At 42.7% G+C, this 60,948-nt stretch overlaps 1 protein-coding gene across 2 annotated transcripts; it reads right to left on the reverse strand.

Moving 5' to 3' along the window:
• Nucleotides 1-7,710: 7,710 nt before the first annotated feature.
• LOC122744540 (L-gulonolactone oxidase) lies at nucleotides 7,711-60,144 on the reverse strand. Of its 2 annotated transcripts, XM_043990075.1 has the most exons (12): nucleotides 60,012-60,144; nucleotides 58,068-58,169; nucleotides 55,995-56,120; nucleotides 53,705-53,799; nucleotides 48,604-48,694; nucleotides 40,646-40,831; nucleotides 30,248-30,355; nucleotides 28,222-28,298; nucleotides 22,921-23,070; nucleotides 20,929-21,093; nucleotides 10,820-10,910; nucleotides 7,711-9,194 (listed from the first exon to the last, which is right to left on the reverse strand). In XM_043990075.1, exons 1-12 carry the CDS (start codon nucleotides 60,015-60,017, stop codon nucleotides 9,066-9,068), a joined length of 1,326 nt encoding a protein of 441 aa, XP_043846010.1. In that variant the 5' UTR covers nucleotides 60,018-60,144; the 3' UTR covers nucleotides 7,711-9,065. The 2 variants fall into 2 exon arrangements, with proteins under 2 accessions (XP_043846010.1, XP_043846011.1); XM_043990076.1 differs by lacking the exon at nucleotides 22,921-23,070.
• Between the last annotated feature and the right edge of the window lie 804 nt (nucleotides 60,145-60,948).

The raw sequence follows: 60,948 nt of genomic DNA on the forward strand, positions 1-60,948 counted from the left end.
GGGATTAAGCAGCTTGGCCAGGATCATACATCTAGTAGTAGCTCTCCTGAGGCAGGATTCAGACTCAGGTCTTGTTGATTCTACATCCACTCAGTAGATGACCTTATTATATCATCTTTCCTATCAAAGACTTCTGGTGTTTTCACACTGTCAGGTCTCAGGCACAGGCTCTTTCTTGCATCTTGGCCCACTTTGATCACATATATAAGTCTGTTCAGATGCACAACCAAACTTTATTAAGAGTGTAATGGAATTTGAAGGGTGAAACCACCACATAAAGTAATTCACCAGGGCAGCATGACATTAGACAGTAAACTTTGCCCAGGCTCGAAGCACAAATACCGCTTCTCCAATGATCCCTGATGTTTAATGTCATATCCTTTTAGCTTATGGGTCCTTCCTCTGGGGGACATGGTCTTTTCTTTTGCCTAGTCTACCCTACTTCATATTGAACTCCCTTTGGTTTATTTGGGGAGCATCATGTGAGCAAAATCAAGAGATCTTAGAACCCTAGAACACCAGAGTTGGAAGGGATCTCTGTCTTCCTCATCCAACTCCTGGTCCAGAAGGATCCTTCCTCCATTATAACATACCTGATGAGTGACTATCCTGCCTCTGCTTACAGACCCATATGGAGGGGGAACCCGGAATCTCTCAAAGTGACCCACTCTACCTTGGGCCATTTATCATTGTGGGGAGGCATTTCTCCCCTTCCCTTACATCAAGCCTAAATTAGTCGCTTTGCTATTCCCACTGATTGCTACTGTCTATCTTCCAAAGCAGAACAAAATGAGTCTAATCCCTGTTCAGAGCTGTCATTTCCCTGGGGAGTCTTCTCTTTTCTCAGGCTAAACATTCCCACCCAGTTCCTTCAACTTATACTCATGGAGTCAAGTCCCTTCAGTATCCTGGTGCCCTCCTCTAGACGCTCCCCAGCTTCTCAATGTCTTTCTTAAACCATGGTGCTCCAAGCGGAGAACAATACTCCAAATGAAGTCGAATGAGGGCAAAGTACAGTGGGAGTTTGTTGTTGTTCAGTTGTTTCAGTCCTGTCTGACTCTTTGTGACCCCATTTGGGGTTTTCTTGGCGGAGATACTAAAATGGTTTGCTATTTCCTTCTCTAGTTCATTTGACAGATGAGGAAACTGAGGTTAACAGAGTTAAGAGACTTGCCCAGGGTCACATAGCTAGTATGTATCTGAGGCTGGATTTGAACTCAGGTCTTCTTGACTCCAGGCCTGGTACTTTATCCACTGTATCACTTAGCTACCTGAAATAATATTTGTAAGACCTTAAAGTAAGGGGTGAGCTGGAACCAGATCCTCGAGGCTCGAAAAAAATTTCAGTGTGAACATTTATACCTCAGAAATCAGCAAATACTACAAATTAGGATTTCAATAATTGTTCTTTTGGTTTTCTAGTATTAAGAAAGTGATGGGAAAATGCTAATAATGAAGATTCACCTTAAAAGTATGTCATGGGTATATGGTTTTTGGAGAACCAATTGTTAAATATTTTCCAGCACAATCCTGCTTAAAGTGCTATATAAACACTACTTTCTCTCTCTCTCTCTCTCTCTCTCTCTCTCTCTCTCTCTCTCTCTCTCTCTCTCTCTCTCTCTCTCCCTCACTCCCTCCCTCCCTCCCTCCCTCCTATTTGGAGGCATCTAGATATTTATCCAACACATACACTTTAACTGCTCACTGATAGATACACACACACACACACACACACACACATCTTGAGTGATGGAAAGACAGCAACATCCTTTGGTCACCTAGTCCAGTTTTTAATTATGTTCAATCTAGAGATTCTTCCACATGTAGGATGGATTTCCCTTGATGATATTTCAACCCATTTTTCCTCTTTTTTCAGTCCTGGAGAATCCTGAAAATCACCATGGAGTGCTGTGACATAGCTAGAAAACATTTACAAGCCCATTGTTGATTGTAAAATAAATAGACTTTCAGTTCAGGAGCTACTTGGGTAAAGTTTATATGTAAGGAAGGAAACAAGAAAGCAGCTGGGTGGTTTGGGGGTTCTGACACTAGCTTCCTCTCTGTTGTTTTTTGGACTTTCTCCATTCAGATCCTGTCCACATAATGGACCCTCAATATACTAAATAACTCATTTTCAGCAAGTGAAAGTTTAGAAGAGGGCAGAATGATCCTGGAGTCAGTTGTACAGTCAATAAGCATTTATCAAGTTCCTGCTATATGTCGGGCACTATGCTAAGATCTGGCAATACAAAGAAAGGCAAAACAGTGCATGCATTCAATGAACTTACAGTCTAATGAGGGAGACAATATGCAAACAATGATGAAAAACAATATATGCAGGATAAATTGAAGGTAATCAATAGAGGGAAGGCCCTGGTATTAAGATGAATCAGGAATGGCTTTTTGTTGAAGTTAGGATTTTAGCTGGGATTTGAAGGAAGCCAGGGATCGCAGGAGGTGGAGATGAGGAAAGAGAGTGTTCTAGGTATAAGGGACAGAGTTGCTGGATCGTAGATTATCATAGAGGGGGGCGATAAGGGGAGGTAAATACTGTTTAAGAGGACTGGAAAGGTAGGAAGAGGCCAGGTTGGGTCAGGAGGAGCTAAATTCAAAGCTCACCTCTGACACTTGCAAAATTTTGACCGCTTGGAATCTCAGGAAACTTTTGAAGGCTTATCCACTAACTTGTAGACAATTCTATATACATTTTAGATCTGAAGGAGATATTATATGTAAATAACCCCTTGTTGTAAACATATTTGAATCCTGCCTAGAATCTAACTCCCTTTCTTCCATACAGTATTAAATAAAACCTTGTTGAAGAATGCAGTGTTTTGGTTTTTTAAGTATTTTATTATTTTCTAGTTACATATAAGGATAGTTTTTAACATTTGCTTTCACAGAATTTTTAGTTCCAAATTTTTCACCCACCCTCCCTTCCCTCTCTCCTCCCCAAGATAGAAAGCAATCTGATACAGGTTGTATGTGTACAATCACATTAAACATATTTCTACATTAGTCATATTGTGAAAGAAGAATCAGAGCACAAGGGAAAAACCTTAAAAAAGAAGGAAAAAAAAACATCCAAAAGTAGAAACAGTATGGTTCAATCTGCATTCATAATTCACAGTTCTTTTTTCTGGATGTTGAGAACATTTTCTATCATGAGTTCATTGCAAACTGGTTTGGATTCGTGTACTGCTAAAAGCAAATCTATCATCATTGTTCTTCACACAAGGTTGCTTGTTACTGGTGGACATGTTCTCCTGGGTCTGCTGCCTCATCTGTCAGCATCAGTTCATGTAAGTCTTCCGGGTTTCTCTGACTGCTTCATCTTTTCTCACAGCACATGAGTATTCATTACATTCATATACCACAACTTCTTTAGGCCATTCCCCAGTTGAAGGGCATTCCCCTCGTTTTCCAATTCTTTGTCACCACAAAAGAGAGCTGCTTAATGAATATTTTTGTACATGGGGTTCCGTTTCCCTTTTCTATTGGTCTCTTGGGATACAGACCTTAGCAGTGGTACCACTGGGTCAAAGTGTATGAAGCCCACCATGTCACATAGTAGCCCCACATACATGTACTCTTATACTAATTTATTATGTATACAAATTTACAGGAAAGTGTATATTTTAAAAAAGATAAAATAATATTTTATCCCAAAGTCAAGAGGGAGCCAGTGGAGTATATTGAGTAGAGGAATAGGGTCATTGAGTTTTTGAAAATCACTTTAGATGTATGAGGAGAATGTGTTGGAGAGAGGAAAGTCAGAATTTGGAGAGACCAAATAGGGAGCTATTGCAATAGCTCAGACAAGAGAAGTAAGAGACTGAACTAAGGTGGTATCTATGTGAAGAGAGAAGGGGGACAGATGCAAAGATGGTGGGGAGGTTGAAAGCAGGGAGATCTGGCAACTGGTTGGAAATGCAAGGTGAGAATGTGGAGTCCAGGATGATACAGAGGTTGTGAACCAAGGTGACTGGGATGTTAGTGGTACCCTCAATAGGAACAAGGAAGGTTTGGAAGAAGAAAGTGGGGAAATGGGCTGAGGAAGGTAACATAATGAGATCTGCAATGTCAATCACAACCTGTCCCAATGTCAGCTCAATTCTGGGAGACACCCAAAATGAAGAGAAGGAGGTCTTAGTCACAGCTCATTTCCCTTGTGCACAGAGCCTATCCTCCCAGGATGCCTGTTTCAGCCCTACTCATGGGGATGGGGATGCTGGAGGCAGGACCTTTTCTCAATAGCACCTGGAGCAGCGTACTGCTGTGGGTTCCTATGTAATGGTCACAAGGTCAGATCTGGAAAGGCTAGGAGCTTGCACAGTATAAGGCATAAGAAGAGGTGTGGTTGCATTGAGACAAGCCCCAGGATTGACTATTGCTAGGAGGGTGGAATGTGCCCATCTCTACCTTTTGCTTGGTTTATCACATATCCCTGGGAGTCAAACTGGACCCCTCAGGGTACCCTGGTACCCACTTTGGAGAGATTCTTTCCAGCTCTAAAAGTTGTATGATGTGAATTTCCCTTCCCCATTTAAACACTCCTCTATGTGATTAACCAATAGGGAGTGGGAAGATAGGGTGATTCCACCCTTCCTGAAATAGCCAGTCCTGGGGTTTGCCTTAATACAACCACACTTATCCTTCTCCCCCCATCATTCCCCCATTCCCTTCTCTGCTCTTCAATCCTAGTCCAATACAGTGTAGCACAGTAGAGGATCATAAAGGACCTTAGAGGTCATCTAGCCCAAACCTTCTTAAACTGTGAGTCTCATAGGGGGTCACATAATCGAATGTGGGGGGGGTCACAAAAGATTGGCAACAACGGTATATCCCTATATACTTAGGGTCCTATAGAAAAAATTCTTGGGAGAGGAGGGGGTCACTAGTGGAAAAGGTTAAAGAAGTCCTCATCTAGTCCAAACCCTCTCATTTTACAGCGACGAGGAAGCTGAGGCCCAGAGAGGCTTGTCTTGCCCAAGGGTCACACAGGTAATAAGCGGCACAGCCAGGATTGGAACTCAGGTCCTTTGACACCAAGTTTAGAATCTTCTGCTTTATCGTGCCTGCTCTCCCTGTTCCAAGTATCAGGGGCATGTCAATACCATGTATTTATTCTATTGTTGTCCAGTCATTTCAGTCATATCTGACTGTATTTACTCTGCACTTCTTCCCTATCTGAAGCACATCCTAGAAGCAAACAGGTTTTTAATGTGGAAATTGAATCTATAGACTATGGAAGTCTCATATATTGACTTGTATTATTGGGCCTGTCCTAAAAGCTAGGGCACAGGTTAAAAGCCTCCTTTGGTCTTGCAATTACTTAACAACCTATCTCATGAGCCCCACTGATGATTTCCCCCTTTTTATCAGTCCCAACAGGTCAGCTAGTAAAGAGCAAAAGACATTTAATTAACAGAACAGCAAAATAATGAAAATGAATGTTTCCCTCATAACTTGGGGCCTCACTCTCCCATAGGTTTCCAGACTCATATGCAATAGGCACATGCACAGGGAATATATATGCCCAGAGGGACACAAATGGGAAAGGTTATGAATAGCTAGGGGCAACTCAACCTTCTAGAGCTATATCCCAGCTGGAATTTGTCTCTATTTCTAACTTATTATTGGCAGCTCCTCCCATCTGCTAATGTCAGTACTGATCAGATGATATCATTGAGCTATAGGCCTGCAGTGCTACAGAGCTGGGATATTCTTGCTCTGTTCTATTATTGATGGTCTTCATCTGCTCTTCTCCACAGTGAAGACTATAATTGGCTTTTTATTTTTTTATTTTTTAAATTCAATTTGCTTTTGTTTGTTTGTTGTTTGTTTGTTTGTTGTTGTTGTTTTTTGGGGTCAGGCAGTTTGGGATTAAGTGACTTGCCCAGGGGTCACACAGCTAGTAAGTGTTAAGGGTCTGAGGCCGGATTTGATCTCAGTCCTCCTGAATCCAGGGCTGGTGCTCTATCCACTGCGCCACCTAGCTGCCCCCTATATTGGCTTTTTTAGGTCATAGTCCCAAGGGCATCTTCAGCTATTTGTGATTCAGATCTAGCTCATATGGAGTCATCATATAAACTCTTAGGAATTGTCTGGTCTTTTGGATCTTCTTTTACTGTTACCTCTATGCTGCTCTTTAACCCCAGTCAACAACTTGGATTTAAAAAATTCCCTTTCAATTCTTTCCACCCCACCATGCCAAACATTGTCTATGCAAATCTTTTTCCAGGAAAAGATTAAAAAGAGGCTTGATGGATCTTTGGTCTACTTCTCAATTAGTAACATGGTTGCTGTCCTCCCTACACTACTATTAACATTCCACCTGTTTTATTTCCTCCACAAAGATTGTAAAACTCTTCCTTGGTGAGGGACATAACTTCTTTTTATTCTCATAGTTACCTTTATTCACTCATTCTAAGTACCCCTAGATCAGGCATAAAACTGGAAACAAGACAAAACAAAAGAAGAATCTGAGCATCTTGAAAAGTAATCAGAGTTAATAGTTTAGAATATTTTTACATGAATAAAATAGGGGGAAGATGGCTGAAGAGTCAATAAGACCAGATGATCCCAAAGGGTTCATTCAGGGATGAAAGGAAGATAGCAGAAATTAACTCCTTTCTTGTTCTGAAAAAATGCTAAAAAGATTCCCAATCCATAAAGGTTTCCCCAGACATAGAAAAGTTGGAGGCACTAGAATTCACTAGTAAATGAATGAATTAAAAAGCATTTAAGCATTTACTATGTGTCAGACATTGCATTAAGCATTGGGAATACAAATCCAAAAAAATGAGACATTCCCTGTCCTGGAGGAGCTTACATTCAAATAGGAAATAACACCAACAGGCAAGCGATAACCAGAAAGGGAGGTTTTGGTCAGGGGTGTCATTGATTGGAAGGGAAGTCAAGATTCATCTTGTACAAAAGCAATTGTTCTGCTGATTTGATGCTCTGCAGAGAAAAAGAGGTGCAAGTAGGGTTTGGGGAGTATGGGAAGGTGACTGGGAAATAACAAGATGGCCAGGGTGCACAGCTAGCTATCCAGCTGGATGCAATGCAAAACATAATTAGTTTATTCTGGGACCTGCTAGATTAGGCTAGGCACATTTGTGCTCACTCCAGATGGCTCAGCATATGGTGTTTCAAATAAACTAAGCACAGATGAGGACTGGGTGAGGCCCGGTGCTGGACATCTAAGATAATCTCCATTCATTGCCAAGCCGATTCACTCCACTGAGCTTGCCCTAGGGTCCTGGCTCCTGAATCTCTTTTTCTTTTAATGGAGAACATATGGTTGTCACATGTTAGCAAGGCATAACCAACATACAACTCTCTGGTCATTTTCAAGCCATGCCATCATATATGTATTACATACATATATAAGTGTAATGTATGTATGTGTATATATGTATGTGTATATATACACATAAATAATGACAATTATATAAAGAAAAATCCCTAGAAGGAAGTAGAAGTCTGAGTAATGGAAAAACAGTGAATCCTTTGGAGAAGGATAATAAAACATATATCCTCTCACTTGGCAAAAAACGTTGTGGGATGAGTAGGACAGAGTATTAGATGCCTTGTCAGATATAGTGTCTGTATTCATTATTTTTGCTTAATTGTTTTTCTTTGATACAAGGAAGGGTTCAATCTGAAGGGAAGTGTGGGAAAGAATGATGTGGAGACAAAAAAGAAGTCAATAAAGCGTTTTATTAAAAGATAGCAAAAATAATAATTTTAATGGAGGAAGACAGGCTGATGAGTATAAGATTGAAGGGGTATGGTTGAAGGTGTGTGATGCTTATAATATTGATTTAAGTCCTTGTTTGCTCATACCTTCAACAAGCCTTTATAAAATACCAAGCACTGTGCTAGAGGATAAAAAAAAAAAGGGAGAAAAAAGGAGGAGGAGGAAGAAGAAAAAAGAGAAAGGGTAGAAGGAGGAGAAAAAGGAAGAGGAGATGGAGGAAGTGAAGGAGGAGAAGAAGGTAGAGAAGAAATAAGGAGGAGGAGAAATAGTTCCTGTGCTGCCCTCAAGGAACTTTCGCTCTTCTGTGTGTGTGTGTGTGTGGGGGGGGGTGGATTCATCTGAAACAGTTGATTTATATTATCAATAATAAAGAGAAATTAGGTCACTGCTGGTAGTGCAGGTGTGATATTGTGGTCATTCTGGCATGGCTGGTATAGAAATACCCAGTGGATGTGCACACAAGTGAAGTTCACGTTGGGTGTGAAATCTTTGTCTATTGGTTTTAGGGGCATTATAATCAGGATAATGAGCCTCTTATGCTAGGTTCTACGGTACCACATTTTAGGAAAAGATATTGAGAAGTTGGAGGGCAACCTGGCTGGTGAAGGAACTGGAGTTCATGCTTAGTCATTTGAAGAAACTGGGGAAGGGAGGCAGCCTGTTGCAGTGGGAAGGACACTGGATTTGGAAAGAGAAACCCACATACCAATTCTGGCTCTGCAACATGCTACTTGTGAATGCTTGGACTTAAAACCTCCCTGTAACCTCCCTGGGCCTCAGTTTCCTTGGATATAAATGATGTGTGGGTTTCAGACTACGTGACCTTTAAAGTCCCTTCCAACTCTAAGTCTCTGATCCTGTGGGTTAGGTTTTCTCAAGACTTAGTGTTTAGGGGGGTGGGGAGGACACCAGGGCTGTCTTCAAGTATCTGAAGGACTCTTACATAGAAAATCGAAAACCTTTTCTGCTTGAAGGCAGAATTATGAACAATGGTAGAAACTGCAGAAATGCCAATTTCCATTCAATAGAAGGAAAAATTTCCTAATGATTAGATTGTCCTGAAATGGAATGGGGTGGCCTCTGGCCCCATCCCTGAAGGTTGTCAGGTAGAAGATGGATAGAGTAACCAGGTTTTGGAGATGTTTTACAAGGAAACCGATAACATCTGAAGTTGTGTGGATCTGAGATTTGGTCTAGTACTGTGCTATACCAGGGGGAGGGTAGAGGGTAGAGGGAGTGGGAAGTTGGGGTATCTTGGAGCAAGCAGCCAGGCTTATTTTATATTGTTTCCCTTTTCTTAATAAAACACTTTCTCCAAGCATGCATTCAGGAACATTCCAGTGGGGTCCAATTTTTCCCGGATAGCACAGAATTTCTGAAAGGATGGATACATCTTCTCGAAGTCTGTCCGGGTGCAGGTGTGTGCCTAGAGAGGGGAAGAGAACCAAAAAGACAATCAGCAGGGGATAGAGTTGTAGCAATCATACACATATACATGCTTATACATGTATACATTTTATACACAGAATGTATTAGGTCTCACCAGACAATACTTGACTAATAATGTAATTTAAATATATGGCAGTAGCTTGCAAACACTTTATGAATCTTATCTTATTTGAGAATCACAACAACCCCATAGAGAAAAGCAGAAACCAGTCATTTTGAGACATCTTGATAGGCTAACATTATAGAAATCTCCCAACCACCTGATGACTTAATATTAGAAAATCCTCAAACCCTATTGAAAGGGAAATAAAATATAGCAAACTATGAAAGGAACTGGTAAAGCTCTCATTTACTGTTGTAACGACTATTTTTTTGTCCTTGGATAAGACACCTGCAGTTTTGTCTAAAAGGACTTCTTTCATAATTGTGAAAGTATTTGGTTATTTCTCCTTGTCTCCTGCCCTTGAACAGGGGATGTTTTCTTATAATAAATACTTCCAGTTGCATTCCAAATACTCCCCCCTTCTCCTTTGGCTGATCCCTCTTTTTTCTACCCTCCTTCTCACATGAAATGCTTTCCTTTATCTATCCTAAATTGCCACCCAATGCACCTTATTGGCTATGTACCTTAAAGTGGGTCTGAAAGGTTATAAACTAAATCCATGTCCTAGGAAGCTGATGTTGCTATTATCGAGCTAGCAGTCTTCCTTAGCATGCTAACAAATATCTTTTCTTTTGGTTTGAATCCTATCTCAGACCCCCAGTAGTGGGTACATCTCTTCCAAGAAGTCCTGTTCCTTCTGTTTGAGAGAATTTCCCAACAAGAGGTAAAAGCAAGAACAACAAGAGAAGTGGGAGCAGGTCAAGCATGGGGTGAGGAAGAGAGTCAGAATCTGTGATTTCATTGTTGTGGGAGGACTCCCACTTAGGAAGCTCTCTCCACTGATAGAGTGGTAATCTGAATAGTCTTAGAGAATTTCTTGGGGGCAGTGAGAGCTCAAGTGACTCACAATAAATGTCAGAGGACTTGAACTCAGATCCTGCTGACTCCAGGGCCTACCTCTATCCACTAAGTGGCACTGCCTGGTCTTAACTGACATTTACATAATGATTTGGAAAGCAGGTTGACAGATGATCTCATTCAAGCCTCACAACAACCCTAGCTAGGTAGGCACTGGTAGGTATTATTATCCCCATTTTCGAAATGAGAAGACTGAGGTGAGGAGAAGTTAAGCAACATGTCCATAGTCATAGACCTAGTAGGTATCTGAGGCAGGATTTGAAGCCAAGTCTAATACTCTATCTAGCTCCAAAGAGGAGGGCTGCTTAGGACATGAAACAAAAAAATCAAGCCTTGAATCATACATTAAATATGTCCTTGTGGGTCACATGGATAAGGGAAATTGGGTCCTAGAAATGAAGAGATTCTTCTGCCTTTTGGCACATTCTGCTATTCTAGATGTATTGTTTGGGGTTTTGGTTTTGTTTGGGTAGAGGTCAAAGGGACATCTATTCTCCTTAAACTCAGTTAATATTTTTTTAGTTGCTTTTCATTTAGGCAAAACCAGCTATTGAGCTGCTCGGTCAGCAATGTGTCCATACCTTGGCCCAATGGGGCCTCCCTCCAACCTTCTTCATGATGCGCTCATAGGCCAGCCAGTAGTCTAGGCGAGGAATGTCCTTTCCATAGGGCCTACAAAATACATTGAGGTCAGTGAGCACACACACACAGCTCTTAACTCTTGTTAGCATCAGCAGAACCAGGAGAATGAACATGTTTTTGAAAATCCCCTTGTCCCACACCTTGACCCATTGTTCATAATTCTGCCTTCAAGCAGAAAAGGTTTTCCATTTTCTACATGACAGACCTTCAAATATTTTAGGATCTTGTTATAGAAAAGTGCTTTCTAAATCACAGATCATTAGTGACCTTGTTTAAAAAAAAGTTCTGGAGATTTTCACTCATGCTGGTGTACTTTGAACTTCAATTCCTGCAGTTATAATCTATATCCTGTAATATATACATTCTGAAGATTTTAAGGGATTAGGGCATTACTATTTTGTGAAGGCCTGCTTTTGTGCACTCAATTAAATGGACCTCAGTAACTTAAAATTGCTGATGTAACTCTAGCACTAGGGCAGGATTTGTGGGCTGAGCTCCTGATAAATATCTATTAGCTAGCATATTATTGTTGTGCTGACCACTTCATCCTCTCACCTACCACCTACATGCAAGCTTCTTTCTCTTATCCAGTCCCTTCCTCCAATTACACAGCCTTTCATCAATCTTCTCTTCTGATAGCATCAGCATTTTCATAATAATGCAGTGGATTACTGTGTTCAATACTTAGGAATCAATGAACCAACTACCACTTATTAAGTTCATATTTTGTGCAGGCTCCAGGGCTAATCCCTGGGGACACAGAGCCAAACACAAAAACAGTGCCTGAGCTCTAGCAGCTTAAATTCTAATTGGAGAGACATGCACATGTGAAGAGGTGATCTTTGAGAGTTCACTTGAAGAGAAAAAATTAGTTCATGAGTTGTCTGCTTTGGCCATTCATTTGTCTGGGGGCATAAGTCTGATTCAAGGTTCTAAATCATGTCTGGCTCGAGGTTCTATTTTGAGAAAGCACTTGCTCATTTAGAGGCTGTGGAACTTTGGGGTAAATGGAAAATATAGTTGGCTTCGGTGATTTGCATATGGAGAATTTAAGAATTGGGAAACTAAAGGGTTATAACTGGGGAAAAAAGAGAACTGAAGGTTTATGACTGGAGAAATATGAACACCAGAACCATTCTATGATTATGGAAAAAGCATATCTTATATGATTATAGACAGAGGATAAGAATTCAATGATTAACTATAAGTTAAAGCATGACCTTTTGCAGAGAGAACACTGCTGTTGAACTAAGAAAGGTAATAGAAAAGGGAGAGAAATAAAAGAATTTTCAGAATTATATAAGATTTCAGATTAAAAAAAAACCCAGACCATAATTCTCTCTCCACTGTCACTTGTTGCCAGGCAGATAGGCTGGCCAATGAGAGGATGAAATAGTCTCTATTATCTATTGCTGAGAAGAAATAGAGAAATCGTGCTCTCTCCTCTATTATGACTTACTGCTGATAGTAAGAAATAGAGAGAATATATTCTATTTTCTCTTTTTTGTTTGTTTTTGTTTTTAGTGAGGCAATTGGGGTTAAGTGACTTGCCCAGGGTCACACAGCTAGTAAGTGTCGAGTGTCTGAGGCCGGATTTGAACTCAGGTACTCCTGACTCCAGGGCCGGTGCTCTATCCACTGTGCCATCTAGCTGTCCCTATTTTCTATTAAGATTAATGCTGAGAAAAGAGAAGGGAAAAAGAGAGGAGAGAAGAAGAAAGAGAAGAGACAGAAGATATATCCTTGCACTGCTATGTGTTGTTTCTGAGAAGTAAAAGAGAATAAAGAAGACACAAAATGCTTCTCTACATTGCCACCTGTTGTGCAGAAGAATCCTGCAGAGCACCGGCCCTGGAGTCAGGAGTACCTGAGTTCAAATCTGGCCTCAGACACTTAACACTTACTAGCTGTGTGACCCTGGGCAAGTCACTTAACCCCAATTGCCTCACTAAAAATTAAAATTAAAAAAGAATTACTCCCAGGAATGGGACACTTAGAGTAGCAGTCCCATTTGTGCATCCATGGGGAACCACTTCAAATTGTTGATGAAAGGGGACTGTGGGAGCAAAGAGTGAGCCAGTCCTTACTAGCTGTGTGGCCCTGGGCAAGTCACTTAATCCTCATTGCCCTGAAAAAAAAAAAGAGTGAGCCAATCCCTGCCCAGGAAGCGATAGTCTAGGGAGAGTTGGAAGTCAAGGGCATAAACAAGCTTCAAGAACATGAGTATATACAAGAGATAAACAAAATGAATACAAAGATAGGATATGGTTGGTTGGTTGGTTGGTCAATTGGTTGTTGTCCTTCAGTATTAAAGAGGACCAAAATGACATCATGATGTTAGAGACATGGTACAGTGTGTCTGTGGTTGATCAGACTAATATGAGCTGAGAAGACTTTGCCACAGGTTGGGCACAAATAATCCACAAGAACATCTGGAGTGGAGATGATTAAATTTGTGCATCTCACATTTCTTTAGAGCTGCTGAAATCCTGCTCCACTCATGGAGTACAGAGCTTTCCTTGATACCAGCATACCATGCTGACAGTCCTTTGTCAATGTCTCCCATGTCATGTAATCTATTCCAAAGTTCTTCAGAGAGACCTTGAGAGTATCCTTGTATCACTTCTTCTAACCTCCATGTGAGTGCTTACCTTGTGTGAGTTTTCCTTAAAATAGTCTTTTAAACAAATGTATAGGGGCAGCTAGATGGCGCAGTGGATAGAGCACCGGCCCTGGAGTCAGGAGTACCTGAGTTCAAATCCGACCTCAGACACTTGACACTTACTAGCTGTGTGACCCTGGGCAAGTCACTTAACCCCAACTGCCTCACTAAAAAAAAATTAAAAATACATTTTAAACAAATGTACAATTGTCATTTGAAACAACATGGCCAGCCCACTGGAGTTGTGCTCTTTGCAGTAGAGTTTGAACGCTTGGCAGTTTAGCTCAAGAAAGGACCTTCGTGTTCAGTGCCTTATCTTGCCAGGTGATCTTCAGAATCTTCCTAAGACAATTAAAATGGAAGTGATTTAGTTTCCTGGCATGGCACTAGTATATCGTTCAAGTTTCACAGGCATACAATGATGAGGTCAGCAATGGCTCTGTAGACCTTCAGTTTGGTTGGCAGTTTAATGCCTCTTCTCTCCCACATTTTCCTTTAGAGCCTCTAAAATTCTGAGCTGGCTCTGGCAAAGCATCTGTCAACCTCATCATCTGTGTGTACATCCCTGGAAAGCATAATACCAAGATGAGTGAACTTATCCACAGCATTCAACATTTCTCCATTTTCTGTAACCTACGGTTCCATGTATGGATGGTGTGGTGCTGGCTGGTAGAGATCCTGTGTTTTCTTGGTGTTAATTGTTAAGGCAAAATTAGCACAAGCAGCAGAGAATCAATCCCTTTTTTGTTGCATCTCAATCTCAGAGGATGTATTAAGTGCACAATCATTTGTGAACAACAACAACAACAAAAAATCCTGGACCAACTCTCCCTCCACTTTAGTCTTGGCTTGTAGCTTTTTCAAGTTTAATAATTGACTGTCAATGTGGTAGTTGACCTTGATGCCATTTTCATCCATCTTCATTGAAAGCATCTGATAACATTATAGAAAACATCATGCTAAAAATCACACACAGACCTGCTTCACTCCACTGGTGACTAGAAAAGCATAAGAGCATCACCCATTATCCAAGACTCAGAAAGCATGCTTTTATGAAACCGACATACAATACTGATGAACTTCTCCAGGCAACCAAATTTTGACATAATTTCCCATAAGCCCTCATAACTGACAGTATCAAAGGCTTTGGTCAGATTTACAAATGTGTACAGATGCCTGTTCTGCTCCTGGCATTTTTTCTGGAGTTGTCAGGCAGCAAACACCATATTGACCATTCCTTGGCTGTTTTTGAAGCCACCATGGGCTCTCAGGTGGATGACCATCTTCTAGATGGAGGATCAGCCTATTAAGGAGGACTCTGGCAAGAATCTTGCCAGCAATCACTAAGAGAGAGACCCCCTCCATGATTGTCACAGGACAATCTATTTCCTTTACCTTTATAGAGATGGACAATGGAAACATCCTTGAACTCCTAGGGAATAACCTCCTCTTGCTGCATAAGTGGAAAGATTCCAGTCAGCTTTTTGTATGAGCAGTGGACCCCTTGCCTTATAAATTTCAGCTGGAATGGAATCAGCACTAGGTGATTTGCCACATGAGGGTAGCCCAATGGCATTTAAAACTCTTCTTCAGTTGGAAGTTCAGCCAGAGACGGATTGACTTCAACTTGAGTTATTGATTGATTGATTATTGAGAACACTATGGAATTGAGCATTGATTGATTGATTATTGAGAACACTATGGAATTGAGCATTGATTGATTGATTATTGAGAACACTATGGAAGTGTTCAACCCATTTCTCCAAGATCATGTGTCCTTATCACTAATCAAAGTGGCTCCATCAGCACTGAGTAGTTGAGATGTAGCTTAGGTCTTTGGCCAATAAATAGCCTTCAGGGCATCATAAAAGCACCTCAACATAGAACTGAATTTCATCTTCTTTCTTACTGAGCCAAGAATTCTGATATCTCTAAGGTTCACTTGCACTTTTACTTTTGATGGAGTTAAATGCTGTTTTCTTAGAGATGAAGGAGCTATGCTACTGTATAAACCAGTGGGCATCTCATTTTTTGTTTATCAGTTTCTGAATTTCCCCATCTTTTTCCTCAAACAATCTTGATGTTTCTAAGTGCTCTGGCCCAGACGAGTAAATGTAATGCTATCCACCAAATCTCTGAAAGCTACTCACTTCTTTTCTTTCTGCTCCACTGTTGTCAACAGTGTGTTAGTTCAATTTTCCCTCCAAGTTAACAACAAATTGTTCTGCTTAGAGAAGCACTCTAATTTGTTGACATTAAGTTTTCTAGTAGTCATCTTGCCACTTGGACTTTTGTTGAACGTAAATATTTAGCTGGGAAAGGATAAGTCTATGATCAGTCCAGTATTCTATGCCATACATTGCCTTTGTCACTCTCACTTTTTGCCTCTTCTCCTTACCATGACATAGTCTATCAAATTCCAATGTTTGCTAAAAGGGTGCATCCATGAAGTTTTATTGCGTTTAGGTAAACAGAAGACAATTTTGGTGATGAGAAGGTCATGAGATGTACAAATCTTCAATAGTAAGTGACCATTGCTATTTGTGACTCCATTCCTCCCCAGGATTCTCTGCCATGTCTGGTAGTCTATACCTACTCTGTCATTAAAGTCACCCCAGAATTATAAGCTTGTTGGCACTCTGATAATGAGTCTTCAGGTCTTCATAAAATCGTGGATCATACACACTGAGGATGGGGGCATAGCACTTTCCTGTAAGTGGCAATTGCATTGTCAGAGCCTCTAATTCACTCCTTTTGGTAGGTATACAAGCTTGTTGATTAGATTAGTTTGATTGCAAAACTTATGCCAGCTTCATGGCGCTCCCATTCACTGCAGTGACTCAAAAACCCCAACTCTGGCCTTGGTAAGCTCTTCATTTGCCAGCCTTGTTTCACTCAGGGCTGCCTATCTAAATGCAATACCTGCTTAGTTCTCTCACAAGAACTGTTTGGTCTTTTAGGTCTACTGGATTTTGGATCGTCCACAGTAGTGCATATGCCATGTATTGATGCTGAGTGGAATCATCTTTGCAAAAGTTTAGTACATTTTTTGGTGTGTTTTTTCAACCACAAAGTGGGATCCCCACCTATTGCATTAAGCAGGTCAGAGCTTGGTGAAGGAGACAATTTTAGGACACCTTTCCAGCTCCTTCCTCACACGAGGAGGTAAGCAGTACAGTCCTTCAAAAAGGCTTCTCAGATACCTAGGGGGCTATCAAATCCCCCTGCTGCTCCAATCCAGTGGCCTAGGCTACTTATATGCAGGGTTGTGACTATAGCTCCCAGTGTAGCCACACCTGTTGCTTTGTCCTTTGCCTGTAGTCACAGGACTCAAGTGGGTAAAAATGCTAAAAATGTTATGGGTGATGTCTTTTGACTTGTGAATAAGTATATAAAATTGGATTTCTGCAGAGCAGAGTTCCTTGAAGTCATCAGCCTCGTCCTCTCTTCCAGAGTCATCAAAGTCCGGTGCTGAGACAAAAGGCAAGACCCAGATACAGTGGATGACTTTGGGGGTTTTGATGTCTAACCAAACTCTACAGCACCTGCTTCAGTTGCCTTTGGGGCCATTGGAACAAATTGCTCTCATCCACCCATTCTACTGGGGAAAGTCTTCACATGGTTGGGGCAGACACCCCCCTTAAGTCACCAAAGGGTTTGAGACCCTTTGGTTACCCTCAACCTGGTTTAGCCCATCTGCCCAAATGGTTTACTAGGGTGTGGCTGCCATGCATGCTAAGCTTCTTAGGGCCACAGGTGAGAGTTGGGTGAATCAGGTGGCTACCAAAGGTGGGTGAGCAACCCTGAAAAGGGCTCAGCAGCCCTCACTCCACAGGTACTAGTCTTCCCAGAACATACCCTACACGGTAATATGGACTAGCAAGTGACAAGTCAGGAAAAGTTTCTTAAAGCAAGTGGCAATCGAGCTGAGTCTTGAAAGGATTGTAAGATGCGGATCACATTTCAGGAAAGAGAGATGGCAGGAACACAGGCAGGCGCAGAAGCAAGCATAATATGTGCAGAACAGTAATTACGCCAGTACAGTTGGAACAGAGATTTTGAATTGGGGAGTAAAGTGTAAGAAGACTCAAAATGTAGGAAGGGGCCAAGTTGTGAAGAAAATGAAATGTCAAACAAGGATTATTTGAACCTAGAAGTAATAGGGAACCACTGGAGTTTGGGGACTGGTAACATGATCAGGCCTGAGCTTTAGAAAAATCACTTTACCAGCTGCATGGAAGATGGATTGGAGTGGAAAGAAATTTGAGGCAGGAGAACAAAGACATGTTTCCTAGCACATAGGAACAAAAGCTCCCTGGAGCTTAGCACAGTTCTTGGCACAGAATGGAGACTTAATAAATGTTTATGGACTTGATTTGAATTGGAGGTATCGATTGTAGATGGCCTTCTCACGGAGCTTAGTCATGAAAAGGGAAGAGAGGTATAGGATGTTAGCAGGGATGGACAGGTCAAATGAAGGCTTTTAGTGGGAAGGGGGAAGACACATGCATGCTTTTAGGCTGTGGAGGAGGAGCCAGGAAGGGAGTGACTGAAGATTAATGAGAGTAGTGAACACAGAGGGTTATAGGTCTGCTGGAGAAGATCAGATGGAATTGGGATCACTTGTGCATGTAGAGGGGCTATCTTTGGCAAGAAGAGCCAGCTCCTCATATAAGACAAGGGTGATGCAGAAACAGTTTCTGGAAAACATCTGAGTAATATGAGATGAGGAGGAGGGGGAAAAGAGAGAGTTCTCAGACAATGGCCTCAACTTCTTTAGGGAAATATAAGGCAATGGACGCTCAGCTAGGAGCGGGGAGGAGTTTGGAGGAGAGAGGAAAAGGTCTGGAAAAGCTGCTCTGATTTGGCTTAATGTGTCAATTAGGGAGGTATAAAAGGATTGCTTTGTCTAGGTGAGTGCCTAATTCAGATTATATAACATAATTTCTAAATGGATCCAATCAATATAGTTTCATGATTTTTTTCCAGCTTCATTCAGAAGTGCAATGAGTAGGAGCAAAGATGATGATGATGTTGGGAAAGATGTTGTGAGGGTAAAAACGACAAAATTTGGCACCAAATGGATATATATGGTGAAGAAGAGAGAGGAGCCTTGCACAGTTAGCAGCATTTGCATATTGGAGAGGGCAAATCATACCTAGGAGAAAGTATAAACTAAATATACCTTCATGACTCTTTTTTTTTAAGTAAAGGGGAGAGGGCAGTTAGGTAGCACAGTGGATGAAGCACCGGCCCTGTATTCAGGAGGACCTGAGTTCAAATCTGGCCTCAGACACTTGATACTTACTAGCTGTGTGACCCTGGGCAAGTCACTTAACTCTCACTGCCCTGCAAAAAAAAAAAAAAAAGAAAAAGGAAAAGAAAAGAAAAAAAGAAAAGTAAAGGGGAGATGGAGAAGGGGAACTGGTGGCAAGAAGAGAAGCTCACCTGGGTTGTGACTGTGGAGAAGAAAGTTGTCCATCAGTTATCCTATTGTAACTCATTCTTTTTGCTAAGTGCTAAACTCTGTTGGTTCTATGCTTCTAGCAAATGAGATAAGATGGATAAAGCACTTGGAACAGTTTAAAGTTTTATATAAGTACTAGTAATTGTGAAGTGGCTAGGTAGTGCAGTATAGAGAGTGCTGGACCTGCAGCCTGGAAGACCTGAGTTCAGATCTGGTCTTAGCCACTTACTAGTTTGCCCTGAGCAAGTCATTTAACTGCTGTCTGCTTCAGTTTCCTCATCTGTAAAATGAGGATCACAAGATCCCCCACCTCCTAGGGTTGTTGTGATAAATGGGAGATACCATTTATAAAGTGCTAAGCACAGTACCTGGCACACAGCAGGCACTAATTAAATGCATTTTTTTCTTTCCCCTTCTAAAGAACTACCAGTACTTTCAGTGCCCTCTAAATTAAGCACCCTAGGGAAAAGCCCCAGTCATCCAGCCCCACTTGAAGCTCTGTGGATGTGTGGATGTGTATGTGTGCATCTGGAAGTAGTTAAACACTCCTCTTGAGTTAGGAGGCTGTCTGTCAATGCTGCCTGTCTGAAGGATATCTCCATTGCTCCCATGTGAAGACTAAGTGCTCCTATGTCCATTGCTGTAACTCTGGGCTCTGTGCTATGGACCAGGGAGTAACAACCCTGCCTTTCATGTATCTTCGGGGCAACCAGAGGGAAAACCAGGACCATAAGGAGAGCTTTGGGTCCCAGAGCAGAGATGGTGGTTGGATGCCTTAAGGAGGAAAGAGATCCCACAGTTCTGAGAATGACAGACATTAGGAATTTGCATTTCTCAAGCTGCTTTCCCCTTTTAATCAAGGATCCTGAGACGGGGAATGGAAATTTCTCACTGTTGCCCCACTTTTTTTTTTTTATTCCACCATCACAAGATAGGGAACAAATGTTCTACCATTTATAAACCATGTGTGTATAGTGCACATCAAAAGACTGGGAGGGAAAGGGGAGGACTGGATGGGGGAGATGGTTGGAGACAACGGTCTCCATATGGGACTTTGGGGTCTAGTTTCCTTTCCAAGTATTTTTATATGTATGAGCACAACACGCTAAGTCTCTGAATTTATACATGCATTGAGAAATGAATGGAAAAAGTGGAATGCACCGTGGGATGGGGCCTCAGAGCTAGTTATAAACAACAGGCTCCATATTTTTATATTTTGAGCAACAGTTCACTTCATCACCTAAATTAAATTGGAATATGGCCAAAAAAGCTATTTCAGCAATGTGAGATCAGTCAGGAGAGAGCAACCTGTGCTCTTCCAGAGCAGGTGCCCCCTCGTGGCCAACTTGTATATTGCAACCTCTTAGGTTAGGGCTATTCCTTTAGAACAGGCTAGAGTGACAAAGGTGGGTGGTTCAAGCAGAAGGCCACCTGGTGGGCAATTCAGTCATTGCACTCAACTAACTAAAGGCACTCGTTGGGTAATTAAAAACACATTGTTTTTAGACATATTGTCTTCCTATAGACTAATGGGAGATAGCACACAACCAATTGCGTACACCCTTTGGCCCCACAATGCCACTTACCAGGCTTGTACCCCAAAGGGTTCAAAGAAAGAGAAAATTATTCATATGTATCAAAAAATTTCTAGAAGCTCTTGGTGGCAAAGAATTGGAAATTTTACAGTTTATCTACAGCTTGGAGCCTGCCATCCCCAGCCCTGGGGAAGAGGCGCATATAAGCCAATGGTTATTTATATATATAACGGTCTAAGCAAGCAGGGAAAGTAGACAGACTGGCAGCAATCTCCCTCCTCAGTTTCCTCATTTGTACAGTTCAGAAAAGTAAGGACTCCATTCCGGTCCCTCACCCCCACCATCTCAAATTGGGAGGCAGTGTGCAAATATGTGACCCTCTACCTGTATATGATGATGTTCATGTAGCAGCTGTCCCTCTGGAAACACGGACTAAGCAGGATGTTATCTCCCTTCACAAACCGCACTTCCACAGGGAAATGGGCCACCACGTTGGGATTGTTCTCCAGCATGGTCTTCAGCTCCCGCAAGGCCTCTCCTGTTTTTTCACTGTAGTCAGACCCCAGGGGAAGGAATAGGATGAGATCACAGTGTGTTAGTTTGACCCAAGGGCCTAGAGCTTCTGACTGTGGACCATGACAGCTGACCCCCATCTCTTTTACATTGCTACAGTACTGGTACCATCCTCAGATAGGGAGCCCATATGAACACAAGGTGAGGAAATGGAAGGAAAAGACTTAGAGAAAGGCAAGGTAAGCTGAGGGAAATGGAGCTGGCTTCAATACCAATTAACTAACGCACATCTATTAAGTACTAACTAGCTGTGTGACCCTGGGCAAGTCACTTCACCTTGTTTGCCTCAGTTTCTTCATCTGTCAAATGAGCTGGAGATGGAAATGGGGAACCACTCCAGTATCTTTGCCAAGGAAACTCCAAATGGAGTCACAGTCGGACACAACTAAAACTAATGAACAGTGTCTGTGTCAAGGCAATCTTGGGACTCCTGAGTTCTCTTCTCTCTCTTTTTAAAATTCTTTTCTTAACACCCGGATGTGGTAGGCCCCTAATTACTGTTTGTTAAATGATTGAGGCCACTCTACAGCCTTGAAAGCACATGTTTATAGCCCTTACAGATTGACATACTGTTTTCCTCATAACGGTAAGTAGGAAGTAGAGTTGCTCTCAATAAAGACTCCACCTGCTGTTTCTAATCACCATCCCTGAAGCATCAGGCAGGGTCCTAGCCATGCTGAACACCTGACAAGGCCTCAAAGCCCAAGCACAGCTGGGTGAGATGAAGTGGGCCCTTCCTTCCATGCCCCTTTAATTGAACCATTTGTCTAAACTCAGTTTGCCCTCTTCCCAGAGCGGGGAAAAAGAGACTGAGCAAGGGCAAGCTGCTCCAGCTCCTGCTACCTGAATCATTCTCACTATAATTCCCCATGACCTGGATCTGTCAGGTCAGCCCTTTGAACCACACCCCCCCTTTTTTTTTTTTTGTTCTTTTCCTCCAACTGTTATTCCTAATGTAAAAGTGAAAAAATGAGTGACCCATAATGCTTGTCAGTTGGATGTCAGTTGTAGTGGGGAAATGGGGAAGTCTGGATAAAAGCAGAAAACATGCTCAGCATTAGGAATAAGGCAAAGAATGGGGAAATGGCAAAAGAATTTCTCCTGTGGGTGATCACAAGTTTTTTTTCTCTCTCTTTCTTTCTTTTCTTTTTCTTTCTTTCTCCTTCCTTCTTTTCTTCCTTCCTCTCTCCCTCCCTTCCTTCCTTCCTCTATCCCTCCTTCTTTCCTTCCTTCCTTCCTCTATCCCTCCTTCTTTCCTTCCTTCCTTCCTCTATCCCTCCTTCTTTCCTTCCTTCCTTCCTTCCTTCCTTCCTTCCTTCCTTCCTTCCTTCCTTCCTTCCTTCCTTCCTTCCTTCCTTCCTTCCTTCCTCCTTCCTTCCTTCCTTCCTTCCTTCCTTCCTTCCTTCCGGTTCTTCTTCTATTTAGCCAGCTTAAAGTGATAAAAAGGGAATGTAAAAAGTTAGGGCAAGATTAAGAACCAAGAAACAATCAAAGAAATAATCCAGAGATAATTTTGCAAACCAAAGTCTGAAACTAGGAGGGAAGGGAAGGAGAGAGCATTCTGTGGGTACCACATTCATCATTTCTTGTTTTCTTTGCTGTTGTTTGCCCCAGGGATTTCCCCGATTTCCCTTTCTAGCCTTTTATCAGTGGGTGAGAATACTTAAGAGGGTCAGGCAGTATTCCTACCCACTGACATCCATCCTTGATGTCAATGCCTCTGCCCTGGGAAGCCTCCCGGTTTCTCAGGTATGCATAAAAAGCCTTGTTAGTGCTACTGAATGTAATGAAGAAGCACCATACATGGGAATGGCCCAGTCTTGGACATGCTGCTTAAAGCGGCACTCATAGTTGAAGATCTTGTAGCTGATATTACTGCTCTCCACCCTGCTGGTGAATAGAAGCCAGAAGAAAAAGCGATTGATCCAGTGCACGAGTCGGGGCAGGAAGGTGCTGGAAAGAAACAAGATGATCAGGATGCGTCACCATGAGACACGGTTACTGACATCCTACTACACTTACACAGCTTATCTTATGTGAGCCTCACTATAACACTGTGAGGGAGGTGCTGCCGGTGATCTTATTCCCATTCTACAGATGAGGAGACAGGCTCAGAGGGTTAAGGGAATTGCCCTTGGCCACGTGGCAGGAATATCTCAGAGGTAAAACTCAAACCCAAGTCCTCCCAACTCCTAAGTCTAGCACTCTATTCAATAAGCCACACTGCGTTTTGAGGTCTCCCAAAGGAACCAGGAGACCCCACAGCAGTAATCACCACTCTAAGGAAGGTGCTAATAGAACCAGAGGGCATATTTACACTCCATGGGGACAGGGTGCCCCTTGGATGCCTTCAGACAAAGTCTCCTGTCCTGTGATCTTCTCAAGTACTTTAGGGGAACTCATCACATTGGATCGCTTCCACTGTCTCTTCCCTAACATTTCCACATCACTGATACATACTGATAAATATATGTATATGTGTATTACATATGATATACATTGATATATCACATATTATATACACTGATATTTGTGTTATATATGATATACACTGATATATATCATATATGATATACAATTATATATATATACACTAATATGCAAAGAGGAAGAATTTTGTTGTTGCTCAGTTATGTCCAACTCTTTATGACCCCATTTGCGGTTTTCTTGGCAAAGATACTGGAGTGGTTTGCCATTCCCTTCGACAGCTCATTTTACATATAAGGAAACTGAGGCAAACAAGGTTAAATGACTTGCTCAGAGTCACATGACTAGTAAGTATATGAGGTCAAATTTGAACTCAGCACTTCATGACTACAGGCCCAGTGTTCTATCTACCTGCCATCTAGAAAATATAAATTCAGATATACAACAAATACTTTTGGTACCTATAATGAACTCAGCTTTGTACAAGTTGCTATGGTGGATCCAAAGAAGTAGATGGCATAGTCTTGGTCCCCTGGGAGCTTAGACACACACACACACACACACACACACACACACACACACACACACACACACCCCTCTACCTACATTTCCTTTCCATATTCCCTCCCACAATAAACCAATATTTTGTTGTGAGGGTATCAGCAAACTAATAAGGGATAGAGGAGCCTTCAACACAATGCTATAATTGCAAGACTACTCTGGGTAATCCCTCTTTCTGGGTATCACTTTGTTTTAGTTTTGTTTCAATAACTACTGGAATCTACTCACCTGTCTAGTAGTAACAGAGAGAGGCAGGGGATGGATGTGACAGATATAACAGAGGGAGAATGAATAAGACTTTCTAACCAAAGATGAAGGCACCTTTTACCATCTATGGTTGGTGTTATTTACTCCACAGGTAAATACCCCACAAGGTTGTTGTTCAGATAGAGAAAATTAACGGAGTCTCTGTGGACCCTCAGTTTCCTTATCTGTAAAACTAAGGGTCCTTCCATCTCTCAGTTTATGATTCTATAATCCCCCGCCCCAGTCCCAAACTATGAAAAGGCAAGTCTTTAACCCACCTTGTGCTCAGTTAGACTTTTTAAAAGAAACTTGGAGCCTTTTTGGGAGGTAGCAAAGAACTGGAAGCTAAGTTAAGCTCCCATTGATTGAGGAATCAGTAAATAAATTGTTGTACATGAATGTGATGGAACATCACTGTGCTGTTAAAAGGGGCCAACGTGGAGAATTCAGGGAAATAATCAATAATCAATACATTTATTAAGCATCTACTATGTGTCAGGTACTATGCTAAGTCTTGCTGAGCAAGACTTACATGAACTGATAGTAAAATCGGCAGAACCAGGAAAAAAATACATACATGATGATCGCAATAATATAAATGGAAAGACCAAAACTCCTAAACTGAACATTTTGTAATTACTAAGAGCAAACTTAGGGCAGCTAGGTAGCACAGTGGATAGAGCAACAGCCCTGGACTCAGGAGGACCTGAGTTCAAATCCAGCCTCAGACACTTGACACTTACTAGCTGTGTGACCCTGGCCAAGTCACTTAACCCCAATTGCCTCACCAAAAAAAAAAAAAAAAAGACCAAACTTGGCCTTTGAGCAGATTTGAAAAAATGTCCCTCTCTCCCTTTGCAGAAGTAGGGGACTAAGGGTATGTAGTATTGCATATACTCTCAGAACCAATTGTTTTTTAGGTTGGTTTTGCTGGAAATGCTTTGAAAATGAGTGTTAATTTAAATAAGAATTATTGATTATAATAATGTGTTGTTGATTATAAGTAATAATTAATATTCTATTACGATGTTGATTATAACCATAATTACTCATGTTAACATTAATTATTTAATTATAGGGGAAGGGATATATTTAGAAATGAAGGTGACTTTTTGAAGAATTATTAAATTTTACTTTTAATTTATGGAATAAAGCAAGCATTTTCATGATATAATATAATAAAGAAGATGACTGTACATGAAACTGCAAATCTATTATGCACAACTTGTTATTCCTTACAAAATTACCATGTAAATTTCTTTTTTTCTCCCCCCCCACTCCACCCTGACCCTAGAGATGGCTACCATTAGTCAAGTATGTAAATCTTCTGTACATACTTCTGTTTTATCAGTTCTTTCTCTATGAAATGAAGGTGATTTTAAAACCAAAAAGGTATCAGTTAAAATGAGATGAAATAAAAAGCACATTTCTGTCTTATTTAAGTGGGGGTGGGGAGTCTTGCTCTGGTAGAGTTAGTTGATTGAGGTTGGCAGACATAAAATGTGGGCTAGCTCCTAAGCAGACAGAAAGAAGGGCTCTGCAGAAGGTCTGCAGTCAGCAGAAAGGCAGTGACAGAAAAGCTGCAGCTTTGATTTAGGGCTTAATTTATTCCTTGGACGTTAAGTTCAATGACACAAACACATAAAGCTGTCCCATGGCTGGGAATGAAATTCGCGGTCATCAAGAAAGACTCTGATGTGGCATTTTCCAGACTCCTTTACGATCCATAATCTGAGCACCTAGGAGTGACCTCCATGTGAAAGGGAGCTGACTTTTAAATGCCCGTAATTTGTGAGTGGAAGGAAGAGCATTGTTGATTTTAGTTGGTGGCAGAAAGTAAGGCGATGGCTTCCACTTCCATTTGCTCCCTCCTAGAAATGTTTCATTCTTACTCAGGCTGGTTTACTCTGGGGCGAGGGTGGGGGTAGAAATGAAGCTGGGGGGCGGGGAGGGAACTTTCTCTCTCTAGTTCCACCCTATTCCTCCGAAGTTTTGCTAAGTGGGTCCTCAATATGATCTGCAGGCAGCGAGGTGGTAAAGTGGATAGAGCATCAGCCCTAGAGTCAGGACAAGCTGAGTGCAAAGACTAGCTGTGTAACCCTGGGTAAGTCACTTCACCTCTGTCTGCCTCATTTTTGCCATCTGAAACAATAGGGATAAAATAGCACCATCACCACCTTCCCCCTCCTAAGGTGGTTGTGAGCTACAAGGACCATATCAGGCCATTGCACTCAAACACATTTCTCTTGTCAAATGAAAAAATTTGTAAAGTGCTAGTACAGTGCCTGGAACAGAGTAGACAATAAATGCTTATTTCCTTCCTCTTTCCTCCTTTGTAAAATTACAGTGAAAGGAGATTATCATGAGTCAAGCCTCATTGTATGCTCCTAAAATACACAAATAGTAATAATGTATTATTTGAAATAATCCTGGGTTGAGGCAGCTAGGCAGCACAAAAGATAGAGCACTGGTCCTAGAGTCATGAAGATCTGAGTTCAAACCTAGCCTCACACACTTACTAGCTGTGTGACCCTGGGCAAGTCACTTAATTCTGTTTGCCTCAGTTTCCTCATTTGTAAAATGAGCTGGAGAAGGGAAATAGCAAACCACTCCTGCATCTTTACCAAGAAAACCCCAAAAGGGGTCACAAAAGAATTGGAAACAACCAAAACAACTGAACAATAACAACAAAGAGGTAGAGATAATTCTCCTGCCCCAATAACACAAGAGTTACAGGACCATTTTACAGATGAGGAAACTGAGTCCAAGAGGTGAGATGACTTGCCCAGTGTGACACAGCTAGTGTCTGGGGATAGGATTTGAACCTAGGCCTTCCTTTGATATCCTCCTTGCTGAGCTGCCAATCAGTAAAGACAGAACAGAAATAGTTGGAAAAGAAGCAAACCCCAAGTGGGGTAGAATCCAGTATGTTCTCTTCCTGCCTAGGATATTTTTCTCCACAATAAAAGATACAAACTGTTGTAAGATCTTATATGAAGAGCTGGAAGGCACCTTAAGTCAACTAAGCCAGTCCTCTCATTTTACAGATGGGGTGACTGAGGCCCAGAGAAGTTAAGTGACTTGCCCAAGGTCAAGTAGGTAAGGCCAGGATTTGAATGTGGGTTCTATGACTCCAAGTTGAGGGTTCTTTTCACTGCTCTGTACCTTCCTTCAGGTAATCTGACTGTGGAATTAGTGGTCACTCTTGCTAGATTTATGAATGAAGGAATGAAAAAGCATTTATTAAGAGTTTACTAAGAACTTAGGCAGTTAGGTGGCTCAATGGTGCTATGCCTGGAATCAAGAAGACCTGAGTTAAAATCTGACCTAAGACACTTACTAGGTTTGTGACCTTGGACAAGTCACTTAACCTGTTTGCCTGAACCAGCTGGAGAAGGAAATGGCAAACCACTCCAATATCTTTGCCAAGAGAATGCCATGGACTGTTGCCCATAGGTTGTTAATGCTGGGGATACAAATCCAAAAGCTAAAAGATACCTCCTTGAGAGAAGCTTGCATTCAAACTGGGGAAACACTTAGAAAGATAGACCAAGGAAGACACTTTGATCTTGAAAGTAAAGGTGAGTTTGGCTACTGGGAAGTTGATGGAGACACCCCACCCCATCCGAGAACAATGGCAGAGTAGATTTACTCTGGGTTCCATGGTTCTAGAACCAGACAGGGCTGGGCTGGGAACTGGGGAAGTTGGGAAGGAAGTTCTCTGAGTGGGTGGTTAGGCAGTTGCCATGGGATGAATAGGAGATGGCCAGAGAGGAGGGAGCAGGGTGAACCAGAGGTGGGGCTTTGAGAGCCTCTGTTCCTGGCGGGCAATGACAAACTCCCCAAACCAGCAATGAGCTCAAGTCCTACCTGACCCAGAGCAGAAACTCCAGCAGGTGGAATCCAATGGCATAGTCCCAAAACCAGCTGGCAGCCGAGGTGGGTGGCTATGGAAGCAGAATGGTTGGTGGTCAGGAAGGAGGCAGAGGAAGGGAATCTCCTGACCTGGGTGGCCCCATAGCCTAACAGTGAACAGACTTTGCCCATCTGCAAATGTGAGGGGAGGAAAGCTGCCGTGTGGTTTAGATGAAGACCTTTCCCTGATCCCCAGTCCAAGATGGCTGTGCTGTGGTTCTTCAGAACACGGGAAAGGGCCAAGGGGACAGACTGCTTCATGCCAAAGTTCTCCTCCTTTTCTTGTCTACCTGTCGCTTTTCTTTTACGTTTGGAAGATGGCTTGTACCTCTGCCGTGGAGGTGTCTCGGAGTGTCTGCTCCATCTCTCTGCAGATCACTTTTGTTTCTTTATGAACCCCAAATCTTTTTTGTTTGTTTATTTTTTTTTCAGGGCAATGAGAGTTAAGTGATTTGCCCAGGGTCACACAGCTAGTAAGTGTCAAGTGTCGGAGGCCAGATTTGAACTCATGTCCTCCTGAATCTAGGGCTGGTGCTTTATCCACTGTGCCACCTAGCTACTCCCTGAACCCCAGATCTTCACCTCAACCCAAGACTCCCTAGCATCCTTCAAAGCAAAGTCAAGCGCTGATTCCTGTACTACAAAGCTCCTCCAGTGTAGGGTGAATTTCTTTTTTGCCTCTATATCCCCAACACTTACCAGTGCTTGGCACACAGTAAGTGCTTAATAATTGCAATCCCTCTTCTCCTTCCCTCTTCTCTCCAGGTGCTAGTACTCTTCCCCCTGAAATAACTTTATATTTACTTTGGGCATCTAAGTGGCACAGTGGATAGAATGCTAGGCCTGTAGTCAGGAAGACCTGAGTTCAAATCCAGTCTCAGACATTGACCAGCTGTATGACCCTCACAAGTCACCCAACCTCTGTCTGCCTCAGTTTCCACATCTATAAAATGGGGGATCATAATAGCATCTACCTCTGAAGGTTTTTCTAAGGATCAAATGACATCACAATTGTAAAGTGCTTGGCATGGAATAAGTGCTAAATGAATGATAGTTATTATTATTGTTATTAGAGATTTAGCCAGTATTCAATGGATGCTGGATTTGGGAATGTTGAAGACAATCTAGCCTCAAACACTTAGCTGCGTTACCCTGGGCAAGTCACTTACTGTCTTTCTACCTTAGTTTCTTCATCTGTGAAATAGGGATAATAGCATCTTTTCACAGAGTTAGTGTGCAGCTCAAATGAGATAACACATGTAAAGTGCTCTCTCTACAAACAGATGCTAGCTGTTATTGTTATTATTACTACCATCATTATTATAGATCTTGTATTTATTTATTTGTATATATGTTGCTTTCCTTGAATAGAATATAAATTCATTTGAGGGCAGAGACTAGTATTTCCTTTTTGCCCCTCTAGTCTTGGTGCCTGCCACAGCACTTGGCATAGGATACGTGCTCAATAAATGCTTATTGAATGAATGCCTGTGTTCAGTAGCAGGATTTTGAGGAAACGGGGACCCTTTAAGTTTAAGTGACTTGCCAAAAGTCATTCAGGTCATCAATATCAGAGATGGGAGTCAGTTTCCCTGACTCTGAAGCCAACCTTCTTTCTACAGAGCCATAGTGACTTCTATTAAGTCCATAGATAGACTATGATCCATGTTGATGGAGGGAGTTTTCCACACTAGGAATATCCCCACACCAATGAAATCACAGATCCTGCCTGTGTTTTCATATTGCAAATCATAAAATTCATGACAAGAGTCACTTTATTTGGTTTGTTGTTGTTGTTTGTTTGTTTGTTTTTGTGGGGCAGTGAGGGTTAAGTGACTTGCCCAGGGTCACACAGATAGTGTCAAGTGTCTGAGGCCAAATTTGAACTCAGGTCCTCCTGAATCCAGGGCCAGTGCTTTATCTACTGTGCCACCTAGCTGCCCCCTAAGAGTCACTTTAAAAAAATGAAGTGTACAGGTACCTTGTTGGTGTGGTCCTGGTAGATGACACTGACATTCTCACTGTGGGGAAACCAAAGGAAGCGGAAATATTCCGATTTCTTGAGATGGTTGTCTAAATTGTCAAGGACCTAGCAAGAGATGAAGGAAAGAAAGGTAAGAGTATGGTTTAATCTGGTGGCTTCTGGAATAGGATGCTGGAAGTCACAGGGCTCTATTGGTGCCCCACTTTCTCCCTATTTGCAAAAGAAAGTCGTATGAGGATAAAAAAGATGATACAATTTAACCTGATTATAAACATTCTTATTATGTCCATCTTGATAGACTACTTGTTAATGATGGGCCCTCCAAACTAATTGCCTAAAATCAATCACTGACCAACCAAAAAGCATCAATTAAGCACTTATAATGTTCCAGGCACAGTGCTAATGCTAAGGATACAAACACTCCCTATCCTTAAATTGTTCACATTCTAAAGGGAGACACAACATGCACATAAATAGAAGATACATGCAAAATCAGCCCTGGGCCAACAGACAGATAATGTGGAAAAGTACTGCTTGGCACATATGTGTACCTGAGTTCACATTGCCCTGAGACACTTATTAGCTAGTCTTGGGCAAATCACTTAAGCTCTGTCTGCCTCAGTTTTCTTGGTTATAAAATAGGGATCCAATAGCACTTATCTCCCAGGAATTTTGTGAGGATCAAATGAAATAATATTTATAAAGTGCTTTGTAACTCTTAAATAATCAAACAAATTCTATGGCGTTGTTGTTTTGTTGTTATTTAGAAACATATTCTACTTCAATACAGTGTCAGGTACATGTGTGGCATCCATGCTGTCCTTGTACAGTTAACACTGCCACTCCTAGATACTTCTCTGAAGCCCTTCTCCTTGTTGCCCTTCACTTTATTCTAATAAATGATGATCTCTTGTTTCCCTCACCCTTACTGCATTTAGAGGGCCATACAATTAGGTCATAGTAAGAAGGAATCTTTGAGAAGGAAATTGAGGGGATGCCCACCAGTTGGGGAATGGCTAAACAAGTTGTGATATAGGAAAGCAATGGAATATTATTTTGCTAAGAAATTATGAAGGGCATGGGTTCAGAAAAATTTAGGAAGACTTATATGAGCCGATGGAAAGTGAAGTGAGCAGGACCAAGAGAACATTGTACACAGTAACAGCAATATTGTAACGGTGATCAACTGTGAAAGACTCATCTACTTGGATCATTACAAGGATCCATGACAATTCAAAGGACTCATGACAAAAAATGCTATCCATCTCCAGAGAGAGCTGATGAATTCTCGAGTGTAGATTGAAGCATTTTTTTTTCACTTTAGTTTTCTTACCTTTTTTGCAACATGACTAATATAGACATACGTTTTACATGACTTCACATGTATAATGGGTATCATATGGCTTGCCTGTCAAGTGGAGGAGGAGCTGAAGCAAGGGAGAGATTTTGGAACTCAAAATTGAAAAATGCATTTTTTTAAAAAGGGGTAGAATCTTAGAGTGACTATGCTTCTATATACAAAAAGGATAGATGAAGCATTTAAGAAGTACTTACTGCGTACTAGACACTAGAGATATAAATACAGTAAGCCAGGCAATCTCTGCTTATATACTCTTCCAGTATCTTACATTCTTTTTTTTTTGGTGAGGCAATTGGGGTTAAGTGACTTGCCTAGGGTCACACAGCTAGTAAGTGTTAAGCGTCTGAGGCCAGAATTGAACTCAGGTCCTCCTGACTCCAGGACTGGTGCTCTATCCACTGCGCCACCTAGCTGCCCCAGTATTTTACATTCTAAAGAGGAAAGACAGCCCATAAAAGAGTGCTAGAAAGGGCAGGGGACTTGGGGAAAGAATACGGGTAGGAAGTGACAATGAGATAAAGCCCAAAGTTCACCTATTAGAGTTGAGGACCCAGGGATGAAGTCCAACTCTTCAGTGGGATGAGATGGTAATAGAGTAGACCATTATATTATCTTGACAACTACTTCTTTGGAGGCAAGTACCAGAGTTTGTTAATCTCTCCATCTTTTCATCTCCATAGATGCCTCTGAATTGCCCCTCTTTCTTTCATTTTGCATTTAATGAAGAACAACAACAGTTATGATAGACACCTCAATAAATGCTTATTTTGCTTCAAAGGCATTAGCTACAACATACACAGCTGTCATCAAGAACCATCACTAGATTCAAATGAGATGGTTAATTAATCTAGTCATAATGGTGGACTCAGAAAATGAATTTTAGCTTTAGTGTTTACCATTAATAGGCGGGGAGTAGGAGTAGCTAGGTGGTGGGAGCAGTTAGGTGATGCAGTGGATAAAGCACCGGCCCTGGATTCAGGAGGACCTGAGTTCAAGTCCGACCTCAAACATTTGACACTTACTAGCTGTGTGACCCAGGGCAGTTACTTAACCCTCATTGCCCCACAAAAACAAACAAACAAAAATACACAGAAGAGGACAGAAGAAAGTTGAGAAGGGAATAGACCGGGAGGGCAGTGTTGTAATTTAACAATATCAAATACTGTTTAGGATATATACTTTTAAAAAACCCATGCTTTTTATAAAATTGGTTCATGATTTCATATATAATCCTCTTTTCCTGTTCTTTTGTATATTGAAATATGTGCCTGTTAAGTTTATAATTTTTTAAAAAAGAAAAAATGTAAAACAAAACAATGTAAACAGAGAGACCACCACCACCAACTACAACCTGGAAACCAAAGGCTATCTTGACCAAGCTTGGCCTCAAAAGAGACATGAGAAAATGTATCTCTGCCTGCTCTGCAGAGGTGAGGCATTGTGGGTGGAACACTGCATATGCTGTCAGGCTCAAGTTTGCTGAACTACTTTTTCCACTGTGTGTGTTTTTTTAAATTCATTATTACATGGGAAGGTGGGGAGGGATGGAAGTATTCAGAAGGGAGGGTGATATAAAAACAGAAGACATCCAACAAAAAATTAAAAATAGGCATGATGCCAGTAAAGTATTGTGAATGCAAAGAATCAAGATAAGATGCCAAAGGAAATTTGAAGAGCAAGAAATTGCTTTCATGGGGTGAGGTGAGGGTGGGGGAGGTACATCAGGGAGAGCTCAACTTGACCTTCAACTGACAAGCATGTTTTGTTGTTGCTGCTGAATCATCTTCGTGAGCCCATTTGGGATTGTTTCAGCAGAGATACTGGAGTGGTTTGCCATTTCCTTCTCCAGCTCATTTGACAGATGAGGAAACTGAGGTAAACAGAGTCAAGTGACTTGCCCAGGGTCACATAGCTAGTGTCTGAGGCCATATTTGAACTCAGGAAGATATGTCTTTCTGACTCCAGGCATGGCACTTTATCTACTGGGCTATCTAGCTGCCCTTAGGCAAGAACACAGAGGGCATCTGTTCCCATGAGGAATTATAAGAGCAGGAAGGGGAAGGGGACGATCAGATTGTGTGACTGATCACAGTCCAGTTTGGCTGAAAGGTAGGGTTTGTTCCCGAGGAGTGCAAGATGACACACAGCTATATCAAAGGATCACATTCCCTGATAAGGGACCACTATCTCCTGTGGCAGAGGATCAACAAGGAGCAACGGCCAATGATCTGCTGGACCCAGGGGAGCAATAACCAGCAGTGGAATTCAGAGCAGTCGGTAAATTGTCCGGTATGTGGGACAAGCAACTCTGTTTGTCCATTGGCAGTGCAAATGGTTTGCTGGCCTTATCTCTTGTTGTTAAAGGACAAAGGATAAACGGAATGCAAACATCTCTCCCTGTCCCCAATCCAACATTTATTAACTAACTCCTCACTATATGCAGGATGAGAGGAAGTGCTGAGTAGTGAAGGGAATGAGCTTTGAAGTCAGAAAAACTCGAGTTTAAATCCCACTGTCCATGCATGCTGGCCAAGTGACCCTGATCAAATCACTTACCCTCTTGGTATCCCAAGCAAATCTCTCTAAGACTACAGGTCGAAGAGGAAGCACTATTCTGTGTGTGTGGTTTTGTTGTTGTTTGTTTGTTTTTCCCCCTGTGTGTGTGTGTGGGGGGGGCAATTGGGGTTAAGTGACTTGCCCAGGGTGACACAGCTAGTAAGTGTCAAGTTCTGAGTCCAAATTTGAACTCAGGTCCTCCTGAATCCAAGGGCTGGTGCTTTATCCACTGTGCCACCTAGCTGCCCCCAGAAGTGCTATTCTGTACTGGGAGTTTTGTTTACCAATGTAATCCTGAGCTCTGTCTATGAGTGCGGAAGGCGCTGGCCTACATGCTGGGGTTGCAAAGGTGGGAGAAAAAACATTCAGTGGAATCACAGAAGCTGGAAGGGACCTTAGAGATCAACTAACCAAATCCCTTGATTTTATAGGCAACGAGGTTCAGAGCCAAGTAACTTGCCCCAGGCTGCACAAGTATGAAATAATCAGAGCTGGGATTTGAATTGAGTCTCTTTGACTCCAATGTTTCTTTCCTTGGCACCATGTTCATAAACAAACAAAAAACTATGATATGTGGGGGCAGCTAGGTGGCACAGTGGATAAAGCACTGGCCCTGGATTCAGGATGACCTGAGTTCAAATCCAGTCTCACACCCTTGACACTTACTAGCTGTGTGACCCTGGGCAAGTCACTTAACCCTCATTTCCCTGCAAAAAACAAAAACAAAAAACCTATGGTATAAGACAGAATTGGATAAAGGAGTGATTTCAACATGTAGCAATATAAGGGGATTCCATTTCGAGTATGGGGGACTGTGAGAGCAAAAAGTACATAGAAGAAGGCAGCCAGGACAATATTTGGGAATAGCAAATTGTCTGATATTGCTGAAGCACAACATATGAAGGTGGGGGGGGGGAGGAATGAGAAATCTGTAAGAGTAGGTTGGAACTATATTACAAAGAGCCTTGAATGCCCTGATAAGGAGTATACAATTTATTTAGTCATCAGTGGGAAACCAATGAAGATTTCTAAGTAGAGGAGTGGTGTGTACAAAACAGTAATCAGGGAAGATATGAAGTTGTTTGAAGACTTGATTGGAGACTGGGGGGTGGGGATTGAAAGCTGACAGACAAGTTAGGGGTTGATTACAATAGTCAAGGCAAGACTGGGAAGAAGACAGATGTGTTAGGAAACTGAATTAACAGGTGTTGGCTAATGGTTCAATGATAAGAGTGAGATTCCTACCCATTAGTTGGAATCACAGGTGATTAGGTGGAATTTGGCTGATTGAGAAGATGGTAATGCCATCAACAAAAAAGAGTAGTTAGGGAAAGGAGAGATTGGGGGGGGGGCAAGATAATAGCCACTACCACTACATAGCATCTTAAGGTTTGCAAAGCTCTTTATATACATGACTTCATTTTATCCTTACCACTCTGTGGCGGGAAGCTAGGTGGTGCAGTGCATAAAGCACTAGCCCTGGATTCAGGAGGACCTGAGTTCAAATCTAGCCTCAGACACTTGACACTTACTAGCTGTGTGACCCTGGGCAAGTCACTTAACCCCCCATTGCTCTGCCAAAAAACAAAACAAAACAAAACTCTGTAAAGGGGGTGATTCTATTCTCATTTTACAAATTAGAAAATTGAGACCTAGAGAGGTTAAGTTATATGACCAAGGTCACACAGCTGAGAGGTATCAGAGGCTGGATTCCAACGCAGATTCTTCTGAATCAAGAAGAGGAATTCAACTTTAGACATGCTGAATTTGAGGTATTACTAGAACTTTCAGGTGGGGCTATGTAAGAACCCATTAAAAATAAAGGATTTAGGGGCAGCTAGGTGGTGCAGTGGATAGAGCACCGGCCCTGGAGTCAGGAGTACCTGAGTTCAAATCCGACCTCAGACACTTAACACTTACTAGCTGTGTGACCCTGGGCAAGTCACTTAACCCCAATTGCCTCACTAAAAAAAAAAAAGAAAAAAAAAAGGATTTAGGGGCAGTGAGATGGCTTGGTGGATAGAGCATTGGTCCTGGAGTTAGTGTTGCTTTCCTTCAGCATCTGTTTTGAAGGGTTGAGATTAGTACTATAGGTCCCAGGAGTCTTAGCACTGGCAAGATTAGGTTTGGCTGCCTTAAGGTCTACGGCTTTAGGAGCCTTGGAATCACTGGATTTGGTGATATTAGGTCTGATTTATTGAATGGCTTTAGACTTGGTGATCTTGTTAGATTTGCTATTCTTAGCGTCAGTAGGTTAAGTGAGTTTGGTAACCTAAGGGTCGGAGGCTTTGGCAACTTCTGAAGCTTATTACCTGTATGACCTAGGACAAGTTACCTAATCTCCCTGGGCCTCAGTTTCTCCATCTGTAAAAAATGAGGGAGTTGTTACCTAAGGTCCCTCCTAACTCTGTGAGGACAGCTTTATAGTGCAGTGGATAGAGCACTGGGCCTGGAGTCAGGAATAGTTTAAATCTGGCTTCCTAGCTGTGTGACCATGGGCAAGTTACTTCACCCTGTTTGCCTCACTTTCCTCATCTGCCAAATGAGCTGGAGAAGAAAATAGCAAACCACTCTAGTATCTCTGCCAAGAAAACCTCAAATGGGGTCATGAAGAGTCAAACACAACTGAAAAATGACTGAACAAGTATGACTAGAGTGCGTGAAGGGGACTAATATATAAAATCACTTTGGAAAGATTAGTTGGCACCAGATTATAAACTGCTTTGAATGCCATTTAGAGTAATTATAATTTTAACTTAGAGTCTATAGCCTCCAAAGCATTCAACAAGGAAGTGACCAGGGCAAATCACTTAACCTTTCTTTCTGGGTCTCAGTTTCATTATCTTTTTTGTTTTTTGCTGGGCAATGAGGGTTAATTGACTTGCTCAGGGTCACACAAATAGCAAGTGTCAAGTGTCTGAGGTCGAATTTGAACTTAGGTCCTCCTAAATCCAGGGCCAGTGCTTTATCCACTGTGCCACCTAGCTGTCCCCTCAGTTTCATTATTTTTGAGAGTAGGAGATCTGAAGAGATGACCTCTCAGGTATCTTTCCAACTCTGCATATATCTATGACATAGTCAGGATGGATTAAACATTTCCCTACTCACTCAGGGTCCCATCTTGAGATAAATCATATCTGGCTCTGCTTGGTCTCAGTTTCCCCTTCTAATGCAAGGGGGATAATAATTGGACCAGTTTCCCAGGAAGCCCATTGAGTTTCTTAAGACTGGGAGGTCTTGGACCACCCTGTATTTTTACTCTCTCTGTCTCTGTCTCTGTCTCTCTCTATATATATCACAGTGCACATATAGTTATGCACATATGTATATGCATGTATACATATGCACACATGCATGTGTGTGTATACACAGCTTTTTCCCCCAGCTCCCCGTTTGGTCTTGTTTATTCCCAGATTTTGTCATGTTTTATTATGTTACCCTTGAATCCTAGAACAGTCCCAGGTGCTGCAGAACCAGTGACATGAATCCGTTTTAATAGTACACATTTCAGAGTACTTTCAAGTTTACTTTCCTTGCCTCTGAGAGTTTAAAAAGGAGCTGGAGACCACCTTACCCTGGTAGTCTGGTTTCAACTCGTCTGGTCCAGGACATCATCTCCCCTCTGCCCTCACTGGTCATTCTAGGCTGGGGTCAGCCCTGGCAAGAGCTTATCTTAGTCTGGTGGTCTAAGGGTATCAACTGAGAGCCAAGGGAGGGCTGAGATTTTTTTTTTGCCCATTCTCATTGAGATTTAACTTCTTAAATTAAGTAGCCAAATGTAAACAATATTACCCAATGCTACTTTTTCTTTTTGGGTGGGTCAATGGGGGTTAAGTGACTTGCCCAGGGTCACACAGCTAGTAAGTGTCAAGCGTCTGAGGCCAGATTTGAACTCAGGTCCTCTTGAATCCAGGGCCGGTGCTCTATCCACTGAGCCACCTAGCTGCCCCCCCCATACTACTTTTTTAAAATGATATGTAGAGAAGAACTCACAAAGCTTTTTGTTGTTCAATCATTTTATAGTCGTATCTGCCTCTTCGTGACCCCATTTGGAGTTTTCTTGGCAGAGATACTGGAGACATTTGCCATTCTCTTCTCCAGTTCATTTTAGAGATGAGAAAACTGAGAAAACAGGGTTAACTGACTTGCCCAGGGTCACACAGCTAATAAGTGTCTGAGGCTGGATTTGAACTCTAGTCTTCCTGCCTCCAGGCCTGGCACTTTATCCACTGAGCCATCTAGCTACCTATTTGGTAATCTCCTGAACAATATCACATCTTCCATCTTTATGCCCTTTCTGAGGATCCACTCTCTCCTCCATGCCCCCCCTCCCACACACCCCATGCCAGGCATGATCTTCTCCTAGACGGCATGTCTTAGAACTCCTGGCTCCCTTCAATGGTCAGCTTCTCCTTGCTAGCACTGCACTCCCCATAGTTTTGTACATATTTTGTATTTAATTATTTCTACATGGATTATTTCCCTTCCAGAAGAATATAAGCTCTTTGCTTTGTTATTTATTTTTGTATCCCCTGCAACTAGCACAGTGCTTGGTATATGATAAGTACTTAATAGGGGCAGCTAGGTGGCACTGTGGATAGAACACCAGGCCTGGAGTCAGGAAGACTCATTTTTCTGAGTTCAAATCTGGCCTCAGACGCTTCCTAGCTGTGTGACCCTGGGGAAGTCACTTCAACCTGTTTGCCTCAGTTTCTTCATCTGTCAAATGAGCCGGAGAAGGAAACAGCAAATCATTCCAGCAGCTTTGCCAAGAAAAGCCCAAATGGGGCCACAGAGTTGGTCACAACTGAAACAACTGCTCAATAACAAAACAAAAGCACTTAATGAATGCTTTAAAAAATTTTTTTAAATCATCAAAAATCTATTTTCTCTCAGCTTCTCCCTATCCCCTTCAATTGCCAAAGGTCACTAAGGTAGTTAATGGCTGGGCTGGGGTTTGAACCCATGATTCCAAATGCAGAGCTCTTTTCACTGCGCAATACTATGTCTGTGCTCCATTACTCCAAATGGATTGACCCTACAGAAGACTAGAAAAGGGAATCTTTCCTGTTGTCTATCTATCTTGATTTATCTCCTGATCCTAGCAGTGTCTATGTTTCATTCCAGAGCACCTTCCAATATCTCCCACACCATGTCTCCAGCCTGTTATTTATTGAGCAAATTCCCCTAATCAAATGGTTGAGAATGCCAGCCCAGGCTTACCATGAACCAGTTTTATTTATGTTCCTGCTTCCTTGCAATGGAGATGACTGTCAGGAGGATATGATAGAAACTGATAACAACTAGATCAATAGGGCATCTGAAGCACTGAAGAGGACAACAGCAGCCAGCACTGGGAGGAACAAAGGCCAGCCAGAGAATGCAGTTTAACTGAATGTATGCCCGGCAGCCAAGTCTTCTGGCCCTCCCCTAGGGAGAGGTCTCTGGTTAGAGGCACAGCTACTGCCCATTCCAGGCAGGGAAGTTTCTAGGTAAAATGGAGACAAAGCTCTTGATGAGCTTGAACCCAAGAGATGAGATTGGGGCAGCTAGGTGCCACAGTGGATGGAGTGCCAGCTCCAGAGTTGGGAGGACCTGAGTCCAAATCCAATCTCAGACACTAGCTGTATGACCTTGGGTGAGTCAATTAACCCTATTTGGCTCAGTTTCATCATCTGTAAAATGAGCTGGAGGAGGAAATGGCAAAGCACTCCAGTGTCTCAAGAAAATTCCAAATGTGGTTACAAAGACTGGGACACAACTGAACAACAGTTACTAGCGCAGTGTTAAAGTATTAGATGTGAGTTAATATTCCTTGCAGAGATGTCAGCTCTTTCCAAAATCCACATTCCTTACAGCATCTATCTGCTTGCCTCAATTCCTTGCCTATTCCACTACAGATTGTAAATAAAGCTGCTCAGAGATGGTCCTCCCATTGTAACCCGTGGTCTAAGGCATTGGGAAGGAGCCAAACACTCACCGAGAGGACTAAGGAGTGGTGGAGGATTCTTCGAGCCAGCCATACCCAAAGCCAAAACTAGGGTGAATTGACAGGGGCTTTGTTTCCAAAGCACTGAAATTAGGGGGCACTACTAGCGATTACAATCTTCGAGCAGCATAGCTCACAAACAACTGAGCTGAGTGCCTCGTTAGGGGAAATTATTAGGTAAAAATAGGAATGATTCTTCATTCCCATGGTGGCTGTACTACAGATGTGTTCCTCCCTACCCTTTCATAACTCTATTCCCTCCCTTCGGTGCTTACCCCTCCCCTCATCAGCCTCCTTGGCAGCAGCCTGAGTATATGGGGATTTTTGTCTCCCCACCATAACATGATCTCTCCCCATCCACTTGATGGCATTTGTCTCTGGAAGCTGATCTGAAGGCATAGTGGCCACAGTCCCAGTCTCCCAGTCCCCCTCTGCCATGACTCTCAGAAGGTGCCCAGTGGGACATTGAGGTGGAGGGAGAGAAGTGTACCTCTTTAAGGGTGGAAGGAAAGGAGGTCTCTTGTAAATGGAACTGGGCCACACACTGGAAGGTGATGGTGAGGATGATGCCGAGACAACCAAGGTGCAGCAGGGAGGCCTTGAATAACTCTGCATTGTTGGTCTCAGAGCACTCAATTATTGTTCCCGACGCTGTAAGCAGAGTTAGGGCCACTACCTGGTACAGAAAGAGAAAGAAAACCACATCTCAGACCCATCAAATTTCCTGATCTGATTGATGAATCAGTCAGGCCCAGGCTTTGGGTACCTGAGGGAGCAAAGCTAAAGACTAGAGATTGGAAAGGGAAGTGTGGGGGTGGGGGTTCTGAGGAAGGGTAGCTCATGTTTCTTTTCTTTTTTTATGGGGCAATGACGGTTAAGTGACTTGCCCAGGGTCACACAGCTAGTATGTGTCTAGTGTCTGAGGCTGGATTTGAACTCAGGTCCTTCTGAATCCAGGGCCGGTGCTTTATCTACTGTGCCACCTAGATGCCCCTAGCTCATGTTTCTTAAGCACCATCTTCTATATGAGATCGTGAACCTCCAATTCCACGAAGCCTCTGGAAGACTGATGGAGTGGGCAACATCTCAGCTTGAGGCAACGAGGCAATAAATTGAGCTGGCTTGGGTTAAAAGTCAAATATCGGGAGTAAAACAAATATGGACATTCTGGATACTGGTACTATCCCTAGGGAAAAGCCCAAACCCTTTGGACTCTGGGCTTTTCTCTGGGCAAAGCCTGACAGTCACAGGAAGGTTTGCAGTCAAAGGAAGAGGTAATGGGTGAGGTCTCACGGTCTCATCCTAGTTCTTTCCCCCAAGCCCTATTGCTTCTCTATGGGGCTTGGCTCTTTGTGACTCAGTTTCTTCATCCATGTCCCAAAGGTGGCAATACTTTCTACTACTATGGGAGAGTTATAGGAATGATGGCAGCTCTGGCAACCCAAAGATGTATCTGGGAAAAGTGAAATGCAAAAGCAAGCGTGTGGACCTATGCCTGAATGTGTGTGTGCACACGTGCACATGCACATGTGTCCCAGTCAGAGGAGGAAAAGTAAATGAATTGCTGTGAATGCCAGACTGGGAAACAATAAACCTGGACTTGACCCCCAACTTCTGACTCTGCTCCTAACTGTGGGCAAAGTATCACTTGGGGCTTGGCCTCAGTCCTAACCATCTACTTCCCAGAGTCTCTGAGATTTCCCAGGAGCCCTGTTCCAGGTCATTCCCATTCTGACCTCTGTCTTTGCCCCCAGGGAGCCCTGCATCGATCCATATGCTTCTTGGCCTCTGTCTTCCCCCTCCCTAGGGCTTTCCCAGGGAACCCCAATATATCCTGTATCTAGGCCATAGACCAGGGTCTTTTTGCTTAAGAGATTTTTCCAGTTCTGTGGAGGCCTTTTCTAGAGCTGATCCACTTTCAACCATTTGTTCCTGCCTACAGTGTGACAGGCCTCTTATACCTTGATAGATCGCTACCTGCTAGGAGGTCAGACCTCTAGGGAGAGCCTTGAAAAATGTCTAATCATCTGCCTCCCTTGATGGACCTCTCTCCAGCCCCTGATAGTCTGCCTGGTCTCATTCCTCAATGGTTAGCATATTCCTACCTCATCATACTTTCCCCATCTCAATGATTCTGAATTCCCTCCACCCCTCTCAGGAAGTATACACCTGCTACCTAATCCCCAAGTGCCTGGTCCCCTGCCTTCTACCTTATTCAACCTTCTTCCCCCAATGTCCAACTCCACATCTACCCAAACCTTCCATATACTTGTTCAATGATGAACAGACTTGCTTTCATCTTAAACCTTTTTCCTTTCTCAGCCCTTCAATCCTCGAGCTCTCATTGAATTCTGGGCTCCCTTCTGATAAAACTGGACCGCTGTCCACCCTTTCTAGTATTGGTTGCACTTTTATTTTTCTTTTCCATAGATTACACTTTCAGTCATAGACCAGTGAACAATGACTCCGGGACAAGTTTGTCCCTTCTTCAATGAGTTCTGTGCCTGTCTCACAGTCTTTCTCTCCTCCCTTTGTATTAGGAGACTTCAACATACATATTGATACTCCCCCCAATAGCCTCACTTCCTAGTTCCTCAATCTACTCTGTCCCCACGACCTCCTCCACAATCCATCTCAGCTACCCACAGAAATGGCCAGATCATTGATCTTGTCATCATCAATAATCATTCCATATCCATGTTCATGAACTTTGAAATTTCTTTATCTAAAATAAAATAATAATAATGACTAACATTTATATGATGCATAATATGTCCTAGGTACTAAGCTAAGTGTTTTACAAACATTAACTCATTTTATTTTCAACATAACCCTGGGAGGTGGGTGCTATTATTGTCCTCATTTTTTAGTTGAGGAAACTGTGAAACTACTCAAACACTGAGACAAATAGTAGTTAAGCCACTTACCCAGGGTCACAGAGCTAGTAAGTTTCTGAGGCCTGATTTGAACTTAAGTCTTCCTTATCTCTGGCCCTCCAATCCATCCACCGTGCTACTTTGCTGCCTTATCTGATCATAACCTTCTATCCTTTTCATCTTTCCCTCTGACTTTTGACTCCTAACCCTGTTCTTCATCCTCATCATGACTTATACTACCTGCATCCCTAAGTTCTTTCCCAGAGCCAAACCCTGGCACTGTCTACCCTCTCCTCCTTTCTCTCTTGACCCCTTAGTGAACTATTTCAACTATACTCTATCCTCTAGATTTGCCCCCTTGTCCAATTAAAGATCATACCTTGGATCACTGCCTAGCCCTTCACTACCACTATCCATATACTTTCTCATTCTGCCTCTGAAAGCATCCAATTAGCATCCAATCAACTAATTAACAAGCACTTCTGCCCAGGTGCAAAGAATGAAACCACCCCTATTCTACAGAAGCTTACATTCTAATAGGGGGAACAGAAAATATATACATAAATATATAGTGAATAAATACAAATGAGGATTCTACAGAAGCTTACATTCTAATAGGGGGAACAGAAAATATATACATAAACATATAGTGAATAAATACAAATGAGGATTTGCCTTCCTGGGTGTGGAAGCATATAAGATTAAGGCCTTAGTCATGTCATATTAAATAATGTTAGGAAAATATTACAGTCTGGGGTCCTTATTTTCACTCATAAAGACCTAATCAGTCTTCCTGAAACTTAATCAGATTCAGAGAGGGGTCTTAATTTCCTGAGACTCGGAACATTAGAGAAGGGGCAGCTAGGTGACATGGTGGATAAAGCACTGGCCCTGGATTCAGGAGGACCTAAGTCCAAATCTGGACTCAGACACTTGACACTTACTAGCTTACCACGGGCAAGTAACTTGACCCTCATTGCCCCACCCCAAAAAGTAAAAATAAAACCAACATTAGAGACAACTTGTCTTGTGGGTAAGAATCTCTTCTGGTTTACTTCAATTAAGAGGAATTGCTCTTTGAACACCTTGAACTAGATAGAAGAGGGGAATTAGAGGAGATAAAGAGGCAGCAATTGGTCTGAGGAAGATAATTCTCCAACAGGGTCCCTGCATCTACCTCACCATTGCCTTTATTTGGTAGATCAAAAAACAAAACAAAACAAAACAAACCCAAACTCGAACTACACACCTTTATTTCATGTGGTTTTAGAATTTTGTCTTTTATTGTTTGTTTGTTTGTTTTGGCGGGGGCAATGAGGGTTAAGTGACTTGCCCAGGGTCACACAACTAGTAAGTGTCATGTGTCCAAGGACAAATTTGAACTCAGGTCCTCCTGAATTCAGGACAAGTGCTTTATCCACTGCGCCACCTAGCTGCCCTTTTTCTTTTACAATTATTATAAAATAAAAGAGGACACTTCTTGGGTGAGAGAGATTTCCAATTAGCAAGAGGTTAAAGAAGGGAGGGAAGAAGGAAGAAAGGAAGGAAGGAAGGAAGGAAGGAAGGAAGGAAGGAAGGAAGGAAGGAAGGAAGGAAGGAAGGAAGGAAGGAAGGAAGGAAGGAAGGAAGGAAGGAAGGAAGGAAGGAAGGAAGGAAGGAAGGAAGGAAGGAAGGAAGGAAGGAAAGGAAACAAGCATTTATTAAGCACCTGTTATGTACCAGCCATTGTGCTGAGAGCTTTACAAATATTATTTAAATAAATCCTCAACAAACACGGGAGGTACTATTATGATCCCTATCCTATAATTGAGGAAATTGAGGTGAAAAGAGGTTAAGTGACTTGCCCAAGATCACACACCTAGTAAGTGTCTGAGGTCAGATTTGAATTCAGGTCCTCCTGACTACTGGTCCAGTCTTTATTTATTTGGCCATCTTGCTTCCTCTAAGGGAATGGGGACTTGGACTTAATCCCTATTTGACCTTGAGTATAAGTCACAGAGCAGCTAGGAGTAGCAGTGGATAGAATGCTGACCCTGGAGTCAGGAAGACCTGAATTCAAACCTGGCTCAGACACTTAGCTGTGTGACTTTGGGCAAGTCACTTAATCCTGTTTGCCTCATTTTCCTCATCTGTCAAATGAGTTGGAGAAGGAAATGGTGAACCACTCCAGTATCTTTGCCAGGAAGACCCCCAAATGAGGTCATGAAGAGTCGGACATGACTGAAAGGACTGAACACCACCACAAGTCACCTGATGTTTCTGAGTCTCAGGGTTTCCTCATCTGTAAAATGAGAGACTTTCCATATTGGTTATAAAGGTTTTGTTTTTTTGTTTTGTTTTTTTTTTTAGACTTTTAAGCATTTATTAAGGAGAATAAGAATTTTGGTAAAGAGAGAGAAAGGCCTAGATTCCTATCTATTAAAGGGAGAGCACATTTCTAGCTCCGCTCTCCACCAGAGTCCAAAGGCCTTTCTTTTTCAAAGAGAGTAGGAAGAGAGGTGGGAGGAGAAGGAGGTGGATTTGTGTTCATTGAAAAAACAAATGTTAAAGCCAAACCTGAAAAAAGGAGAAAAAAGATTGAACTTTTTTTCAACATGACAGAAAATAAATGAAGAGAGTTAGATTAGATAACTTTGAACATCCCTCCCAGCCCTAGCACGTGCTTCATGAGGTTGTCATGAAGATTAAATGAGATCATGAAGGTTAACTTTGTAAAATGAAAACAAAGTTTGCTATAAAAAAAACACTGAATCTTGAAAAGAAAGACCTGGGTTCAAATCCGGCCTCAGAGGCTTATTGCCTGTGGGACCTTGGCAAATACTTTATTTCCCTGGGCAACAGTTTCCTCACCTGTAAAATGAGAGGAAGGGGTTGAACAAAGGGTCTCTGAGCTATGTGTTATCATCTCACCTTGTACAGTTACTACCTTTTGTACCCTTAACCTTTCTGAGCCTCAGTTTCCTTATCTGTAAAATGAAGAGCTTGGATTCAGTGGACTCTAAAGGTCCCTTCCGGATCTAAATCTCTGATCTTAAGTGACTTTAGTTATTACAATGGCCATCCTATGTCACTGTGGGCTAGCAAAATCAGGCTTGGCTCCAATCATTTCTAGGCATCCTTTTGGTTTGGGGAAAAGACAGGGAGCCCAGGACAGCAAACGGCACTTGGGAAATTAAGCATGACTTCCCCTTTGGACTCCGTTTCCAAATTAAAGCTCTCTCTTGTTCCCTCCTTCAAATGTTCCTCCACACTTTGTTACCTGCTGATCTGGAGGAAAATCGCTTTTGACAAGTACGGCTGGTGCCTTGTGCTCAGGGTGAAAGAACAGATAATGCTGAGCTCATTTCTGATTAATCACAGCCCAGGCTTGTGCGGTAGAACGAGGCCTGTTACCAGCTGGGGGTAGGAAGGAACAAGAAAAAGCTTTGAAAAAGTTGGGATTTCACATAGAAATTGAATGAATTGTGGCATCCCATCCTCCCTCAGGAGTTCAGGAACCCAACAGAACCTCAGACTGAGGCAACCATAGTTGGGTATTGTTAAGGGCTAAAATTCTAGCTAGTCTGTCTAAAATATCCAATGAGTGGTCGCCAATAAATTATAAGCTTTAGCCAGAGTTAGACTTTTAAGCGTTTATTAAGGAGAATAAGAATTTGGTAAAGAGAGAGAGAAAGGCCTAGATTCCTATCTATTAAAGGGAGAGCACATTTCTAGCTCTGCTCTCCACCAGAGTCCAAAGGAAAGAGCCTGAGAGCGAGCGCCAGTCTCTTCCTTCCTCCTCCCACTAGCCCTCGTCACTTCCTGACACCAAAGAAAAGACTCCTGGTCTTGCCCTCAAAGACCTTCGCTTCATGGGTGGAACTCTTCTACAGTAAGTCTCCAGCAGGTGGCGTCATTCCAATCGTTACAGTATGGTGGATACAGTATTGGGATTAGGGTCAGGATGTTTGTTGTTGTTCAGTTGTTTTAGTTGTGTCTGACCTTTTGTGACCCCATTTGGGGTTTTCTTGGCAAAGACACTGGAGTGGTTTTCCATTTCCTTTTCCAGCTCATTTTTACAGATGAGAAGATTGAGGCAAGCAGGCTTAAGTGACTTGCTCAGGGTTACGCAGTTAGTAAGTGTCCAAGGCCAGATTTAAACTCAGGTCTTCCTGACTCTAGCACTGGCACTCTATCCACTGTGCCAACTAGCTCCCCTACAAGGAGTCCATACACACAAGGCTTAGTTTCCAAAGTCTAGTGAATCTGCTTTATAGCAAAGTTTCTTAAACTGTGGGTCATGATCCAACATGGGGTCCAGATTTGGCAGTAAATGTTTGATTTGTATACCTTTTTTTTATATATCTATATACCTTAAAAATTTCTCTATCAAAAAGGGGTTATGAGTGGAAAAAGTTTCAGGAGCCCTGATTTATGGCATGCTAGCTGCTTGTCCTGATGGCCTGGGCTTCCTATTGGTGGAACCTGACCACTGCTAGTCTGACCCAGACCCCCCCCCCATACACTACTGTTCCCAAACATCTGCAGGTCATGGTATAAGTGGGGTTCCCTTCCTCCCATCCCTTTGGATCTCTACTTCTGGGAACAGTAATCAAGTTAATACCAACGGGGGCAGCTAGGTGGTACAGTGGGTAAAACACCAGCCCTGGATTAAGGAGGACCTGAGTTCAAATCCGGCCTCAGACACTTGCTAGCTGTGTGACCCTGGGCAAGTCACTTAACCCTCATTGCCCCACAAAAAAAAATAAATAAATAAAATAAATTTTTTTAAAAAGTCAATACCAACACTCCAGGAAAGGATGGGCCAATCCACTGTTCTAGGATTCCACTAGCTGTCCCTGTGGCTTCTCTGTCCAGAACACTCCTCCTGGCCCCCATGCTCCTGTATGTGTTATCTTTCCTTATTAGAGTATAAGGGCAGAGGCTGGCCTGCAATCTTTAGTATAGTACCTAGCATGCAGTAAGTACCTAATAAGTGCTTTTTTCTTTCATTCATTCATTCTAATAATAACAATATTGGCAATAGTAATCGTGATAATACCTTCTACAGGGATTTAAAGTTTACAAAATACTTTGTATACATTATCTCATTTGAGCCTCACTACAGCCCATGTGAGGTATAAATTACAAAGAATATTATTCCCGATTCACAGATAAGAAAATTGAGGCTCAGAAGGGACAGAATTTCCTCAGGGACATATAGCTAATGTGAGATATAGGATGGATTGGAACCCAGCACTCTCCTTACACTGAGAAAATGCCAATTATGATTGGATTCTATCACAAAATTACCTTGTCAAAGGAAATCAAGATATTCAAAGATTAGTTTCCTCTTCTTGAAGTCTCATAGCAAATGCCCATCAGGGTGGCAGCCTTATTCCTGATTTCAGCCATGAAACTGAAACTTTGCACCTGAGCCTGGAGAATTCATCTCTCATGGGAAGAGTTGGCTTTGGTGGAAACGGGAATGGATGCTTTTCCCACTTTCACCCCTTCCCCACTTCCCCCAGCCCACGATTTTGTGAATTACCTGCCATAAGCATGTGATACTGGCATGGAACTCCATTCTCACCTGAGTGGCCAAAATGCCGTGCTTGATCCCTGTGTTGTGGGTCCCCGTCCCAATCACACCAGCAGCAGTGACATCTGACACAGCTCCCAAGCTGTGTCCCCCAGAGAAGGAGTCGAGAAAAGAGGAAGGGCAGAAGAATCAGTTAATTTTCCTCTAGAGGACAGACTTTTTTCATGAAACTGTCAGACAGGAGTGTGCAGACTGACTCTAGGTCAGACTACTGGACTTTTTGTCTCAGTCTGGCCATCATGTTTTATCTTTCCCTTCGAATTCTGACATTTAACATCCGATTCTCCTTTTAAAGCCCTGGGGAGGTCAGGGTTCAAATTCTGGGATAGGAATTCTAGCATAGGTAATGTGGTATAGTGAGAAAAGCCCAAGGTTTGGGGTCAGAAAATGGGGTCAAATCCTGACTCTGCTACTTGATCCCTGATCATCTCAGTCAAATCACTGCCTGTTCTTAGGCATCAATGTCTTCTTAAAATAAGTGGGGGGGCGGGGGAGTATAGGGCAGCTAGGTGGCACAGTGAATAAAGCATCAGCCCTGGATTCAGGAGGACCTGAGTTCAAATCCGGCCTCAGACACTTGACACTAGCTGTGTGACCCTGGGCAAGTCACTTAACCCTCATTGCCCCACAAAAAAATAAATAAAATAAAAGGGGTGGGGATGGGAGGGTGGACTAGATAGTCTCTTAGGTCTTTTCCAACTCTAAATGCTGTGATCAGTCAACAAGCATTTTTTAAAGCAACTACTATATGCCAGGTATTGGGCTAGGTTCTGGGAATACAGAGATAAAGGCCTTTGCCCTCAAAGAGCTTACATTCTATTGGGGAAGACAATATGTGCATATATCAATAATAGGCAAAATAAATAAAATAATATTGGAGGGGAGGCACTAGCAACTGGGAGACAATCAGGAAAGGCCTCCAGCTTGGAAGGTTTGGGGAGTCAGGAAGACCTGAGTTCAAATCTGATCCTAGACACTAGCTGTGTGACCCTGGGCAAGTCATTTAACCTCTCTTTGGCTTGGAGGCAGCTAGGTAGCTCAGTGGATAGAATGCTGTGCCTTGAGGCAGGAAGTCCTGAGTCTAAATATGACCTTTGACACCATCTGTGTGATCCTTGGCAAATCACTTAACCTTTGTTTTGTTATTAATCCACTGGAGAAGGAAATGGCAAACTACTCTAGTATCTCTGCCAAGAAAACCCCATGTGGGGTCATGAAGATTTGGATGTGACTGAACAACAATAACAAAGGAGGGAGAGCACTCCGGTCATGAAGCCTGTTCAAAGGCTTCAAGATGGGAAATGGAGTGTTGTGTGTGATGGACAGCAGGAAGACCAGTCTGGTTGGACTGTAGGGCCAATGAAAGTGAGTAATGAGTGAGGAAGCTAGAAATACAGGTTGGAGTCAGGCTGTAAAGGACTTTAAATGCCACACAGAGAGTTTTTTGGTGGGGCAATGAGGGTTAAGTGACTTGCCCAGGGTCACACAGCTAGTAAGTGTCAAGTGTCTGAGGCTAGATTTGAACTCAGGTCCTCCTGAATCCAGGGCCAGTGCTTTATCCACTGTGCCACCTAGCTGCCCCCCACCCTCCCCGGCTCTGCTAATTAAACTGACCTTCTCAGCTAAGTCACTTGAGTCCACTTACAATTAGAGGGTTTAAGGGATGAGGTTGAAAAGCCCTTCAATCTTTAGATGCTGTGATTCATAAGCAAAAGTTCTTAACGTGTATGTGTGTGTGTGTGTGTGTGTGTGTGTGTGTGTGTGTGTGTGTGTGTGTGTGTATGTCTTGGATGCACCCTTGGCAGTCTGGTGAAAAGGCATTCATTCTTCATTCATTTGGGGTTTCCTTGGCAAAGATAATGGAATGGTTTGCCATTTCCTTCTCCAGATCATTTTACATATGAAGAAACCAAGGCAAACAGAGTTAAGTGACTTGCCCAGGGTCACACAGCTAGAAAGTGCCTGAGACCAGATTTGAATTCAGAAAGATGAGTCTTCCAGGCTCCAGGCTTGGTTCTCTATCCACCGTACCACCTAGCTGCCCATTATTTATTTATATCATGTGTGTGTGTGTGTGTGTGTGTGTGTGTGTGTTCTAGCTCCTTAAGGTTACAATGCACTCTGCATACATTACCTCATTCAGGTTTCATAATTACCCTTCAAGCAGTTAGGTGGAACAGTGGTTAGAGATCTGGGCCTGGTGTCAGGAAGACCCTAGTTTAAATTTGGCTTCAGACACTGGCTGTGTGACCCTGGGAAAATTATTTAAGCTCTGTTTGTCTCAGTTTCCTTGACTGTAAAATGGGGATGATAGCACTACCTCCCAGGGTTATGGGGATCAAATGAAAAAATATTTGTAAAAATGCCTAGCACATAGTAGACACTATATAAATTCTGACTATCATTATTATCCTTCACAGGTGAATGCTACTGTTTTCATTTTGCAGATTACAATAAATAAAATTTGGCAAGGTTAAGTGATTTTCCCAAGGTCACAGAGCTATTGAGTGTTGGAAATAGGATTTGAACACAGTGCTGGTGCTCACCTCACTAAACTCTACCCCACCCCCGAGCTGCCTCAAGAAAAGGAAAGGGAACCCACCAGACTGGGGCAGGCACCGTGCTCTCTCCTAGGATAGAGACCATGACCACATTCTTATCATGAACAGGGTGAGAGAAATTCTAATGCTCTAGAAATTAATGCTCATAATTAATAAGAACAAATTTCTTCCTGTCCTCATTGGTCACAGGCTCTCCTACAGAGATCAGAAGAACTCAGCAGACAGCCCCTCCCCCCCTGTCTGGGGGCTGCATCCTTGGGGTGTTCATGATTACTGAGAGCCAGAGAGCAGATTCCTAAAGTCCTGATCTTGAGGCACTGGTAAAATAGATAACTATTTTTTTTTTTTAGTGAGGCAATTGGGGTTAAGTGACTTGCCCAGGGTCACACAGCTAGTAAGTGTTAAGTGTCTGAGGCCGGATTTGAACTCAGGTACTCCTGACTCCAAGGGCCGGTGCTTTATCCACTGTGCCACCTAGCCTCCCTGCGCCACCTAGCTGCCCCAAAATAGATAACTATTAATATGGGAAGATTTCTGGGCATAGAACCCCAAATAATTCTCCAAACTGGTAGAGAATGCTAAATCCCACAATTAGAGATTGATTCCTTTGGTTTAATTTTGGTCCCCATCAAAGTGCCAGTACCCTGGAAGAGGCCTTACTGTCAATGCCTTCACAGTGTCAAATTTCGTTGTTTGCTGGGCTGTTGCAGGCAGAGCACATGACTTACTCGTTTATATGCCAGTATTTCAGAAGATCTGAGATGTCACCAGTGTGGGCGGCTTGCAAAGATAGCAAGCAGAAGATGTTGGGTTTGAATCCTCATACTGCCACTGATCGGATTGTGGGGTCTATAGCTAAAAGGGATCTTAAGGTCACCTGTCCCAACCCTCTTATTTTACAAGTGGGGAAATTGGGGGCTCAAGGTCACTCAAGTGGTGGCAAGGCTGGGACCTGAATTTAGGCCTTCTTATGCTTTTCCACTGTACCACACTCTCGAGCTATGTAACTATGGGAAAATCACATAACCTGGAAAGTGTGCTGAATTCAGAGTCAAAGAAGACCTGGGTTCAAATCACAGCCCTGCAAACTCACTACCTGTGTGACCTTAGATAGGGTCTCCTTCTGAGACTTGGTTCCTTCTCTGTAATGAGGAGGCTGGACTAGGAGGATGTCTTTGAAGACCCCTTCCAGTTTTAAATCTATGATTTTATGATCCTACAAACCTCTCTGAGCCTCAGTTTCCCCATCTGTAAAGTGGAGATGCTAACACTTCCACTGCTTCCTATTTAATAGGACCATTGTGAAGAGTGCTCCTTTATAACCCTTAAAGTACCAGGTATAGCACGGTGTCCTAAAGGATGCTGAGATATAGCCCTCACTCCATGTCTTAGTTGATAGTCTTCATGAGCTGTTGTAGCCAAACCCCATCATTGTCACTAGCCTTTTGGTGAGGTGCTCTCCAACCTTACCCAGGCTGGTCCTCAGAGCACAAACTTTGTCAGTCTTTTTTTTTTTTTTTTTTTTTTTTTTTTAGTGAGGCAATTGGGGTTAAGTGACTTGCCCAGAGTCACACAGCTAGTAAGTATTAAGTGTCTGAGACTGGATTTGAACTCAGGTCCTCCTGACTCCAGGGCCGGTGCTCTATCCACTGCACCACCTAGCTGCCCCATTTTGTCAGTCCTGACATCCAAAATCAAAGCCTTAACAGGTTAAGGCTTATGCTGTGCTGGTATAACCTTTGAGGACCCCAGGTCAACCACCCACCATGATGAGGACTCTAGCAGAATTTCTCCTCTGCTCTTACCAGAAATCCAGGTGTCCAACTGGACAGCATGGCAGAGATGAAGAGAATTTTAGAATCAGAGGTTTTTGTTATTCAGTTATTTCTGACTCTCTGTGACCCCATTTGGGGTTTTCTTGGTAAAGACACTGGAGCGGTTTGCCATTTCCTTCTCCAGCTTATTTAACAGATGGGGAAAATGAGGCAAACAGGGTTAAGTGACGTGCCTGAGGTCACATAGCTAGTAAGTGTCTGAGGCCAGATTTAAACTCAGGAAGACTCATCTTCCTGACTCCAGGCCCAACACTCTATCCACTGAGCCATTTAGATGTCCCAGAGTGAGAAGATCTGGGTTCTAATCCCAGCTGTGTGACTCATTTGTCTGGGTGACCGTGGACCTAACCAGGCCCTGTCAAACAAAGATAAAAGAGAAACATCCTCATCTCTAAAATGAAAAGATTGGGTTGGGCAGCTAGGTGGCACAGTGGATAAAGCAGCGGCCCTGAATTCAGGAGTACCTGAGTTCAAATCCGGCCTCAGACACTTGATACTTACTAGCTGTATGACCCTGGGCAAGTCACTTAACCCCTCATTGCCTTGCAAAAAAAAAAAAAAAGATTGGGTTGAATGACCTCTAAGGTCCCTTCCAACTCTAAAATCTATGATGTTATAACTTGGGGGTAAGAGAAAATCAGGAAATCAGTCCATCCTCTTGAGTAGTTGCCCCTAAGATAGGAAGGTCATGCTTACTTGGAGAGTGCCAGGCCATGCTTGCTCAGCTCCACATTCAAATCCATCAGGAGGATGCCAGCTTCCACTGTGACTTGACGCTTTGCCTTGTCTACCTGCAAGGGAACAGAGCTGGGCTGGAGAGCAAATCTACTCTCCAGAGAAGACTTTGCCAGTCATGGTAACTAAGCTATCCGGTTTTTTGTGTGTGTGAGGCAATTGGGGTAAAGTGACTTGTCCAGGGTCATACAGCTGGTAAGTATCAAGTGTCTGAGGCCAGATTTGAACTCAGGTCCTCCTGAATCCAGGGCTGGTACTCTATCCACTGCGCCACCTAGCTGCCCTAAGCTATCCTTTTGCCTAGAAGGTAAAGGCCGTTAAGTGTCACAGTGAATAGAGTGCTAGGTTGGGAGTCAAGAAGACTTGAGTTCAAATCCTGCCTCATACAGACTAGATTTGTGACCTTGTTTAAGTCACTTAACCTTTAAATGCCTCAATTTCCTCATCTATGAAATGAGAGTTGGATTCTTCTCATTTTGATAGCCTCTGAGGTCCCTTCTGGTTTTGTCTCTATGACCTTTCTCTGATGAGGGCTGCATTTGTGGTGGGAATGTCCTCAGCCTAACTCAGCTTCTCACTGGGGGAAACTAAAGGTTAAGTGTGCCTAAGTGGAGAGGTTTAGAAGAGGACCACAGAGACAGAAGTGAGCCGGGAGAGCACCTAATTTGGGAACAGAGGCCTGGAGCAAGTAAGCAGCATGTCCCTAGTCATGTAATCAGTTAATGTTGGGGTAGGAATAGATTCTGGGTCTTCTGATGCCCAATCCAAGCAGGGATCATTGCACAGGCCTGTCCAGGTAACAGTCCTCATTACCCAGCATGCCCAGGTTTTCTCTGGGCAGCTGTCAGGTCACTGACTCAGTGGGACCCTGACAGCTTCAGTGGGCCTCAGTCTCTGTAGAACTTTGAACTCCCTTTGCCTTCTTCCCAAACTAGACTTGGTTCTTTAATTAATGAAACAGCAGGAGAAAAGCTGGACAGGAAAAAAGGGTAACTGGATGCTCTAGCAGATACTTTAGGGAAATCAATTAGCATAATTATGCTAATTTAGTCACCCTTAATTACTACCATGGCTGATTTCTTGATGGAATTTTCAGGAAGAGGCTAACACCGATGGGCCTGAATGGTAACAAATGGATTTAGATGAGACTAGGACCTTCAAGGTCATCTTCAGAACCTTCTTGTTTTACAAATAAGGAAACTGAGACTTGGAAAAGGGAAATGGCATGTTCAAGCACCTACTTTTCCATTCCTCCTATACTTTATTCCCACCTTTCATACTCTTCAATCTAGTAACACCAACCTCCTGGCTGTGCCCTCTCTGCGTAACTATCTCTCCTGCCTTATCTCTGCCTCCTCGCTTCCCTGGCTTTCTCCAAGTCTCAGTTACAGCTCCACTGCCTGCAAGAAGGTAGAGCCCTTTCCTGATCCCCCTTCATTCTAGTATCTTCCCTCTCTTGATTATTTCCAATTGACTGTAAATATCTTGTTTCTACTTAGTTGTTTCCTCCATTCAACTGTAAGCTTCTTTTTTTTCAGCTGTAAGCTTCTTGAAGGCAGGGAGTGTCTTTTGCCTATCTTTGTATCCTCAGTGCTTAGCACAGTGTCTGACACATGCTAAGTGCTTAATAAAGGCTAGTTGACTGGTTAATGATACACAGGTAAAGGGCAGAGCTGGGATTAGGACCCAAGTTCCTGACTCCAAATCCAGTGTTCTATCTTAGAGGCTGATCAGGAGGTGTGCATCTGGTTTGAAAACTAGTTAGAGGCTAGCTCTGCCATCACAACCAGGTCATTTTAGGAGCTCTCCATTGGTCCATGGTATAGTGGGAAGAGCACAGGAGACCTGGGCTCTGGCATTGGTTCTGCTATTAACGAGCTCAGTGGTCCCCCTGGGCCTCAGTATCTTCATTTATAAAATGAGGGGGGTGGACTACGTGACCTCTAAGGTAAGATTCCTACCAGCTTGAACATTCTAAGACTCTATGACTGAATTGGGGCTCTTTTTTTCAGCAAACAACACAGGAGTTTCTAAGAGGAGAGGACCTTTCATACATCCTTACTGTAGGAAACTTTAGAGACACCAATTTAAGAGTGTAAAGGAATCCTTACTGTGACAGGGACACTAGTAGTGGTTCTCTACCTCTACCTCCTCCACAGCATGTCAACATCAAGCCCTTGGAATGGAAGGCAGGGTTTGTTAGGCTCTGGGGATCTCAGAAGGTTAGAAATCTCTTGGCTTATGGGCCTACCTTGAGTATCCGGTTCATCTTTCCCATATGGATCATGAAGCCATCAGTGCAGGCGATATCTGATGGTGAATGGCCTCCTCCAATGACCTTCACACGTTTGTTTTGCTGCCTGGCTAGGTCCAACACCTGTAGAGACATCAAGACTAAGCTTAGGGCCTGCTTTCCTTCCTTCCTTCCTTCCTTCCTTCCTTCCTTCCTTCCTTCCTTCCTTCCTTCCTTCCTTCCTTCCTTCCTTCCTTCCTTCCTTCCTTCTTTCCTTCCTTCTCCTTCCTTCCCCTCTATCTCAAGGTCTCTACATTTCACAATATTCAGACAAACCAGGATAGGAACAATGTTGCAAACCAACATATGGAAAGTGAATCCGGTTCATTCCCATTAACCAAGAATCTTTTTTAAAAAAATGATATCTATATCTTTTGTTTTTACACAACTTTCATTTCCCTATACATGCACCCTCCATACATGCACCCTCCCCCACGCAGAGAGTCATCCCTTATAATAAACAATAAAAAAAGTTAAAAGGCAGTTCAGCAAAACTAGTCAATACAGAGTCCAACAGTGTACAGTGTCCCACATTCATAGATCCCCACCTCTGTAAGGACAGTGACCTCCTCTACTATGAGGAAACCATGGATAAAGACAAGAGATTATCCTGCTGGTATTAAGTCTTCTCCTGGAAGGATGTGATAAAAGAGAGGAGCAAAGAAGGAAATAAAGAATTGGGGAAGTGGCTGGAGGTAGGGGCCAGTGGGAGGGAGATGGAATGGGGCTGAAAAGAAATAAAAGCAGTGTGGCTTGATGGGTGGAATGCTGGGCTTGGTGTTTGTTCCAATCCTTCCTCTGACAATGTCAATTTTGTGACTGAGAAAGACAACCTCCTTGGCCTTAACTACAGTCAGTTCTGCTATAACTTGACATACGCATTCCTAAAAATCATTGGTCTATGCATAATCGAGCAATTAAAAACTACAAGTCTTATAGGTAAAATCAGGTTGGGGTTCAAACACTCAAAAACTTCATCAATTGCCCACTAAAAAGATAGAAAAGTAATAAAAATGGTAGCAGAGTTTTATACATGTTAAATGGTTAAGAAATGCATAAATATGACAATAAACTGTGGCAGGAAATTCTGGGACTGGGGTGGGGATGGGGAGTGGAGTGCATGGGTGGGGACCAGCACTGTGCCCATACCTCTACCTATACCAGAAGATAGCTATCCAATAAATATGGCACTTAGACATGTTTAGGATGTTGAATGAATTTTTTTTAATATATAGAAAAGTTCACATCTGCATAAAAATAGCACAACCTTGTAGAATAACACATGAAGGGAACTGAGGTATTTGGTAGATGCTTGAGATGTATGACTTTAGAATACAAAGGTTCAATTCAGCTGGGCAGTTTTCTGAATTCTTTCTGTTTCTCAAGGAAGAAATTGAGCAAAAGCAAACTCAAAATTCATGTCATGCTCAAATTGTTCTCTAATATGTCCATTGAATTAGAACAGATCCATGTTTTTTGAAAACAAGCTTATAGCAGAACTGGCCACACTTAGACACACAGGGTCACCTATAGACTTGAGTTATGGAATTCCCTCATGAGAAATTCTCCACCTTTGCTTACTAAGGCTGCAAGAAACACAGATAGCCATCATGGCTCAGAGAGTGAATTCATCTACTTCTTTCCCACTAATGGCTTGACATGAAATTTTGTGCTTTTCTGGGTCCAGGAAGGGCCATCTCCAGGTCTCTGTTATAGGAAGAATTATGTGGAGTGAAGTTGCTATGGATCCTACTATTATAGAACTAGGTCTTTAAAAAAGGACATCAGAGGTATTTTATTCCAACCCCTTATTTTACAAAGAGATAATTAAGTCTTAGGCAGAATAAGGGATCTGTCTAAGGTCATATTGGTAGGAAGTGTCAGAAGGCAGGGTTGAAACCCAGGGCCAGAATTCCTTCCATTGGGCCATGCTGCTTCTTTGTGGATAAGGACAGAGCTGCAGCGGGGAGGGGAGAGGAGTCCCTGCGGAAGGCTAGGGCTAGGCCTCTCATTGCTGACAGTGCTACTCACCTGTCTGACCTCTTCCACACATGTAGGCTGAAAGTACATCTCCGGATAGCAGCCATAGGTCTTTGCCCAGTTTTGGAACTTGAATCCTTTGTGGCCGTGGACCTGAGTTGTGAATAAAAGAAGATGAACGACTCCCTGGATGGTGGGGTCTAGAACTCTCCAAGAAACCATCTTCCCATTCCAGAACTGATCTCAACCAAACATTTAACCTGTTTTCCCCTGCTCCACCTCCCAGCCCTCTATACTTTTCAACCCTGCCCTGGCAGAAAGACAAGGATATAGGAAGGTCTTTTCCATTTTATACTTAATAGGATTATAAATTAAGATCTGGAGGGGATTTTGAATGTTATTTAGTCCAACATCCTCATTCAATGGCTGGAGAAACTAAGGACCAGTTGCCTAAAGTCACAGATGTAGTAACAGGAAGGATTTGAATCCAGATCCTGAGTCCAAATCTAGCTCTCTCTCCACTGTATCATGAAATATGGATCCAGAGGAGATAACATTTTACCCAAGTCAACAGCCAACTGGAAGAGAACAAAGACTTCCAATGCCCTTGTCCAGGGACTCTCTTTTGGAAGCTAGATATAAAGCCCTTTCTGGGCCAGGTTAGGACTTTCTGAAAGATGGCTCCCTAAACTCAGGTCTTTCTAAAGATAGTCAGTCAGATTAAGGAGGATTTAGAACTGGTCAGAGGAGCATGTGTGGATTTCCCATTATCAGGAAGGGGGAAAAGTATCTTCTGACAGAGCTCATGAATGGAAAGGAGAGAACAGAACAAATTAAAATTGCAGTTGACAACAAGTTGGTGGGCAAAGAAAAGCATATATTTGGGAAGATCATAGGTAGTTAGTATCAGAGGCATAATTGGAACCTGAGTCCTCTGATTCCAGAGCAGCTGGGTGGTACAGTGGCTAGAGTGCCCCACCTGGAGTCAGGAAGACTCATCTTCCTGAGTTCAAATCCAGCCTCAGACACTAGCTATGTGACCTTGGTCAAGGCACTTAACTCTGTTTGCCTCAGTTTGCTAATCTGTAAAACGAGCTGGAGAAAGAAATGGCAAATCCCTCCAGTATCTTTGCCAAGAAAACCCTCAATAGAATCATGAAGAGTTGGACATGACTTTAAAAAGACTGAAAACAAACACAAAACCCCCCTGATTCCAGAGTTAATGCTCATCTCACTGTATTGTGCTGTTGCCTTATCATATAAGATCAAACCCTGTATCAAATGTGATAGGATACATCAAGTGCTTTGCAAATCTTAAAGCACAGTTTAGCTATGATTATTAAGAGACATAGAGCTGAGGATAGAGAGCTAGCCTCACAGTGAGAAAGACCTGGGTTCGAGTCTCAAGAATACAAGTTGAGTGGCCCTGGGTAAGTCACTAACCCCTGAGTGCCCTAGGCCAGAGGTGTCAAATGCACAGGCTTGGGAAATACTTGACAAAGCAAAAAACAAACAAAAAAAAAACACAAAACCAAAAACAATAGAAAATAGATTGTGTTAATATGTGGCTATCTAAGTCAATATTCAGCCAGAGGGATCCTCGGGTAAAGTTTAATTTAGTTGACACTGATGCTCTGGGCAACTCTAAGTGGCTGAGAACGTGCTGGTCTGTATTGGTAGAGGAAGTTTCTTGATCAGGCAGTTCCCCAAACCAATGATATGGAAGATCCATTATTATTCTTGTCGGAGTCTAGTCCCATATCAGAAATCACAATGTCCTGTGAAGGCATCACATCTTGCGTTCTAAAAGCAGTGCCTAAACATTCTAGTACATGCACAAGCAGCAAAGTCTGACGGTCTTTAAATGGACCCCCTTCGTGCCCCGCTGGTGCCCAGAACCCTTGACTCCACTTATCCGAATGTCTGGAGGGTCTCAGACCTGAGCCAGACTTCTGGAACTGACCCATACCAATTCCATCATGGGAAATCTCCTACCGTCATATCCAGTTGCTCCTGGTCTATTTCTATCTCCCTCTGGAAATGAGAAGGTCCTGGGCAGAGATGGTGAAAGAAAGGTGATTTTTCAGAAGAAGAGAAACAAGGAGCCCTCTCCGGGTTTTAAGAGCCCTGCCTATGCTGCTGAGTCAGCCCTCAGGGGTTTGGGGCTAGGTAATATGTAACTGACCCCTTTTCCCCTCTAGGGAGATGAGATTATGGGCTGCAGTCCTAACTATATCTCCAAGGCCCTGGGGTTTGGTGGGGGGAGGTTGAGAAGATTGCTGCAGAGATCTCAAGGTCATAGAGTTTAGTTTGTAGGACCTTACAGATCACTTAACCCATCACCCAAAGCCTTCTTTGGAAGAACATGCTGTGAGGGATGGGGAAGTGGGGAGGGTTGGTGAAGTCAGGAGGGAGGACAGTTCTGCTAAGTGTATATGGGTAACTCCTGGGTAAGCCCGGTGGCTGAGTTTGGGGGCAGAATGCTCCTGGACCTCCTGGACTTGTGACCAAGACCCTTAGAGAGAGAATAAATACAAAGTATGATGTGTTTGGCTTTTGATATGTGAGTAAAGTGATCAGGTAGGTTGGTGTGGGAGCAGTTGTATGTATGTAAGAGAGGAGGGGGAAAGAGAAGAATGGGGAAGGGGAAGGAGGGGAGAAGAAAGAGAGAAAGAAGAGAGAAAAAAAGAGGGGAGAGAAAAGGAAGGGGAAAGAGAAGGCGTCTCTCTCAGTTTATTTCCAATTTATCCTGTACATATCCTGTTTATAAGTGTTTGTCTGCTCTTGTCTTGTAAGTTCCTTGAAAGAAGGGACCGGTTTTATGCTGTTGTTCTGTTTTATTTTGTTTTGTGGTCTTTGTACCCCTGGGGCTTAACACAGTCCCTGACACATTGCAAGCACTTAATAAATTCTTCTTAATTTAACCTGACAT

Source organism: Dromiciops gliroides, chromosome 2, assembly GCF_019393635.1.
Source record: "Dromiciops gliroides isolate mDroGli1 chromosome 2, mDroGli1.pri, whole genome shotgun sequence".
NCBI lineage: Eukaryota > Metazoa > Chordata > Mammalia > Microbiotheria > Microbiotheriidae > Dromiciops > Dromiciops gliroides.

What these genes read in the sequence shown, in the direction of transcription:
- LOC122744540 (XM_043990075.1), bottom strand. An exon ending in TTCCTTCCACCCTTAAAGAG is followed by an intron (nt 30,356 to 40,645) that starts GTACACTTCTCT and finishes ATCTCTTGCTAG; the next exon opens with GTCCTTGACAATTTAGACAA. An exon ending in GAGTTTCTGCTCTGGGTCAG is followed by an intron (nt 23,071 to 28,221) that starts GTAGGACTTGAG and finishes GTTTCTTTCCAG; the next exon opens with CACCTTCCTGCCCCGACTCG.